The sequence below is a fragment of the Euphorbia lathyris genome, chromosome 2 (assembly GCF_963576675.1).
Source record: "Euphorbia lathyris chromosome 2, ddEupLath1.1, whole genome shotgun sequence".
Taxonomy (NCBI): domain Eukaryota; kingdom Viridiplantae; phylum Streptophyta; class Magnoliopsida; order Malpighiales; family Euphorbiaceae; genus Euphorbia; species Euphorbia lathyris.
Window position 1 is genome coordinate 49786632 of NC_088911.1, and position 70720 is coordinate 49857351.

General features: G+C 36.3%; 6 protein-coding genes and 3 non-coding genes across 10 annotated transcripts in view; 6 read left to right on the top strand and 3 right to left on the bottom strand.

Annotated features, from left to right (window-relative positions):
• The window catches only part of LOC136218137 (UDP-glycosyltransferase 74B1-like), a 3736-nt gene extending 344 nt beyond the window's left edge, over positions 1 to 3392 (top strand). Inside the window, exons 1-2 of the mRNA XM_066004895.1 lie at positions 1 to 420; positions 2439 to 3392. The exon at positions 1 to 420 is cut by the window's left edge and continues 344 nt beyond it. Coding sequence (XP_065860967.1) covers positions 1 to 420; positions 2439 to 3191 — 1173 coding nt within the window. The 3' untranslated portion in view covers positions 3192 to 3392. The remainder of the gene's footprint in view (positions 421 to 2438) is intronic.
• Positions 3393 to 4008: 616 nt separating this feature from the next.
• LOC136218138 (DEAD-box ATP-dependent RNA helicase 22) lies at positions 4009 to 9705 on the bottom strand. Its single transcript, XM_066004896.1, has 8 exons — positions 9326 to 9705; positions 8607 to 8888; positions 8333 to 8446; positions 7768 to 8207; positions 6511 to 6823; positions 4891 to 5043; positions 4576 to 4695; positions 4009 to 4411 (listed from the first exon to the last, which is right to left on the bottom strand). Exons 1-7 carry the CDS (start codon positions 9647 to 9649, stop codon positions 4576 to 4578), a joined length of 1746 nt encoding a protein of 581 aa, XP_065860968.1. The 5' UTR covers positions 9650 to 9705; the 3' UTR covers positions 4009 to 4411.
• A 5455-nt stretch (positions 9706 to 15160) lies between these two features.
• LOC136218139 (DNA polymerase lambda) lies at positions 15161 to 23207 on the top strand. 2 transcript variants are annotated; one of them, XM_066004898.1, is made up of 14 exons: positions 15161 to 15673; positions 15784 to 15921; positions 16147 to 16494; positions 16750 to 16828; positions 16944 to 17074; positions 17671 to 17733; positions 18211 to 18390; positions 18491 to 18544; positions 19673 to 19761; positions 21204 to 21294; positions 22281 to 22361; positions 22459 to 22526; positions 22635 to 22719; positions 22795 to 23207. In XM_066004898.1, the coding sequence occupies exons 1-14, from the start codon at positions 15584 to 15586 to the stop codon at positions 22888 to 22890; spliced, it is 1593 nt and encodes a 530-aa protein (XP_065860970.1). In that variant the 5' UTR covers positions 15161 to 15583; the 3' UTR covers positions 22891 to 23207. The 2 variants fall into 2 exon arrangements, with proteins under 2 accessions (XP_065860970.1, XP_065860969.1); XM_066004897.1 differs by having other exon boundaries at positions 15167 to 15694.
• Positions 15181 to 15331, top strand: LOC136221173 (U4 spliceosomal RNA). Its single transcript, XR_010684956.1, has one exon. It is a non-coding gene; the product is annotated as a U4 spliceosomal RNA (small nuclear RNA).
• A 4114-nt stretch (positions 23208 to 27321) lies between the features above and the next one.
• On the top strand, positions 27322 to 29172 carry LOC136220417 (protein PLASTID REDOX INSENSITIVE 2, chloroplastic). Its single transcript, XM_066008238.1, has 3 exons — positions 27322 to 27687; positions 27763 to 27858; positions 28678 to 29172. Exons 1-3 carry the CDS (start codon positions 27418 to 27420, stop codon positions 28873 to 28875), a joined length of 564 nt encoding a protein of 187 aa, XP_065864310.1. The 5' UTR covers positions 27322 to 27417; the 3' UTR covers positions 28876 to 29172.
• Positions 29173 to 29656: 484 nt separating this feature from the next.
• LOC136216962 (uncharacterized) lies at positions 29657 to 40430 on the bottom strand. Its single transcript, XM_066003511.1, has 13 exons — positions 40262 to 40430; positions 39711 to 40163; positions 38751 to 38909; positions 38332 to 38415; positions 37876 to 37971; positions 37651 to 37743; positions 37430 to 37573; positions 36672 to 36779; positions 36444 to 36495; positions 36076 to 36228; positions 31570 to 31863; positions 31047 to 31214; positions 29657 to 30143 (listed from the first exon to the last, which is right to left on the bottom strand). Exons 2-13 carry the CDS (start codon positions 40053 to 40055, stop codon positions 29932 to 29934), a joined length of 1908 nt encoding a protein of 635 aa, XP_065859583.1. The 5' UTR covers positions 40056 to 40163; positions 40262 to 40430; the 3' UTR covers positions 29657 to 29931.
• A 13726-nt stretch (positions 40431 to 54156) lies between these two features.
• Positions 54157 to 57570, bottom strand: LOC136218140 (uncharacterized). Its single transcript, XM_066004899.1, has 4 exons — positions 56996 to 57570; positions 55307 to 55514; positions 54550 to 54975; positions 54157 to 54453 (listed from the first exon to the last, which is right to left on the bottom strand). Exons 1-4 carry the CDS (start codon positions 57552 to 57554, stop codon positions 54366 to 54368), a joined length of 1281 nt encoding a protein of 426 aa, XP_065860971.1. The 5' UTR covers positions 57555 to 57570; the 3' UTR covers positions 54157 to 54365.
• Positions 57571 to 57664: 94 nt separating this feature from the next.
• On the top strand, positions 57665 to 57738 carry TRNAV-AAC (transfer RNA valine (anticodon AAC)). Its single transcript has one exon. It is a non-coding gene; the product is annotated as a tRNA-Val (tRNA).
• Positions 57739 to 57803: 65 nt separating this feature from the next.
• On the top strand, positions 57804 to 57877 carry TRNAV-AAC (transfer RNA valine (anticodon AAC)). Its single transcript has one exon. It is a non-coding gene; the product is annotated as a tRNA-Val (tRNA).
• The last annotated feature ends 12843 nt before the right edge of the window (positions 57878 to 70720 follow it).

The window sequence follows — 70720 nt, forward strand, 5'->3', positions numbered from 1 at the left end:
GTGGCCTTGTATCTTAACTCTTTTAAGGTGAATGGGTCTGCAACTCTTTCGCGACTTGTACGGGCGTTTGAGGAGTCTGGTTTTCGGGTGAATTGTATTGTGTATGATTCGTTTCTGCCTTGGGCTCTTGATGTGGCTAAGGAACATGGTGTGTATGGAGCTCCTTTTTTTACTAATTCGGCTGCGGTTTGTAGCATTTTCTGCCGTTTACACCATGGATTACTTCGGTGTCCTGTTGAACTGGGGGATCAAGCTTTGTGTTTACCTGGCTTGCCTCCCTTGTACGGCTCTGATTTGCCTACTTTTCTTCGGGTTCCTGATAGCTACCCGGCTTATTTGGCTATGAAATTGAATCAGTTTCGGAATTTGGAAATGGCCGACTGGGTTTTTGCTAATACGTTTCAAGACTTGGAATCTAAGGTATGTATTGCTTTTTATTTTTTTATAATTTTATATATACAAATGATTCATTTCGTTGTTTTGATAATAGTTAGTCAGTTTGATTTATATTTGTTGTTTGTTATTTGTTATGCTAACCAAGCACTCTACTAATTTTCCATTTTAATATGAAAAAGTTAACTACATAAAAGAAAATTGAAGGGTTATTATATCATTTGCTTTAAAAGTTTGATTGGAACGTTGAATTTTTAATGTGTTCCAATAGTCCTTTCAACTTATTTAAAATGTACATTTAATTTCTGAATTTATGCAAAATGTAATCAATTAATCACCCGGTTGTAAATAAAATAAGTTAAATACGGAAGATGTATTACACGCGTCATAGATCTATGGTTTTTAGAGAAGTATCAATTTAGGCTCTTCGTACAAAATAGCACCAATATAGGTTTAACCTTTAAAAAAGGATACCAATTTAGACTTCGATAATGGAACGAGACATGCCATTGATATTACTCTGTTAAGTTTTGTCAATTGTACGTGGAGGGAGAAATCAGAACTTAACGGAGTAATAGGAATGACGTGTTCAATCCGTTATCGAGGTCTAAATTGATACATTTTTTAAACGTTAGACCTATATTGATGTTATTTTGTACGTGGAACCTAAATTGATACTTTCTCAAAAACATTAGGCCTATTTTGGTACCTTATTTCTAAAAAAAAAAAAAAAAACCAAGATCGGGGTATGCGGTTCTAATATTAAAGAATACAAGTTTTATAGTTAAGTAAGTAATAACTTTTTTTAATCTATTTTTTAATTATGTAATAACATTCTAAAATACGTGAAATACATATTCCACATTTAATTTAAAATATGTGAAATACATATTCCACATTTAACTTACTTTTTTGCAATCGAGTGATCAATTGATTACATTTTTATCCAAATTCAGAGGGCTAACTGGACATTTTATGCAAGTTGATAGAACTATGGGAGCACTTTGAAAGTTGAGGGGTAACTAAGCTTTTTGGTCGAGTTTAGGAAGCAAAATGATATATTAAGCCAAAATTGAATAGACATCCATCCATCCATTTATAATATTGATCTGATATATTATTCACATGAACCTTAAATTTTTTAAAAGTTTTTATATGTTTCAATTTTCAAAATTGGAATAAATTGGAACTTGTGTTTTTTTATAATAGATTGAAACGTGTGTTAGTATTGTGTTTATGTGATTTCAGAAAATCAAAAGGTCATTTTATTTTTCCTCAAAAAAAAAAAAAGGTCATTTTCTTTTTTCTTTTTTAAACAAAAAGGTCATTTTCTAATATTTAGAACTTAATCTTAAAAGAAATTCTAGAAAGATAATGTATTAAAAAACGTTTTAATCGATTTATTATGTGTCAATCACGTGTGACATAAAATCTCCATTTTTTTTGTTAATAAGCTTACAATTTTATTTTATTTTAAATCTTCTTTATTTTTTTTTGAAACAAAATCTTCTCTATTATTCATATTCAATAGCTTACATGTAATTTTATAAATATATCTTTGTAGGTAAAGGCTATGCTTACTTTGTTTTTTACAAAGTAAGTCTTACTTTATGTGTTTTTACCATTGTAATTCTATATTTTATAAATATATCAATATTATTATAAAGATAAATATATATTACTGTTGAAGTTTATGACGTGACATGTGATATTTTTGCCCAACTTATTATTTAAAAGAAAAAAAAAATTAAAGAAAGATCATGAGGAGAAATTTCAAAATAGTAGCACACATAAAATTCTTTGTCAGCTCTCAATTTGGATTAGCAGCAAAATTAACGAAATGAAATACCTAAGCATAATATATATATATATAAATACCCTTTTAATTCTAACATATTTTAAGTGTTACTAAAAAAAAATTTCTAGCATCTGAAAATTATAAGTATTTCATTAAACTTATCCCATATTTTCTATACATATTTGCATTCATTTTCTTTTCCTAAATATTTAAAAATATCCTTTGAATTATATTTCTTCACATACAGGAAACAGGAGGCGTACATGAGCTTTGGCCGGCGAAGTTTATCGGTCCAATGATTCCATCGGCGTACCTAGGTCTAGGTGATCCAATTGAAGGAGATAAAGGGTATGGAGCAAGTCTATGGAAACCACTAGGAGAAGAATGTGTTAAATGGCTAGAAACAAAGCAACCTCAATCAGTTGTTTACATATCTTTTGGAAGCATGGTGTCTTTGACTGTAAAACAGATGGAACAGATTGCTTGGGGCTTGAAAGAAACTAACTTAAATTTCTTCTGGGTTGTAAGAGAATCAGAAATGTGTAAACTTCCAACTGGATTCATAGATTCAACAAAAGATAAGGGTATGATAGTGACATGGTGCAACCAGCTTGAATTGCTAGCACACCAAGCCTTAGGCTGCTTTGTTACGCATTGCGGGTGGAATTCGACACTTGAAGCTCTGAGTCTAGGTGTGCCTATGGTGTGTGTGCCACAATGGACTGATCAGTTGCCTAATGCTAAGTATATTGAAGATGTTTGGATGGTTGGAGTTAGAGCTAAGGAGGATGAGAAAGGACTTGTTGTGAAAGAAGAAATTGTTAGATGTTTGAAAGAGGTAATGGAAGGAAAGAAGAGCCAACAGATTAAGAAGAATGCTAAAATATGGAAGCAAAAAGCTAGAGAAACAGTTGCTGAAGGAGGGGAATCTGATAACCAGATCAATGATTTTGTGGAGGGTTTACAGTGCGCTAACAAGATTAGAACCACCCCGAAATAGAGATGACAATTTCAGATTATTGTGTTAAAATTAGATTATGTTATTTATGCCAATGACAATTTCAGATTATTATGTTAAAATCATGTTATATTATTTATGAATATGACAATTTTAGATTCTCATATCAAAATTGTCTTAGGTTATTGAGATGTTTCCTATGATTATATCTTATATAAATGAAAAAAATAATAATATTATTAATCATGTTGTTTCACTCCAATTATCTCTACAAATTTTCTTTAATAATATTATTCATAGTAAATTATCTTTGCAAATTTTACTTTGCCAAAAATTATTATCCTACCAAGATAAAACGTACATATCCGCGTCTTAATTTGTCAAAGAAAAAAATACAATCTAGAAGCACAAGAATTTATAATTTTTTCTTTACACTTGCGCAAGTACACAAATTAAACAGTAATAAATAATCTGAAATTTATTTAAAATTAAAATAATTGTTAAATTAGTAAAATAAAAAATAGACCCTTAAAAATAGTAACATGACAATATTGACCCACGAAATCAAACATAATATATCAAAAAAAACTAATATTGATCGCTCCACTCAAATACTGCCGCATTAGCCGTAGAGCTGATGTGGCAGCATGTACGTGAGAGGGACTGTCACTTTAGAATTTTTCTTGCATCGGTCCTATGATGTAGGGCATGCAAAAAAATGTGCATAGCAAATACTAGCAAATAGCCAAAAGCAAAAAGAGTCAAAGAAAACTTGTCTGTCGTATGATGTTTAAAGGCATGCAAATAATGTGCGAAGCAAATAGCCAAAAGCCAAAAAAGTCAAAGAAGACTTCCCAAGGAGACTATAAAATAAAATAGATTAACATGCCTACTTGTATAGGCTTATTGTTAATATGAAATTAATAAGTTTTTTTAACATATCCAGATTCTGAAAGATAGAAAGGCAATACAGAGCTCATGCTCATTATATATTAATTTAATGCACAATACACTCATATTCGAAGAGAAAAAGAGGGAGCTGTAAGCATTTTCCCCATCAAATTCAAAGTTAACTTCCATTACAAATTCCTACTGTAGAGTTCCTCACTATCAAAACTTCTTTCCAACCATCATAATCCACCAAGTGACTCACTTCAGGCTCGCAAATTTCAGCAGCTACTATAGTTCTGCATAGCTATTTGAGACGCTGTCACAGTTTCAGCTAAGCCACAGTAAACGGTTGGGATTTAAGACGACGCAGGCTAGAGGCGAAAATAAACTAATCAGGACTGTTAGCACTATTGTGATAGGGACAGACATGTAAGATTTATGAAACGTAGAAAACAGCGAGAGAATTCCACTCAATACATATACAAGTCAACAAGTAATTGAAAAAAAAATTAACATGAGCCTGTTCTTTACACACCTAGTTTTGTAGGTCCTCAGTTACATTAGCTGATGCATCTCTTACCCTGCTGGCAGATAATTCTCTTCCTCTCTTCTTAATTTTATTTCTGAAGCCTCTTTTTCTGCTAAAAGCACACTCCTGTAGCCATATAATAAACACAAGCCGTCATTGAGGAAGTTATATGAACTCAATATGAGAATAGAATATGAATACCTATGTTTAGGAGAGAACAATTACTGAAGAAAACAAAAATCACTTCTACTGCTTACAGAAAAATAAAAAAAAATCACGATAAAAAACTTTCAGAGCCAGACTGCAAGTTGTGAGGATTACCACAGGCTGTCCTAGTTTCTTTGCCTGACGAATGGCTTCAACAAGATCACGATTGGATTCAGTGTACAGGCTAGTGACAAGTCCATATTGACCAGCTCGAGCTGTGCGCCCAACCCTATGCAGGAAATCTACAGCAGAAGAGGCGAAGTCTGCCTAGAAAATACAAACAGTTTTCTAAGTGAGCTACTTTCAGTACATAAATCTTTAGATCTACTTTCAGTACATAAATCTCTAAGTGCAATAAATAATTACGAAATTATACAAGTAAGAAATGCTAGTTTTAAGTAAAAGTTAAAGGGGACAGCTATTGGAAGATGAAAGAGACCATCTGGAGAAGCTAAACTTACCCATAGTGTCTCAAAGTGGCAATGAACCTTTCAAAGCCCAAGTGCATACACCACCATTTCAAGCATTTCTTAGGTATTTTATTCATAGTTCACTCACCTAACTCAGCTAATGTTTAAGTAATACATACATATCAGGTGCTCATCAGAAGCTATAAGGTAATAGTAATGCATGCATGTTATCATCAAGATTTGAGATGATACTGGCTGAAACTGGTGGTATATCTTTTCTCCCGAGAATATATTTCCAATGCTACCAATCTATGTTGCACGGAAACGGAAACGGAAACTGAAACGGAAATGGATATTGGAAACGTAATTTTTGAAAAACATAGGAAACGGAAACGTGGGGGAAACGTGTAAATATTAAAAATATAGGGGCATATTTATAAATATTAAAAATATAATAATACATTAAAAAAACAAGATTGAAGAATAAGAGGAAGAAAGTCCAATCTCAATCGAGATTCAAGAGACAAAGATTATAGGAGAAAGAAATATGGGTAAGTTCTATAATTTGAAGGATACAATGAAGGAATTATCTCTCAAATAGGAAGTTTCAATTTTTCTAATCTTAGATTGAATAGGAATTGCAAAATAGAAAGTTTGAATTTCCAAAATTTTAACCCCAACAGGCAGGGAAAACTGTTTAAAAATCGAGAGATGCCTTCATATTTTGGGTAATTACGGAAACGTACCCCGAAACGTTTCGCATCAGTTTCCGAGAGTTTCCGTTTCCCACATCTGCGGAAACGGGGGGAATGCATGTCATGAAGAGTTTCCGTGCTTCATAGCTACCAATTGAAAGGTTATTAAACTGATTAATCCTCAAATTCTAAGCATACTTTAACCTCCTGCTGCTACTTCAGATTCCACCAAAACCCTAGATTGTGATTTGGCCATCATGTCTACATCTCAGCCAAGCAACCAGAATTGCTTCCATTCACAGTATATGTATACAAGTCTACCCTATAAAAAATAATATACTTTTTTAGCCTGCGTTCAGGAGGGAGGAAAAATGAGAGGAAATTAAGATGTGGAACTCAGAATAGTCTTTTTGAGTCCCACACCCCATTGTTCTTTCCTATTTCCGTGCCTCTACCATAGTGTCTAAAAAGCTGTGGACATTTGGTACTTCAACTATTGAAAATTTTAAGAGTCTAGTTTTATGTTTCAAACATTTCTTTAAAAATTCAGTATTAGCAAGGTGGTTTACTGATCAAAAGATCAAAACAATATAAATCAAGTATCCAAAGCAAATAGTAAATGAAAGAACCTGGATAACATGCGATACGTTTGGAACATCAACTCCACGTGCAGCTGCATCAGTGCACACAACAATTCCACCTTTCTCTCGGAAATCTACTAATGTTTGTGAACGTTCCTCCAAAGAAGTGGCTTTATGGTATCGATAGCAAACAATCCCGGCTCCCTCCAATATTTTAGCTACTGCTTCAACAGCCTCAACAGTGTTTGCAAAAACCATTGTTCGACCTACACCAACATCAAATCTAGATCCTTGTTTTACAGCATCAATGAGTGCATCCACCTGTGTATCAACTGTAACTTCAATCCACTTTTGTACCAATCTGGAAGGAAAAGGAAGCAAAGCACATAAGGAAATCAAGTTGCTATGTAATGAAATAGCCAAGCACTCAAGAGAGTACGAATTTTTTTATGTCATTATATATAGCCACTACCTATTTAGTAAACACTTTAGAATATTATAAATTTGGAATTGAAATATAAAAGAAGCATAGACAAAAAGGACCTGAACCAAACTGACTTCTAATTTCACTTGCATTACAAAGGCAAATTCCATCGACATTTACTCATAGAACAAAAAGAGAAAAACTATGAATTTGACAACTGCAGTATATTTCCAAGCGTTTTGTCTGGTTTAAAAGAACATAACAACAATTCCATCATTCAAAATACACTCCCACTAGGGATATTGCGCTTTAGGGGCTATCCATCTATTCTGTTGCACAACCCTTATATAAAAAGTTATTATTTAGGGGCTTGGAACACAATTATATGAGGTGTCTACACCAAAATTAACTGAAAGAATGACATAATTTGTTAAGCATCAAAATAATTCATTGTTTATTATCCACAAGAAATTGCAAAATTCATTGCCTTAGCACATACCATGCAGTTTTCCAGAATGTAAAAAATGTAGTGCCAAACTAGTAAGTACACTTTGAAACAAGCATGATATACTCAATATTCAACATCATGTTCATGGATAAATAACAGTCCATCAATTCAAAGTAACCCCAATGATTTGGCAAATCCACAGAACCATTATCATAATACCAATTATTTGCACAGATGAATTTCTGAATGTAACATTTATATTATAATCCCCCCCCCCCCCCCCCCCCCCATGTTAGTTCATTAGATATAAGAAGCAGATATACATTTTTCAAAACAAACCCAACTATCATTAAGCAATTATGTAACAGAAGATGAGGTTGTAGAAAAATAATGTAAATTATGTAGCAATTAGCAAGCATAATAAATGCAGCACCTAGGGTTGTGACAATGAAGGTAGTTTCCACTAATCCAATTGGCATCTGGGAACATTCGCTTCAACACAGCTCCAGCTGTTTTTTTCCCATTAAGTGGAACCGTGGCTGCAACAAACACATATTGTTTACTGCGTACATAATCTTTTCTTACTCTCCTCCAGTCTCTTTTGTTGATGGATCCTGTTTCACTTTCCTCTTTTAAATCCTCAATTTCAATATCACCTTCAAAATCATCCTCTTCCAAGACAGCATCATTTAGGAGCTCCTCATTAGTTTCCGAGCCAAACTCTTCTGGAGAACCGGAACCTAATTGTACTGTATTATTGAGAGGATTATTTACTCGAGACAACTGCTTTTCATCAAAACGGAGCAAGTTTATTAGACGAATAACTTGGTTCTGAAAGCTCCCACAGAGTAGCATGTCAGCTTCATCAAAGACCTGGAAATTATTGAGATAATAAATCAACAGAATCATTTCTTTTCTCAATTAGCCACTGTAAGTAACAAAAACAGGATAGTATGTCATCCGAGAGAGAATAAAAATTACAAAAATAAAAAACTTACCACATATTGCACAGTGCGCATAAAATTGAATCGTCGCTGTTTTTGGGGGTCAATATTGTTCAGAAGAGCAGCTGGCGTTGATACAATAATATCTGGTTTATTGACCGGCCATCCCTGCAGCCACGAACAACCATTCAACTAACTCTATTTAATATGAGAATCCTAAAATATATATTTGGCAACCATGTGATCCACACTGTTACAGTAAGACAGAAGAAAATATTTTGATCACCATAGAGATGCAAATTTTTAACAGACATCAGTAATGCAGTACCTGCTGGCCACAAACAGCTGAAACTTTGAGAAGTGGCTGACCATTATCATCACAAAGATCACTAGCCATTCGTACCACTTGCTCACACAACAATACATTGGGGCAAAGAACTAGAGAAAGTCTATGAGAAGGAGTCAATCCTTGTTCAACAGCAAAATCTTCATTTCCTGGATTGCATAACTTATTGATTAAAGGGACTAGGTAGGCATGTGTTTTACCACTACCAGTCTCTGCTGCAACTACCACATCCTTTCCTGAGAGTATTGAAGGTATAGAGGCAGCCTAAAATAAGGGTCAAAGGAGCATTATGAAATTAAAGAAATATGAACACGAACAGAAACAGTCAGCAATTACAAACAGAGGAATTGAACAAATCAAAAACTTCTTATAGAGAGAAATACACCTCAAATGACAAAATCTCCAGGTGTGATGATAAATAACCTAAGTATCAAGTTAAAACAAAAAAGAATGACATGCAGCTACCGTCCAAGGATGCCATTCACTTTGTCATAGCTTTTATATTTTATACTTTTCAAACCCTCATTTATCAACACCAACACGTCCTTCAAACCACATAGTATCAACCCCAACATTTCAGTATTTATACCTAAAGAGGTATCTTTGCTTCAACATAATAGCTAAATAGCTGTGCTTAAATTTATTTTGGATAGATATTCGTACGAAATTTGATAAAAGTTAACCTAAATAAACGGACTAACCTGAACTAAAGACGGTTTTTCGAAGCCAGCATTCGAGATAGCTCGACAGAGCCGATCAGACAAACCGAGAGAAGCCCATGACACACCTTCATCAGCAAAGAAAGTATCGGCTTCACTCTTGTCAGCAATAACAGCGGCAGTGGAGAGACTCCTATTGCCTCTTCCATAAGAATGATTGAGCCAAAACAAGCGATTTCTGACCGGAGAAGATAGGGAAGAATTAGGAAAATTCGAATAGGAGTGCTTCAATTGTGAGGAGAGAAGCTTCGGTGGGGATGACAATTTGTAGAAATGGAGGATACAAGCAGAGCGATAGAGCATCATCTGTATGCTTGCTGTAGGAAGGAGTGTGATACGCAGGGTGGAAAAAGAAGAAGATAACGGGGGATTTGGGGTTTAAGCATAAACCCTTCAATTCATGAAAAACGACGCCGTCACAGCCACCAATCATTTACTACTGTATCATTTCAGAGACAAATTTGTTTATCTTCACTCTTTACCGTATAGTCACTACATTAATTAAATTTTAAATTAATGTACCATAATAAAATGGGAGAACTTGTACAATACATTCGGTATAATACATCCGACTAATAAAAAATGGATGGATATCAATTTATGAAAAATAATTAGTGTTAAGAAATATATATGTAAATGAGCTTTTTTAATCGAATGGATATATTGCATCAGAGGTACAATATAATTTTTTCATAAAATGGTTAAGAACAAAGAATACACTCTTTCAGATTAAAAATCGATGTAATGTTTTTCTAGAATTAACTCGTCTAATAAATAATTCATTATCAAACAAAATATTAAATATAATTAAATTAATATGAAATATATATGAATTATTATTTATTACCGAGAAAACTTCTACAATACATTGGGTGTAAAACATCCAACCAATTAAAGGAGAGATTTATATCAATTTATGAGATATGATTGACACTAAAACATAAATATGTATAAATGACATTATTTGATTGGACTAATGTATTACATTAAGGGCTCGTTTGGTTCGCGGAATAAAGGGGGAATAGAATAGCCTATTCCTAAAGAATAGTTATTCCCACCTTTGGTTGATTTTTTTTATGGAATAGCTATTCCATGGAATCTTTATTCCTTGATTTCATGGAATAACTATTCTTCGATTTAGGTTAGGAATAGCCTATTCCTAGTATTATATTTTTGTAATTTACAAAATTATCCTCCATTAAATCCTCAATCTTCTCTCTAATCACTTTCCCAAATCTTATAAATTTTGGTCAATCCATAATTTATATCATATAAAACGTGAAAAATGGAAAAATGACGAAAACGTTAAAAAATGTAAAAATACGAAAAATATGAAACACGAAAAATGTGAAAATGTTACAAACACGAGAATATGCAAAAAATAAAAAACGCGAAAAACATGAAAACGTGAACAAATGCGAAAAACACGAAGACGCAAAAAAAAAAAACAAACACACGAAAAACACAAAATAGGAATAGCGCGAAAAGGTGACAAAATACGAAATATTAAAAGACGTGAAAAATAAAAACACGAAAATGCGAAAAATGCTAAAACACAAAAACGTGACAATATGTGAAAAACATGAAAATGCGAAAAACGCAAACAAAACACGAAAACGTTAAAAACACAAAAATATGAAAAAATACGAAAAACATGGAAAAACGTGAATAACACGAAAAAGTAACAAAATACGAAAAATACAAAAACGCGAAAAAAACAAAAAGGGGAAAAACCGAAAAACTAAAACGTGAAAAATCGAAAAAATGCAAAATAAAACACAATAACATGATAAAACGTGAAAAATACGAAAGCGTGAACAAACGGAAAAAACAAGAAAACTTGGGAAACACGAAAAAACATAAAAAAAAACGTTATAAACGCATTTTTCGTGTTTTTAACACTTTTTCATGTTTTCGCATTTTTCGATTTTTTCACGTTTTTCATTTTTTTTTCACATTTTTGTGTTTTCCACTTTTTTCGTGTTTTTGTGTTTTTTTACGGTTTGCACATTTTTTTTGTTTTTTCATATTTTGCGTGTGTGTGTTTTTTTTGTGTTAACACGTTTATATGTTTTCGCGTTTTCACCCTTTTCCACTTTTATCTCATTTTTTTCTTTTGTTTTTGTGTTTTTAATGTTTTTTTTGTGCGCTTTTACATTTTGTTTTTTTACCTCTCTTTTTTCGTGTTTTTACAATTTTTCCGTTTTCATGTTCTTATTGTTTTTTCGTTTTTAATGTATTTTTCATGTTTTTTTCGTCTTTCGTGTTTCCCATTTTTCTATTTTTTATATATTTTTTAAAATAATATATATTAAATATTTGAACAATTTATAGTAAAAAATTAAAATTTTAAAAGAAATAAGAAATTACATTTGAGGATAATATTGTCTTTTTAATAAAAAAAATTATCTATTTCATTCTACCTTATTCCACCAACCAAACATAGGAATAGTAATTCCTAAGAATTTCTATTCCATTCTTTGCTATTCTATTCCTTTGAAATAACCATTCTATTCCATTACATTCTATTCCGCGAACCAAACGACACCTAAGAGTACAGTAAAATTTCTCATATTATTAATTTAATTTGGAACTATCTCACCTTGATTAATTTGTATACTATATCCACCAAGTTTTAAATCATGTACGTATATTCGTTTTCTTTCTATTATAACAAGACAATAATGTTCATCCGGATCCTGAATGACCAAATGATCTAGACTTATTAGAATCCTATGGTAAAAATTTAATACATTCTAAAGGTTAGATTTAATAAACTCAAATCTATTGATGAATGACTAAATTCATTTGATTATTCAATGTCTAAGAGAACACTACTGTATAATAGAATTAGAAATACTAACAGATATAAATAAAAAAATGTTAACAAAAATTGGTTCTAACCTACAATCCCTTGGACACATCCACAACCTAGCCAAAATATATCTTTCTCACTTGAACATATCTCATGACACGTACAATGTCTCCATCAATTTTCCTAGTCAGGGTGCTGGTATATACATGGGTAAAGATTGTCTTTCCCGATCGCAGAATTATAGTCGAACTGTTTCGAGAAACCCTAACACCATTATTTCCTAGTCTGTTCATAAACAATCGCACAACCTTTCTGTAGTTGTTCTCGTGAATTTTCTCGTTGCATCTAGGATTCTCTGAAGTTTCTCATGTTGCAACGATTCGTGGAGTCGCTTGTATAGGGTCCACTCATTGTACCCTCTAGAAAAACCATTTGTCCAATGTTTCCAAGCAAGATCAATTTTATTCTCACGCTATCGAAAATCTGAAAAGATTGGTTTGACTGTTATTTAACTGTCACATCAGGCATTCCAAACAAATTTGACGATAAATTGAAGCAGTTTCATACATTTTCTATAAACGGTAAATATTTCGTTCATAAGAAAAATAAATACTTATAAAAAAATATATACATAAATATTTTTTAATTTATTGAATATACTATTTTTTATATATATAAAAAATTATAATATTTTTATGGGACCATTTTTAACCATGAGTTAAAGAACAGTCTTTATGGAAAAATAATTCTTAACCCTTTCTAAACAGAGAATTATTTTCTTAATTAATGTCGTGTAGGGGTTTAACCCCAAATATTACTAGAAGCTTTTGTATTCTTCTATTTTTCCATGCCACTAAAAACGATATAAAATATTTAAAAATTTCTCACAATGCTTGATTCTTTAAGATTCGAGTTATCCATTTATAGATTACAAAATAAGTAGTTATAAATTTAAAAGTATTAAAAGGTGTATATATATAATATGATTTTTTTTTTTAAATCTTCACATGGATGGAAACATAGTGGGGTGAGATGGAGATCCCGATTGGTGGGAGAAAGGTCTCCGTCCCTGTCTCATTCCTGCCTTTCGGGATTTATTTTGCCTCATTCCATTCCAGGCATAGGGGCATTTTCTACGGAGAGGGGAATCACCGCCAACTCCGTTGCAACCCTAATTATATCTCAATATATTTTTAAATGTCACAACTAACATAAGTATATAGTAAAACTATATATGTCCGGGAACACATATGAAATCATTAAACCGATTAGGTTGACAAAATTACGATACATAATTTTTATGTTGAGTTATCGTTGACTCATTTACGATAATTAATATAACATGAACACGGTACTAACTCAATAATTGATATCCCTACAATCAGGGGCGGAGCCAGAGGGGGCGGGGAGGGTCGGCCGACCCTCCGGCCCCCAGCAAACCCCAAGTAGAGGTTTTTTTGGCGTGATTCCACCCCTGGTATGCCATGGCTGGAAGCCCCTCCAGCCATGGCAGAGATGAAGCTGATGGGGGCTGAGAGAAGATTGAGCGAGAGGTGCCGGAAAAAAGGAATTGACCCAGACGGAGAAGATGCCAAGAAGAAGAAGATGAACTGTTTTTGTGTATTATATTATTATTTTAATATTATTTAATAGGTTTGTGTGGATATTTCTTTTTAAAAGTGGCAGAGATGTTTAATCTTTTTTTTGGACTATTCTTTTTTTAATCTTTTACTCTGTATTGTTTATTGTTTTGAATTGCATATATATATATATATATATATATATATATATATATATATATATATATATTTGTTACAATATAGTGATTAATTTTTTTTAACAATAGACTAATTAATCTTAATGATAATTGGGTTAATTATAAAAATGGGTCAAATGGGAGACCAATTTACATATTTAACCCATTTACTCAACCTACTACATATTTAGACTGATTTTGTGTGACTTTTCCATAATACCCCCAATATTTACGCGCCAACTTTCCCAATCATCAATGGAGGAGCCAACTTTTTGCGTAACCAATGAGAAATGGGAGCAGTCGTTCGCGTTGTGGAAAGTGAGAATGTTAGGGGTATTATAGAAAAGTTACACAAAATCAGTCTAGATATGTATTAGGTTGAGTAAATGGGTTAAATATGTAAATGTGCCTCCAATTTGACCTAGTTTTGTAATTTTCCCTAAAAACAATGATAAAAACGAGAATTCATTTTTTTAAGGGATTTTTTTATTTTAATCCTATTTTTTTTTATTATTTTTGGTCCTACTTTTTTATTTGTATTTTAACAAAGATCAATAACGTGTACAAATTTAACCTTAACGTATAAATTTATTCCTAAAATATCCAATTAATATTAATTGTACTCCTATTTTGAAAATATTGCTTGACTATTTAATAGTTATATTAGATTGAAATTTTTTAGATTTTACCTCAAGCAATTATTAGTGAAAATATACCGGAGAAAAATCGAAACAACTTTTGTATATAAACACAGTTTCAGTAAGAATCAAAGTTTTTAATGGTTATTGAAAAAAAAAATCTTCATATAGTTTAGCCCCCTGAACGTTCACTCCTGACTCCGCCACTGCCTACAATAACTCATCTTTCTCTCATTCACCATTTGATCGAAGAAAGCTCAAAAATTATTTTAAACCAAATTTCAAAGCTAGCCATGCTCCAATTTTGCAGGCCATTCTGATGGGCAAGTTCTCTTCAATTTTTTGGTAGCTTCAGATTCCCTAAAGTTGTGAAGCTTATCTAGGACAAAATTGTTTACTCGATCTGCTTTCGTTGGTTGGGGATATTTTGGAGGCCTAGAGTTGGTTTACTAGCTTCAGTGATGTTCATGAAAGGCGTCAGACAACAAAAATAACAAGAAAAGAAAAGAAGAGAAAAAGTCACATGAGACTCAAGGAGCAATTCTATTTTCTTTCCCACATCGGAAAACGAGAAAAGCAACATAGGACAAGGGTAATATAAAAGGGCAGCGATTATGCAAGCATTCTCATCTTTGCGCTTGGGGCAATGACGCAGCTAGTGAGGTTCTAACCGAGGCGCGTCAATTGCTGGTTGAAAACTATTTCCAAACCCCCTCATTGGCCTGGGTTCTGCCTTGGCCATTGAGAATTTCTGGAAGGGCTCCCTTCGGGGTAAAGCCCTACAATTCTTAGTCCAATATTTCTTTGATAAAGATGTTCTTGTAATCAAGGGTTTCTTTCTCGAAGGTTCAACTATGTAAATAATAATCTCAATTTAAAATTGTTCATAAACTGAATAATGTTTCAATTCTCAAGTTCCTATGCGTGGCACTTGGAAACCGCTACTGGTAAATTCTCCTCAAAAAGTGAATGAAAACGGATGATTCTTGTGAAGGAAGACCGACGCAACAAGGTATAATTCTTAAACTCGAATGGCACCAAAACGAACGAAAAGTAAAACTCCGTCCCCTGATCCAGACGGGATGTTCTCTGGCATGGTTGTCTTCTTGGTTGAAAAAGAGGTCCAGCCCCGCCGCATACAGGTTTCTCTTTGTTTATTTGCACTGGGAGTTGTCATCGGCTTTTATGACTTAATTTGAGTTTCATTTTTTGTTTTTGGCGATTTTAAAAGATATGGAAGCAGAAGCTGGTACAAATGGGGGCTACTGTTGAGACTCGCTTGTCGAAGAAGGTAACCCATGTTTTTGCGATGAATGTAAATGTGCTTCTCCAGCAATTGGACAGAGAGCTTTTAAAACGATTTAAAGGAGTAAGTTGATTTCAGCTTATATATTTCCTTGAGTTTCATACTTGAACAATTTCATTCAGAGTTGCAATTGAATCGATGCCAATTTGATACATCATTCTCCTCCGCTAAATTTACTTCATAATTGTGCACCTAGGCCATGCTAATTTTATAATGAAGTGATTTGGGGTGAAATGTATTTTCGAGTTGTTTGTTTGTAGACTAGTGATGATCCGCTTCTTGTTGTAGAGTGTCCTCATTTACCAATGGCTAGAGGATAGTCTGAGACAAGGAGAAAAGGCATCAGAGAATCCGTACTTGTTAGATGTTAATTTGGAGGGAGGAAGCAATCAAGATAAGTCTTTTGTCAAGGAATCAGTTGATAGGAAAGCTTCTAGCGCTGATGAGCAATCGCCTCAGAAAAAGTTCAGGTCTTCTTTCGACAATGTCAAAGTTTTTCAAGCAGATGGCGTGGTGGATGCAGAAAAGGGAGCTGAAAACGAAAAATATGATAGTCCTAGAAGTTGTGACAGCTTACTTCTGACTTCAAGCCCTGCAAGTCTTAGTCCAAAGACTCCCAGTACTCCAAGCAAGGATGTAAGCTTTACTTTCCATTGAGTTTCCATACTGTGTCCAACTCAATACGTTTTTTCAGTTTTTCTTCTGTGTTATACGCCCCTCCATACATGTCACTTCATATTTAGATTTATCAAAAACTGGAAAACTTAGTTGTCATAGTAAATCAACAGTTTATTAAATTAGCTTCATATGTTATAATGGAAAATATGCTAGAGGACCTTTTCCCCATAGAAGAGGATTAGGTTATTTACTCATCAGGTCCGTTTGCTGCAGTCATCCTTGGCATATTGTCCCCCTGATCTAAACAGGAACATCACTGAAATATTTGGAAAGCTAATCAACATATACAGGGGTAAGAATGTTTACTGACTCTATTTCCTTCTGTTGTGCTCTTTTTAGCAATTTGTTCTTTTGGTTAGTGATGCTTCCTTTTCATTGGCCTGATGTGATATTTTTACTTGTCAAAGCATTGGGTGATGATAGAAGGTCATTTAGCTATTACAAAGCTATTCCAGTTATTGAGAAGGTTCCTTTCAAAATTGAAAGTGCAGAACAGGTCAAAGATCTGCCAGGGATTGGGAAGTCACTTCAAGATCATGTGCGTTACTTTACATCTTTATGATTGAGTGGATACATTGATCAACTATTTGGTTATTTGATTGCTTCAAATTAGCTCTCTGGTTTATTGCTTTACTCTCCCAATTTGCATATCAATTATAATTGAGTGACTCGGTCTTTCTCCCTGCTCGAAGGTATTTGTTTTAAGGTCAGTATTTTCTGAGTCATGATTCCCATGAAGAAATGCTCTCATTTAATTTTGCTCTTGAGATCTGCAAAATTCACCCATGCCTTGTGCTTTACTTGTGAAAGAGCATCAATCTCATCTCACTGCAATAATGAGTCTATTAACTTTGAAATATCATCCAAATCATTCTCTTGTAGCTCAGCCTCTTCATCATAAATGATCCGCTTGCCCTGAAATGAGCTGGCCCAATAGGGAAATCCCAATTCATTGGGCCTTTAAATACATATTCTAGAAATTATTTGATTGAATACATCGTCCTCTATCATATGCTATCCAAATTTTGTACCTCCATTAGAAAAAACAAACACAATGAATTTTCCTATGAACAGACATTTTACTCTTTTGATCTCCCTTTGAAAATTACAGCTGGCATTAGAATGTGCTTGCAGATACAGGAGATAGTAACTACTGGTAAACTGTCGAAGTTGGAGCATTTTGAAGCAGATGAGAAGGTACTGTGAAAGTTTTCTATTAGTTAATCCCATATCCTATAGATTTCATTTGTGTCTACTCATGTGCAATTAGGTTCTGCATTTCACATATAAATTCTTTTGAATTTTTTGAGAATTTACAGCTGCAGATAAATAAACATATGCAGAATTGCACATACTAGACCTATATTATTACCATAACTATAGCATCTCTTTTCTGTTTTTTCTGAAACACATCGTCTTGCATAAGTATGCATGCGTAGAAATATATGTTGAAATTTGACTTATGACTTGTTGGCCAATACATCTTTTTTTTTTTTTTTTTTTTTTTTTTTGCTAACTGAATGAAGATCTCTCTCTTATTATTGGCGATAATTTCTCCAAATAATATGTTACAATATTTCTCCTCCCACATTTTTGGTGATATCTAATTGAGAAGATGAAGTCACACTCAGACTGTTAGATGTGGCTGTAATAACATTTGGAGTTCTTGTGCAGGTACGGACAATTAGTCTTTTTGGGGAAGTCTGGGGTATAGGTCCAGCCACTGCCCTGAAATTGTATGACAAAGGACACCGTACACTAGATGATCTTAAGAGTGAGGAGTCTCTAACACAATCACAGAAACTGGGATTGAAATATTTTGATGATATCAAGACGAGGATTCCTCGCAATGAGGTGCGATTATTTTCTTACTCTGCCTTTTTTTAGGAATCAACAGTTTATCCCTTACTCATTTTGGGCCCCAGAAATTTTGACAACTAGTTCTTATGTGCAGGTTCAGGAAATGGAACAACTTCTGCAGAGAGCTGGGGAAGAATTATTGCCTGGGGTGAGAATATTTAACCTGTGTACTGGACTATTTTATTAATGAAATTCAGAAAACTTGGAGTTAGTCAAGTGACTTAGGGCCTAGTGCTAGAGGAAACACTAGACAGGTTTGAGATCAGGAGTTGTCCAGTAACCATATTGTATTGCAACTTTCAAGATTTCTTAAGGACTGGAAGACGGGCTGTTTTGGACTTATTTGTTGCTCAAAGAGCTCAGGATGCACATCATATGCAGAAGCTATACCAAACAAAACTACTTTTATTAGGGTTGAGGATTTTTTACTGCTCAAGTTTGTTGATTTTTGTTAACATGTGAGTTCCAGAAGTGGATGCTTGGGTGTGAGACTGAGAGACTGGGAGGTTCTTTTTTCTGAATAAGCACACTGGCCATCTTCTAGCATCTCAATCTGTGGGATTGCTGAATGTATAGTATTAGAACTCTCAGGAATCAGATGCCTGGAAATGCATCATGTAAAGAAACTATATTCAAGCAGATAGTTTCACATATTGGTTTAGCATTTTGTTCCATACTTGTCTTTGAATGGTATTAGTACCTAATTTATTGTGACATGTGACATGTACTTTTAACTGATAACATTTCAGGAAGCTCTAGTTTTGTTGTTTGGGTTGCCATTATTAATTAGGTTTGTTGCATATATATGTTGAATGCCATTTAAGTCATCATAAAACCATATTAGTGTTTCTAGAAATCTAAATGCATGCAAAATATATAATTTTCCTTTTACAATGTGAATAATTGCTGATTGCATCAAATACTTTTTGTATTGAAGAACCGAAGTTTTAGATTGACAATGGTGGACTTGATTGGGTACAGATGAATTTAGATTTCTACATGCATGCACCTTTCTGCGAGGAAATTGATCAGAAACACAAGTAAAGAGTTGCTGATTAACATCAAATTCTTTTTATATTGAAGAATCAAAATGTTAGATTGGTAGTGGTGGTCTTGATTCCGTAGATTTGATTTTTTTTTTCATTTACTCACTCTCTTTACTTGTTGATAAGAGACGAACTGATGTTTGTAATGTTTTTAGTAGACTAAAGCTCCATAAGGTTACAACTTTGACTTTCATGTAACTGTTGTTGGCTTCTGCCTTTACATCTTTTAGGTGGTTATCGTATGTGGTGGGTCTTATAGGCGTGGAAAATCATCTTGTGGGGATATGGATGTGGTAATTACACACCCTGACGGGAAAAGGTAACCCCCTTCACTCTTTCGAGTTATTTTTTTGAATTTTGCACATTCCATGCAGGTTGGGCGCGGTTCGGTTAACCGGTCCATTGGCATATTTTTTGAACCTAACCTAATCTATCGGTTTTTAAAGCATCGGAACCGAAACCGGTCCATATGTATTGGTTAACCGTAATTTTTGGTTAGGTTTTCCGGTTAACGGTTTCTAACCATTATCTCAACAGTTAACCAAAAACATCGTTTAACCATAATTTTTATCCAAACCTAAATATAACCGTTAATAAAAAAAGAATGGTCAACAATATTTTTTATCCAAAGATTCATATTTAAACAAATTAATTCATACAACCTAATTAAATTCACATTCGAACATAATCTAATTAAGTAAATATCTAAAGCATAATCAATTCTACCACAATTCATATATATAACAAGGAATTAATTTTGTTCATAGTCGAGCCTTGGCGCAACGGTAAACGTTGTTGTCGTGTGACCAAGAGGTCACGGGTTCGAGTCTTAGGAGCGGCCTCTTGCCAAATAAATTGGCAAGGAGGACGCACCGTGCACCGGGCCGCCCTTTTACCACCATGTAAACATAATCCATTACAAGATAAAAGCATGACAATATACAAATCTGTTCATTATAATTTAGTATAAATTACTTAGCAAGTCATTTCAATTTTATATTAAGTAATTCATGCTAAAGTCATTTCTCTTTTACTTCTTTATTCTAAATTCATGCTCAAGTCTAACCATCCCCCACATTAATTTACCTATTGGATTTATTTTTATTAATTTCAGGTACTCCTTTTGACTTTTCTAATCTAATCCAAATTAAAATACTCCAAGTCTAACCATTTCGGATAGATAAGAACAAATTGCAGTAATCATATATTATTTGATATGATATTAAAGTTTTTATGTAGTAATAATAATAATAATATCAACGGCTCGGTTAACTGAAAACCGTCGGTTTTGTATATTCGAAACCGAAACCATAAAACGTAAACCGAAAATATCAACTTACATAAACCTAAACCTTAACCATTGGTTCGGTTCACCGCTTTTTCCGGTTCGGGTAATGGTTTCACCGGATTATTTTTTCCGCCCCTCCCTATTCTTCATTCTCAATATATCAGAAATTTATATAATAGTTGGTAGAATTTTAAGTACCTTAATGTATCCTGTGGTCATCATTCAAGGCTAATATACTTTTCTTTCATTCCCGATGAGTTGAGTCGTTTACTAATTTAGGCTCGCTAAAGAAGACTTTCTCAGGTACCTTGGCATTTCCTCAATTGAATATAATGTTGAATCCTGTTTAAGCACATTAAGTATTAATTAAGGAGAGTGATGCGGTTCTGTGTATATGGTTTTTTGTTCTCAACTGATAATTAATAAGCTTCGATATGGTTTTGATTTTTCTAAACTTTACTTGGTACTTCCAGTCATAAAGGCTTTCTTTCAAGATATGTGAAGCGTTTGAAGGATATGAAGTTCTTAAGAGAGGATCTGGTTTTTAGTGTTCACAGTGAGCAGGTATACGGTCTGGATGTGGATTTTCATTAATCACTTACTGAATTTTAAAAAAATGATAGCAATCCGTAGCATATTGACTGATAAATAATGCAGGGAGAAGTACCTGTGCAGGTATATAGTCTGGATGTGTGGATTTTCATTAATCACTTCTTGAATTTTAAAAAAATGATAGTGCTGCCAATTATATTTTTCTGCTTTTAGTTTTTTGTTGGATGCATATTGAACAGGATCAGTTTACGGAGAAGTGCTTATGCTTATTTTTCCTTGTGTAGCAAAATGAATAGGGCCATATCTTTGTAGTTTAATACAACACTACTTGTGAATCTTTGAATGCATGACACTTGTTTGTTCAGTTTTGCTTGGTGTGAGATGACAATATGTATACTGTTGAAGGTCAATAAAAGTTAAAATTAGCTATTTGTTGGACTTTTAAAGCTTGCTATACGGAAGAATCACCTGGTTCCTAATTAAGATCATGATAGAGATTTTACAAAACAAGTCATTGTGCAAATTGTTTGGTTGATCTTTGTATGGCTTGGGTGTGTCCATTGGCTTTGCTGTTATAGAGGCAGACCAACTTGTATACTAATGACATTCGATTAAGGCTCTTCAATATGATGCACATGCAATTCTCTGAGTTTTTGAATTATGGAAGTATCAACTTTGACTTGAGGCTTCAAATCTTACTTAGAAGCACTTACCAAATTTTGAATTACAAAGTATGAGATTAGTTTGCAGCAGTTCTATAACTCTTCCACATTAGGTGACATCATAAAATATGCTTCCTTTTGAAGCTGAGAAGTGAATGCACATATCATGTTTCCGTTCTTTTTAGCATCCTAATAACTTGTCCGGAAGAATTTGTTTCTTCATGGCGCCTTACCTTTTTGAGCTTCAGCTCTTTTCTCTTGCTAATTTCACATGTTACATGCTGCACTAGATTCTTTACCACATGTTGAATATTTGCCACTTTTTAATGCGGACAGGGCACGAATTCAGGTGTTGACACATATTTTGGTCTTTGCACATACCCTGGACAAGAACTGCGACGCCGCATAGATTTCAAGGTAAACTTGGTAGTTGCTTTTTATCATACTTCAAATTTTGGCTGGTTGTGCAAATAATTTATTTATGTTTGGTATTTGTGTAAATTCAATTTGTCAGGTTTATCCGAGAGACATACATGCATTTGGTTTAATAGCGTGGACTGGGAATGATGTGTTGAACAGGAGGTAAGTTACCTTGAAGGAGTCAGTATTAATAAGGATAATTCTGTAAAGATATGAGATGTCTGAACTTTTGTTTGGGAGATATGAATTTGTTGGGAATTTGGATGGCAGGTTGAGATTATTAGCAGAATCTAAAGGATTCCGTCTTGATGACACCGGGCTATTTCCAGCCACCCGGGCTTCAAGTGGAAAACAGGTAATTAGTAGGCTTTCACCATCTTTGATAACTATTTTAAGATTGTAATAGAGCTAACTGTTAGTTCTGGGACAGGCAAGAGCCAGTGTAAGCCTAAAATTCGACACGGAGAAGGAGGTGTTTGATTTCCTGGGATTTCCTTGGCTTGAACCTCATGAAAGGAACCTCTAAAAAGAACAGTTAGTTCGTTTAAGTTTGCTTCTGCTTGTATAAAACAACTCTACCTTGGATTGCTATTGACTCGAGAAAGTGCATTCGTTTTGGACGGTTAAGGAGTTCATTTTGTCTGCTTTTGGCCAGATTATGCACCCTTTGTAGCATCCAGCCTTGTGAATGTATGTAAATATAGGAAATTGAGCAAGAAGATTATACTTTTGAAACATTAAATCTTGTGTGTGATAATGGCTGAACTGATAGGAATCAGGCCTTGCCCATTTGTGAAAAACAAGAGCTGTTTCTATTGTTAAGTTAATTTCCTGTATTTTCCATTCTTACATTATACACATTTTTTTTTAATGTTTTTGAAATGAAAAATATGAAACCTAACAATTAATTTAATTTAAAATAATGGTAATATATAACCCTAGTCTCTTCTGGGTGAGAGGGATTGTCTCTCCTATGTGAGAGTGTTCTGTGAAGATGAGAACGACTTGTGGGATCTGGAAGGTATTATGCCGAGTATTGAAACAAGAAATAATGGGTTATCTTTTGGTATTGTTTCTGACGGATAAGCCAATTAATTTTCTAGCTATGAAAAGCAGATTTTATATCAATTTCGCGTCTTCCATCAGCGTACATTGGTATGTCCCATTTACCACTCCATCCTAAGCTTTACTTTATATTAATATCTGATAGTCATGATAAAGTTAAAAAATATGCTTGTATGATTGAGTGAAAACTTTGGGAAGCTCCTTGTTATGATTGGGTGAAAACTTTGGGAAGCTCCTGAGGATGTTAATCTAAATCTATCTACCTTTGGGGTCCATGTCCGAGATCATTGAGAAGCAAATAGACAAGCAAATAGACAACTTCATTGGCTTGTTTATTGAATATCACATTAACAATAATGTGGGAATAAAGAAGCAATTCATGCGGATTCGTGTTCTAATTGACACTCGTAAGTCTTTAAAAAGAGGCATGAAGGTTAAGAGATCAGTCATCCGAGTGTGTTTATAGTTTTCAATTATGAACGTTTGTTTAATTTTTATTATATATAATTCAATTTATATAACAATTTGTTGATTAACAAATAAAAAATATAAAAATACAAATCTGATTAATTGCCGACTATTGCCCGATTAATTTTCGAGGCTCCATCCATCCGATTAGCGCCTAACGTCTTTTACTACCTTGGTTTGGATAAAAAGGAATCTACTAAATTTTTAAATATGAAGCTTGAATCAGATTCTGAGATGGGTGTGGATAAGGAGGAGGGTCTTTTAGAACTTCAAAACAATAGAAAACAATGTCGTGGGTGTAAATGAGGATGCGTTGTTGCAAACTCTTCTTAAATACATTGTTTTAAATTCTTTTGCACCAATAAACAATACATTGCATACTTATTTTTTTTTTTTTTCGGAGAAAGTCTTTTCTTGTGATACTATTTCATGTCTGAAACTTAGATTGGCTGAGCATCATGATGAGTTGCTTATTTGGAACTAGTAATCTTTGGGCAGTTTGGGTTTGGGTTTGGGTGAGCTACTGAAGACCTTGGTAGATAAAAGCCAGTTTAAAAGTTTGGAAAAACTACAATTTGTAACTTTAGGAGAAAATAGCTTTCACAATTTATTAAGAAAGTTCATGTTGATTTTTTTTTGGACAATTTTCAATGTAACATAATATATATTTCACTTTTTATTTCTTGACTTTTAAAACTTTTATCATGTATTTAATTTTCAAAACATAATATATATTTCACTTTTTTTTTTTTGACTTTTTAGAACCTTTATCATGTATTTACCAAACACACACTTATTTTTTTTCACTAATATTTTCTTCCACAACAAGTTCCATTGGCCACAATAATAACAAACTGGCCCAAAGTGCTTTTTGATGATACTTGTAGAAAAATTTTCGTTTGAGGTTTTTTTTTTTGTTGATGCTCAAGGAAGGAGCGGTGGATTGGTTGTTCTTTGGAAGAACCGAGATGGAGTGCAAGTTAATAGTTTCTTCGGAACACTATATGGATATGAAGATTAAAGATAGTATTAAAAGGTGATTGGCGTCTTGTTCACTTCTATGGATATGCATACAGAGGGCGGCATCACGAATCTTACAACTTTTTACTTCCATCACCAAGTCTTCTAACACACGTTGGGCTATAAGAGGGGACTTTAGTTGCATTCTTGAGCAAAATGGAGCGGGGAGAGGTGGACTAAATTATCCACTATGTTAGGGAGAAAATGGATTGAGGATTTGGCTCGGCCGATTGGTATCATAGGTTAATGGATTATCAGCTGACAAACCTCATTACATCTTATTCAGACCATTCACCTGTCCTATTGGAATTTATTTTTCATGCTTCTACTAAGTCTGCTTACAAATTCCATTGTGAGCAACCTTGTTCATGGAGAAGGGGTTCGAGAACCTGGTTTTTAAATAGTTGGTTGAGTGGGGATATGCTTTCAGTGGTGTCAAAATTGGCAGCATGTAGCTCTTCGATGGAACAATGGAGCCATAGTTGCAAATCACTATTCACTTTCCAAGTGCAAACAAATTTCATCTCGCCTTAATGAATTAGATGATCCAGTTTCCATTAAGCGTTTCTTTGCAACTAAAAGTCTTATGAACCAGTTGCTTGAGCAAGAAGATTTGTATTGGCGGCGGAAGGCCAATAACTTTTGGCTAAAAGAAAGTGACACTAATTCAAAAAAAAAAAAAAAAAAAAAGATCCACGCTTGTGTGAATGCCAACAGAAGGAAAAACATGCATTAAATACCAATTTCTTTATTTGCATTTATTACAATCAAAAGGTGATCAACTATTAACAATAAGCTAAGTTTTGCCTAACAAATTTATAAAAACAGTTAAACAAAAATGTGAAAACGTAATCTATTTAAGACATTTGTAGTATTGCCAGAAGATTATGCAAATAGACTATCGGTCTGTCGCCTCCAGAATAAGAGATTCATCACATGAGGGAAAACAATCTATTGATCTTTCAAAGAAATCTATGCTAGCACACATCCTTCAATACTATGTAATTCAGCCACTTGAGGAGAAGAGGGGGATAAAAATAACTTAATCGAATACTGTGAATACAATTTTGAATTGCATGAACTAGAATTATTTAACATCTACACTCAGGGAGAAGAGAAAATTGCTCATGTTTATTTTGAAATTAAAAAGGTATGATTTCTCTGCAAATTTCTGTTTCAAATGTGTAAGGAGAAGAAATGAGAACGTGTAGATAAGTTTAAATTAATGAAAGATTATGTGGAGAAAAATCGGGGTTGGTTACAACCCATTTAAAACGTTTTTGAAAAAGATAATTATCTACAGTTTAAAAATTACTTAATTACAACAAATTAATAAAAATAATTATTTAGTTAAATAAAAAATTCTCAAAAAATAGTAGTATCCACACCACACCAACTTTATCCGGTTCGGTTTGAATAGACGATGACGATATATACGATGGTCAAATGTCAAATAAGTATCATGCATGTCTTCTCGCTTCCACAAAAGTAGTTATTCTTTGTGGCAAATCCCAAAAGTATGAGATACCACCTTAGGACATCTACAATGGAGTATAATGCAAAACTCATTATACCCTATTCCATCATATTCTCTATTGGAGAGAGTATGGTGGATATCATATCCATCAACCGGTTGATAGTATCCACCGGTTGATGGAGTTGCTTTTGCTGCCATCTGTTGTTGATGGCAGCAAAAGCATTTAATATTTTTTATTATTTTTTTTAAAGATCAGATTATAGGAAAAGTTCTTTTAAGTTCCTTAAATTATTTACTTTTCTATATAAATACCCAATTCGTTTTTACAAAAAAAAAAATAACATTTATTGTTTTTAAATCCAATTTATTAGTGACAGTTAATTATATAAATGATTTTTTATTAATTATATAATTAATTTTTTTATAAAAAAACATATATATTATTTTGTTGAAAAATTAATTGTATAGTGTATTATTAAAATACGAGGATTAAACAATGAATTAAGTAAAAGTGTAGGAACTACTAAATTATTTATCCTATTAAAAAATTAGTAAAAAGTTTTGATTCAGTGATTGTAGAGTATAACCATTAGAGAATAATAATATAATGAAATATGGTTTAATGGATTGATGATGTGACATATCTATTGATGTCTATTGAGTGGTTGTATAGTATAACCATTGAAAATGTTTTCGTGAACCTTTCTTACACGTGATAAATTTACTATGTGAGATTCTTAACACTTATTGATTTAAGGTCAAAATCAAATCAAAATCAACCCTATGATCGTAAATCCGTACAAGACTTATCCAAATTTTATTAAATTTTGAATTTGAGTTAAGCCCAAAATAAGGCTAAGCCCAACAAATGCTGCACTCTAAATCTAAACTACTCAATTTGACAAAAAAGATAATAGGTGGTAACTTTTCATTTTTGTTTTTCTGTTTCACCAGTCAAATATTAAAATCCTAAAACCCAGAAAAACCTCTCGAGAAAGATAAGGAAGTAGAGAGATATCAGATATGGGTTCATGTTCATGTTCATGGAGCAAAGCTATTACTGCTCTTACATTTGAGTCGCCCCCTTTTTCATCTTCTTCAACCTCTCCTTCTCTTCATTTATTTCTTAGCACTTCTCCTTCTGCTATACCTCCAGCTGCTGCTTGTTCATCTGGCATCAAATTAACTCAGTCTTACTTGTATCCTTCAATCAGCAAGAAGAAGGCATCAATTTACATTTGCAGAGCAGCAGAATACAAGTTTCCTGACCCAATTCCAGAATTTGCTGATGCGGCAAGTCTTGTCTTTCTTTACCTTTTCAGTCTCTCTCTTCACTTTTGGTAATAATTTTGGTTTTCCTTTGTTTAGGAGACGGAGAAATTCAAGACCCATCTCCATACCAAGCTCTTAAAGAAAGAGGTTTGTGGAGATTCAATTGAAGAGGTCGTTGGAATCTGTACTCAGGTTCTTACTCTCCCTTTTTTTTTAAGTTTTAATGATATTCATATCTTGTCCAAGCAAGCAGTGCTCTTTTTTGCTCATGGATTTCATTTGCCATTTTTTAGGTTTTCTTATAATCAGTCAGCTTCATTGAGCTTCTATCTTGATGTTTATTATTATTATTATTTTTGAAGCAATATTGTTTATTTATTAAGGTTGGTAAAATTTGGGATCTTGTTGATGAAACTTATTCACACAGTTTCAATGCCACTAATGTGAGATATAGTCAGTCATACACTCCTGGTAGTGCTCACGGTTATAATTGAGTTCTACCAAATGAATGACTGTGTAGACTCTAAAATATGTAAAATAACCATAAAAGTGGTTTGTTATGCCTGGTCAACTGATTTCTCTATTTATTTTCTCACAACAGCAAATGTAATGAAAATTAAGAAACAAATTGATGCCAAACAAACCTAATTTCATGTCATCCAAATCTCGAAACTGCCTCGTAGTCCTGTTATATGATTAAGGATGTGTATACTAATTACAAAAAGGTGTGAGCGAATATTTCAAAACCATGAACAAGCTACTTGTATTTAGTAAGAATATTCGTGTGATCCAGGCCGCCCTTTTTTTATGAGTGCTACTAGTACTAGTGGAAGCTTGCTTCAGATCAATGAGTAAATTAGTCGAACTCAAGTTCAAGTGTTGAACTGCACTTTGTAGTTAATAGGCACAATGTGGCATTTTAGGATTTGTTTTTTTTTTTTTTTGCTGGATGCAATTGATGTGAAAAAGATAGAGGTATTTGCAGTCCCATATGATGATGTTTGTGTGCAGATATTGAGCACCTTCCTGCACTCGGAGTATGGTGGTCCTGGAACACTCTTAGTTATACCTTTCATTGACATGGCTGATACTATAAATGAGAGAGGTTTGCCTGGAGGGCCACAAGCTGCAAGAGTGGCTGTCAAATGGGCTCAGGATAATGTTGACAAGGACTGGAAGCAATGGACCGGAGGTGACACTACCACCTAGTCGTTGATTCTGTTCTGTCTAATGTCAGTTGAAAAGGCTCAGCCAGCAGTTTTGATTCTATCTATGCAATTCACCCATGAGCATCATCAACTGAACTCAGCAGTTATTAATTTGTTGTAGTGAAGATAAACAATTGAGCTCTGAGCATGATTGTGAAGGCAATGGGTGTGTCTGCAGTGTAACATGAGATTTTGTAATGGCAGCATAGTTAGAATGTAGAAGCAGCTATAAGCTAAATTAAGCTGTTTGATTTTAACAGTGAAATGTTCTGCAAATTATCATCTTCTTTTAGTTGTCTACTTGTGTTCTTGCACTAGGAATATGGTTTATGTTCCTATTAATACATCTTAAATTAGCATTTACACAACTAGCTCGAAAACTGGTGATTTTTCTAGTTTTAAATTAGAATCTTTTGATCTCAAACCATTGGACAAAGAAGAGAAGATGTATGGATTTTACAGAGGCAATCGATTATCCCTACTTCAAAATATGTTATACTCGCACCAAAACTAGGAATTGTTACAAAACAATCATTTTTTAGTGTCTGTGTTTCTTCTGTGACTTTAAGTCAGTATAGTGCTTGTGATTTTATCCGTGCAGTGGACATCTTATGAAACCTATAGTTGTGAAGTTCAACCTTTCTCCTATTCAATGGCTTGTATGCATGTAACTGAATCTGATTCAATAAATACATGGGTTCATGTGGTTTGGCAGGTTTGAGATAATTGATGGGGAGAACAAAATGTTAAGTATTCAGCAAAAACATAATTAAGCATTTAAAACAAAGCATACTTGTGGATGTATAAAACTCATTCAGAATAGCAAACGAAGACTAAGAAATCAGCACATAGTATCATAACAATTGTTTGCTGCTATACATTTATATAATGACTTGATTTTCCATCATGTTAAAGCGTAATTGCCTTGGCATTCCAAAATTCCTTCCGTTATGCAAAACAGGAACAAGATGCGAATGCCTTTTGGGTTTCAAAATTCTTCCTATGTACGTATATGAACAAAACATCTGCAACCAAAAGTGTGGTTAAACTGAAGTTTCTAATCCCTACGCATCATTTCATCCCTGTCTATGAATCTCTCAAGCAACTCTGTCTCTTTCAATACTAAGCAACTGTCAGCCTTCCCAAACCAATCGTAGCGCCTTTTGGCAATGTAGTCATAGACGGCATCTCTGAGGGGAGTTGGAACTACTGAGAATGCGCTTAAAGCAGAGTAGGGCAGAGGCAAATATGAAACTACTCTGAGAGCAGCTGCAGAACAACAAAACTACATAGGTAAGAATGAACAGCTCAAGAAGCAAAGAAAGGGAACTGAAACAGAATAAATTGCCGAGTTGATAAAACCCTCTATTATTAGATTCATTTACAGATGAGCAAAATAGTTGGAAAGGTGATGAATTCATGGTTTAATTTAAATGTTCAGCAGTTACTGTATAAAGTTCAAATACTTAGATAAGACAAATCTAACAAGCTTCAAGAAACAAAAACAGAAGATGAAAGAACATGTTTCTATCATTCAACCTTCAAAAACAAATCTCATGCAGGGTTTACCTATGCAAACATTGTCTTCCACAATAGCATTTACATCTATAATCGTCGTCAAGCAAAAGTAAATTCGTGGAAATCAAAATTCTTTTCATTTCCCTTGCACTCTTTTATCCTTTGATATCTTTACAAAGCTTGATGCTAAAGAAAAGGAATATCAGACAAAGGAAAAATGAAAACTGTTGTCTCAAACTTGTAAGCAAACGGGAAGCATATAGCTATCAAATATTCAAATGTCTTTTCCGATGAAAATCTCTCAAATAAGCAGGAAATTCTTGAAATGTCTAAAGCGCAGAACGCATACAACATTCTAAAATGTAAGGTAATGGTTTCAACTATGATAGGGTTTCACTTCAAATAGCCAATGGATACTATATGCATGAAATTCAATATTTAAAACAGAAAATCTTCTGGAAAACAAGGATCGATCATAATACAAACATGGACATTATATCATTAATATTATGAGACTATCTCCTGAGACATCCTCATTATAAGTGGTACTACTATTGGTCATTTTTTGAGGTCATTACTAAACATCAGTTTTCCACGCAAGCTAATAAAATGCTGCAGAAATGCAGAGAAAGAACACAAAAGACATGGAAATACCAGTAGATGCTTGGTGGTATAAACCAGGGCCTTCAATGAAAACAAATCGACGGAGTACATCCTCCTGTTCAAGACCACAATATCTCAAGTATGGCTCAGCAGCTTTTGACTGGAGGCAACAAAACTTGATCTTCCTATATTTATCAGCTTCAATCACCCACTTCACGCCTGTCAAATTTCAAGGGGGTGAGAGATAAAAAGACTAGATTAGGACCACTATTGCAATTGCATTCCGATAAATGAATAACCATAACAACGAAAGCAAAACATTCAATTGCTTTTCCATACTATAGAACTCTAGTATTGAAACCTTCATGATAACATAAAAAAGATCAAAATTCTTCTGAATAAAGAAATGACTGCAATTTTTAATTTTTGCACCATATGATTGGGGAAAAAAATCTCATTTGAGAAATTAATTCAACACGAAGTCATTGAACAGAAAAATCGGCTTTCAAAGACAGTAATAACACTGAGGTCAGAAAACTCAGTCAGAGATAACGAAACGTGGAAGAGAAATTACCGCGATGGCATAGATGGCAGACGCCATCGTAGACGACAACACGTGGCTGAAGAAGAGTAGGTACAGTGGCAACAGTGGCGGTGGAGGAAACAGATGTATCGGGATAAAGAAGATCTTCTTCATCATCATCAATGTCGGCAAGTTCAGCCGTAGCCTTTGTAACGACATCGGTTCTAGATGGCGATGGGGAAGGGAATTGGGCGGAGGGGGTTAAAGAGAAGAAGCGATACTTGAAGAAGAAGAAGGAAGAAGGAGATGGTGAAGGCAGAGTCCGAAACCTTGTGAGCAGCATTTTGATGAATTAGTTTTGTCTACATCAACTCGATCAAGGCGTCCTCTCGACTGCGGATGGCTCCAAAACAAGAATCTTTTTTGTTGGGAAACAGACAGGTCCAACCAAGTCGGTTAATGTGAGAATCATATGTGTTAGAAAGTGTTACTAATTTCAATTTAGTTCAGTTTCGTTTAGGGCACAATTTTCAAAATCGTGTCATCTATTAAAATAAGTATAATTGCTTTGTAAGGTTGTGATTTCTTTTGACAACCTTACTTTACCCTTGTCAATTTTTTTTTAATATAAAAAAATAATTTATATAATTAATTAATAATAGGGTAAAGTTCAAATAAAACCTCTGTGGTTTCACTAATTTTCAGATAAAGGACTGTGGTTTACTTTTTGTCAAAACAAGGATTGAGGTTTCAAACTTAGATTAATGCTATTAAAATCATCTTTAACGACTTGAAAATGAAAATTTTCAAGAATTAAAATTGTTCAATGTCATATTTTCTATGGAACTACATTTTCGATTTTCGAAAATCATCTCTTTTGGAACTTTCTCTCTCTAAACATTAACTTTCTCTCTCTTCACCAAACATCATCTAAACAATCTCAAAATAAAAAAGTTGAAGAATTAAAGTTGCTTAGAATATTAGTAGTTCTTAAAATATGTCATTTTTGAAGTCGTCAAAGGTGATTTTAATAGTATCAATCGAAAAAGTCCTTATTTTGTTAAAGTTAAAAACCTCCATCCTCGTTTTGACAAAAAGTAAACCACAGTTCTTTATCTGAAAATTAGTGAAACCACAGGGGTTTTATTTGAACTTTACCCTTAATAATATTTATAATTAAAGTAAATTATATATAAAATAATTATTCGTGGAGCCAATATGATAATTTTTTTTAATTTGTTTACTACTACATCCGTTTTATATTACATGTCTTTTTAGAGACGTTTTTTTTATTTCATTATATATTTTATTTTATATGATCAGTACACGTTAACTTATTTTTTTTTCTTGCTATAAAACCTGGTTTTATGAAAAATAATTAGAATAAATAAATGGTGGAATAAATAAATAAAAGGCAACAATATCTTTTTTCTAATATCCTTAATTTTTATGCAACTCTCTAAAATGACATGTAATACGAAACAGTAAGAGTATTATTTATTATAATTTATATATACTTTATAATTTAGCATTATTTATATATAATTTATCATTATTTATTATAATTATAATTATTTATATATATTTTATATATTCTTTATAATTTAACATTTTTTATATATAATTCATCATTATTTATATATAATATATAATTTATTATATATATAATTTATCATTATTTATTATAATTATACTTGTTTATATATAATTTATTATTATTTAATATATATTTTATATTCGTCATTACTTATTGTACTTATAATTATTTATATATAATTTATTATATATATAATTTATTATATATATAATTTATTATAATTTATTATAATTATAATTATTTATATATAAAATTTATCATTTCAATTCAGTAGCATTCAGTTTAGTTCAGTTTACTTAATTTCAGTAAAAAAGAACACGGTCTTACACAGATATTGGGGTTAATTATACTCATGTTCAAATACGAGGAGAATACAACACTAATTATTAACAAACTAAGTATTATTTTTTAAACCACAACTAGAAATCTAGCTTACATTTTCACATGAACTAAGTTTTATAGCATTAAATATTATATTAGATTAGAACTACGTAACTAACTTCAGATATTGGCAGTTAGGGATATAAATGGAACGGAGATTCTCTGTTCCCGTCGGCGGAAATTACCGATAAGAATTTTCATAGAACAGGGATGGGGTAATTTTATCCCAGCCCGGTTAATCCCGAATGAGAAATCCCTGACAGATCCACAATTATTTCTCGTGATAATTAAATTTATATTTTAAATATTAGTATAATTTATAACCTTTTAAATTAAATTAAATGGGCCTAGGGATAATATAAACAAAATAGCCACGCATTAAATTGCTATTTTTTCACAAAATAACCTAAAGGCAGCATACTACCATAAAACAATTTTATCTTTTCGAAAAAAAGAAAACCTAGTAAGAAGAAAGACATGCACTGTTCTAACTTAGGGCTTGTTTGGTTGATGGTTATTGAAGGTAAGGTATGGTAAGTGTACGAGGGTTACCTTGTTTGTTTTGAAGTGTAATTATAAAATAAGGTAAGTGAAGGTAGATGGTGGTAAAATTTGCATGGTTTTTGTTACACCTGGATTTTGGAGGGTAAGCATGGTTAATCAACTTTCTTTTTCAATAATGCCCTTATTTTACATTTTATTTCCACTATCTTGTCGTTTATAAGGAATTTACGCCTCATCTTCACAAAAAAAATTGGATGATGTTAGGCTTCATAAAAACCAAAATTTCCACTCATGCTTGTAATATTTTGTTTTTATAGTTTTATTTATTTTTTTTAATTTATTTATTTATGATGTTAGGCTTCACAAAAACCCAAATTATACCAAATTATTTGTTTGTTTTTTTTTTTGTCAAATATTGCCAATAAGTTAATATTTCAATAAATATTTTCATATTTAGCTAAATTAGTATATTGTAATTTAATTAAATTTAATTAGAATTTTATTTAGTTTATAGAAAAATATAAGTTATAATTAAGAATAAGGATATAAGAGTAATTTTGTACATAACTTTACTTTACTTTACCTTCTATCCAAACATAACAAGTTATTTCATACACCTCACTTACTTTACTTTACCTTACCTTACTTTAACTAACCATCATCCAAACAAGCGAGTCTGTCTGCTGCCGATCTCTACCCGTTTATCCACCGTTGTCGTTGTTTTGCTTCCAATTAGTAAGTTTCATGTCCGTTTGGGTCCATTTGTATCATTTCTCCATCGTCGTCACCATCAATTTGGGTACATTTGCGTCGTTTATTCGTCTATGATTTACATGCGAACTCATGATTAATGGTGCTATTTTTTTTAAACGTAAATGGTGAATTGCCATAGAGAACGGGGAATGTAGAATAGGAAAATATTTTTTTTAACATCTATAGGGGATGGAGATTGGAACAAATTTGTCCCCGTTTAACTCGTGGGGACAGGGATGGAAAAGATATTCCCTGCTCCGTCTTGTTTACATACCTATTGGTAGTGTTGTGATGAATTAATAAGTTTGCAGAACCCGAACCTAAGAAGTCATGTTCGTTCAAATCGCACAACATTTTGTTTTCAAGATTTTCGTTTGATTTAATACAAAGATTGAAATTGGAGGATAATCATGCCAAAAATCAAGTAATTTTTGCATAAACAATCTTATAGCCGTTCACTCTGATTATTTATTTTAACTCAATCTATGTATATACCACTTACCAAAAAAAAAACATTAAAACCTTGTTTGGTACGCTATAATAAGCGTCGTAATGAAATGCCAATTACCTATTTGATTAGTCATATCATTTTTATCGTAGTGGAATCACAACTACACCACTTAATTTTTCTTTACAAATGAATTTAACGAACATTACCAACAAAATATATGTGAATCCTCATTAGGATTGACCATTGTATTTTTATTACTAAAAGGTGAAATATGGAAAAAAAAAACATGAAAACATAAAACCAAAAAACGTGAAAAAACCGAAAACAGGAAAAAATGCAAAAGATGAAAAAACGCGAAAATCAGAAAACGGGAAAAGGCGAAAAATATGAAAAACACGAAAAAGAGAATGAAAAATACCAAATGAGAAAAACAACAAAAACAGGAAAAACCGAAATATGATTAAATGAAAAAAAAACAAAAAAAAGGAGAAAATGCGAAAAACAAAAAAAAAACATAAAAAAATATAAAAATTGCATTTAACTAATATAAAATATGCACTGTAATGATAATTTTGTTTTATCAATTTTATTAAAATTTGTCAACTAAACATGAAAATGGAATCATCGTTACATTACACTTTGATTAAATTACAACCTTGATTAACATGCCCTAAGTACATAAATATATTTGTAAAGGTAGAGGGCACCACATTTAAAATCTCAAAAAAGAAAATAATTAGCAAATAATTTTATAGGCGAATATTTTAGTAATTGAAGTATTTACCATTATAAACCTTTCCTGCCAAACAAGACGAGATTATTAAATTTTTATAAACCCATGTCCTCCCAAATAAAGAAATCAAATTCTTACTCTCATCAAAACTTTTCCCTTTCCTTTCCTCCCTCCAATTCCATGCACCCCCACCCAAAAAAAGTGTAAACAAATGCCAACTACGTTTATGAATCACATCGACAAGTGCTGAAAAATGGGACATCTTAAGCCTGTTGTTAGCAATTGAAATATCTGAAGAATGCACAACCAAACAGAACAAAAGCCTATCAATATAAGCTCCTCCAATCCTCATGTTCCTTCAACTTCCCATGACGAACTCCACCACCATTTAACCCTATTTAAATAATGTTTGAACTTGGCCATCTGCACACACAAACCCAATTGAATGACTAAAATATTGGATAACAATTTATATCAGGCAAGCTTGATCAAACGAGCATTCTCACCAGCAAGATTTACAGCCAAGTTTGCTTCAGCATCAGCCTCAGAGTTAAATTCCTGAAACACATGCATGACTAGGTCAGTGTTGAATGGTCCTAAGGACGACGGCTGTCTGTCTCGTGCAGATAATGAAACGGATGGAGTGATTTACTAAATTAGGGAAAGTAAGCATGTTTTTACAGTCATGAGATCTAGGACATGGATTATCGGAGCATATGATAAAGTTTACATACCCTTCTAATATGGCTGATATGAAATGAAAGAAACCTATCCTTCAGCTCTTTGGCCTGCTCATATAGCTTACTAATGTTTTCTTGTCTGGCCTTCCATAAACCCTGAACCTGTTTCATACTTTCCCATATAAGATTTCGTAAATGAAATAAATATACATATAGAACAATCTATCATCAATGATGAGTGATGAATCAACTAGGTATATGGATCTAATATGCACAGCTCAACTGTAAACCTATTTTTTGAGCTGACTAAGATTAAAGGCCGCTCCTAAGACTCGAATCCGTGACCTCTCGGTCACACGACAACAACGTTTACGGTTGCGCCAAGGCTCGCCCTCTTGAGCTGACTGAGATTAAACTGAATCATTTTTTCCCAAGCTTGCAGTCCAAGCGAGAGAGTGTGCAGTTTGGTCTTCTTCCCAATGATTCCATTCATTAATCAAGCTGGAACGCAGACACATTATTCTCACATAAAACCATCGCCAAGAATCTAGCAGATACATTGGCTTTGTCTCTGAAAATTTCAAGCTTTGAACTTACAACTTTCAAAGACATTGTTCACCGACCAACCCGATTTCTGCAGGAGAGAGAACTATATAGATGCAATATTTCGTGCATTGCACATATATTACCACAAGTGAAATTAAACTTCAAGCAACAAGTAATATATGGTAATTCAGAAAAGGAGAAAAGGAAGAGAAAGAAAGAATGGAAAACAGAGAGGGGATCAGGGAGACTTAAAAAGACAAACCAACCTGCGAACAGACCAGTTTCGAGTCACCTTGGACACTAATTTTTGTATAGCCCTTTTCAAGAGCACATTTCAATCCTAAAATCATAGCTCTATATTCAGCCACATTATTTGTTGTTATGCCCAATCCTTCTCGCAATCTGCAGATCTACAAGAAGTGAAGGTTCAGAATAATGGATCTCCCAATAAAATACAGGAGGATAGAGTGAAAGGAAAAATGAATACCACACTTCCATCAGCAGCCCGCAACAAAACTCCAGCCCCAGCTGGTCCAGGATTTCCTTTTGAAGCACCATCAAACTCAAGAGTACAGCTGTGCTGCAAATAAAAGATCGCGTTCTTTACCTTACCAACAAAGGCATATACAAGACTGCCTCATCCTTTGGTTTTACCAGCTTAAAGAAAATACTGAGCCATAAAGAGAAAAGTAAACTGCTGAAATCCACTTACAGGATCATATGACACTGCCTGAGTCTCGCTTTGTATATCCAACTTCGCATGCTTTCTCAAGGGGTCAGTTAAATCAGACACTAATACATCTGTTTCCTGCAGTGCAAAACACATGAATCTGGAAAACCACAGTAAATAGAAAGTCCAGTAAATAGGATGCTTTTGCAAATAAATCTGCTGAAACAAGTTATCAAATCCAAGTCAAGTGCTATAATGAAAAATAATATCTAAGCTCATGGATTCATTTCCTCAGAGCATTAAACAACATAGACAATGTTCTCACACACACCGAGTCAGCAGAGAGAGACATAGAAGATGAACATGGATGGCTGAAGATGTTTCCTATGGTAAGGAATAACATAAATTGATCTTATTCTAAGGGTTGACTTTTATTCATAAATTATTTTCTTATATAAGTACTGTACAGTCCATAGAAACATAAGGCTCCAAACTTACCATAGTCAATGACCCCAGCGACTCATGTGATCTCTTATTGGTAGCACCTAATGCATCTGTTTCTACTCCTGAAGAAGGGGGTTGCTGCATTAACATAATAATTTAACCAATTATACAGGTTAATAATCTGAAATATTTTCAAGAATCATGGATTAACAAAGCAGCAAGAAATTTTTCGGTGAAGAATTAATGGCCACAATGAGCAACTGATTAAGCACACCAATCCTATAGTTTTATTTCGTTAGTGTTTTTGATAATGTATTTGACAAGCTATAATAAAGTGATAAATTAAGATATATTATAGTCCAAACTGCTCTCCAACTACCATATTCTTAATGTTAAGTTAACATAAAATGGTATAGATAATGAACATAGGTAGCTAACATCTATAAAAAATGTCAATTAAGTTTGCATATTACCTGAATGGGGCAAGGAACTAGTGTGCCAAAAAGATCTTCTTTCAAATCAGCAGCTCTGATAGTATACAATGCATTTTGGAGTCCACGTGACAAGAGATACTCTTCAGTGCCCTTAGGTAAAGAGTCGCCTTTGTAGACACTGACAGGAGGGTCACATATCTACCAAAATATTAAAAAAAAAAAAAACCACCAATCAGTTCCAGCTAAAACCACACTTTTATTCAACAAAATCGGCTGAGCTAACGTGTGTTGTATATCTACAGATGGCCTTTTTAATCAGAAAAAAAAAACGATAATGACAAGCAACATGCAGTTGTTTATAAGTGGCATTATAATTTGAAAAAAACAACTTGAAACTAGAAAATTCAAACGGACAAACTACTTGGCATTTAAAGTTATGGCCAAGAGGAACGGTAAAGGTCTAAAAGAAATGGATGATATTGAGAATTGAAAACAAAAATAGCAAATTAATTTGCCTAATTTTCATATGTACCACAGAAAAGGAAACATAGAAATTCAGCAGAAATTAGTAAATCATATTACGGTTTGCTCTTATAAGCATGCTTTAGACATGAAAGGGAAAACGTATGCATGGGGTGAAGTATGTAAAGTACGAGTGAGATAATATCTTCTGCACAGAAAATAAAAAAGGCAAGTATGGTCAGAAAATGAAGTAACAATAATGCACAAATATCTGATACCATAAAACAGAAACTGGGAATTGTTGTAAGCAACCACAAAACTAAATTTCAAACAGTGGCCACAGATCATGCCACACTAAAAAGCACTCACATTGAAAACCAGTACAGTAAAGCAAAGAGAGACCAATGTTAATCCAACAACTGCTGCTAAATTCCTTCTATATCAAATCTTCAATTAGACACCACAAAAAAACAAAAACAAATACGGAATATGAAATCAAAGGCCAAGATTAGACCATAAGCGTTATGAGAGAATTACCGAAGTTCCAACTTGAGCTTGACAATCAGTGAAGTTCTTGTAAACACCAACAAGATCGCCTTTGCGCATAACATAGAAATCATCCTTTACTTGCTCCATAACTTGCGGATCAGGATCGGATTTTTTCTTACGCGGTGCTCTTACAGTAGCTTTTTTGGACGAGTAGCACTGAGCACGAGATATGGGCAACAGAAATTCCAAATTTACAGTTCTAAGACGAGCACGCTCAAAGCTTCTTTTCCACGAGGGAGAAGAACATTGATGTGAAGCAGTCCTTGAAGTCAAATGGCTTGCCCTTCCAAATATTGCCGCAGTATATGAAGACACACGTGATAAGCAGCTCATTACAATTTAGTTTTCCCTGACGAAAATATTGTAACAGAGCTGCCTAATCTGCGGTGATGATTGTTCTAATCAGTAAGCGATATTCATGTTTCGGCACTATCTCAGCATCTAACCGAAGCCACAAATAATTTCACAATAACAAGCAATTAGATAATCAATAATTAGAAAAGAAAAACGAAGGGAAAGGAATAAGAAGGCCTACTCACAAAAGTAATGTCAGCAGTCGACAATTGGATGAAGGTATGATGAGAAAGGAGAGAGCTTTCTCTTCTCTACAGTCCACGCCGGAAAGAGAAGAGAATGCTAACGACTCGAATGTGTCGGAACGGAACAATGCGTATTCAGGGTTTAGGTGGATCACAAACTTTTAGGGTTGAGCCTAAAGTTTTAAATCAGGGCTTATTCTAGTTTATGTGTTTGGGTCAAATATTTACGGCTAATACATATCACTAAACTTAATTCTTCATATACTTCAATTTTACATTAAATTTAATTCTTAATATATTTCAATTTTACACTATAATTTAAAAATTCTATACTTCAATTTATAAATCATAAACCCTAAAAAATATATTGTAAACTTCTATTTTATAAATTCTAATTTTTAAAATATATTAAAAGTATTAATTTTACTAGTTTTTGACATAATCTAAAAATTATGACTTGATATAGTTGTAAATAGTTTTTCAAAGATACGTTTTTTTGTGTAATTTTCTCTATGTTTTTTCCCTTTTCATATAATCCTTCATTTAGGTTATTTAGCTTCAAAATAAAATGAGGAGAGAAAAAATGATTAAAGTTTTAAAAATAACAGTAAAAAGTCTGAAAATAATGATTTGAGAAAAAAAAAAAGGTTTCAGGATAAATATGGTTACAAACAATTTTAATTTTAAGACCTTTTCATTTTGATATCGAAATAAGAACTCATAAGGTTAATAAAAAAAAATTGAGTGATTTTTATACAAAGTTCGAAGTTGAATGATAAGATATATAAAGTCAAAATTAAATATATATGAGTATAAGGAGCCACAACATAGCTAGGGACGCATGTCCAGAGCCGATATTCAGTAATGGAGTTAGGACTTAAAGTTAGGGGGCTCCAATATATGTATTTTTTTTTCAAATAATGATTCAACACTTTTTTTTTTTAGGAAAATGATTCAACACTTTGATTTCTAAAAAATGTGTTTATACACAAGCCCTGTATGCTCACCATTCACTAGTAATTACTCCCTCCATTCTTTTTTATATGTCGTTTAAGGTTTTCCATCAAGACCAATGCAATATTAATGAGACTATTAAAATGACTAATGTACCCTTAATACTTTTCTCCTGGATCTCTATTTTCTATGCAAAATTTCTCTCTCTTATTAATTTTTATGACTTAATTAAGATAAGTTGCATTAATAACTATATCTCCCTCTTACAATAAATAGGGGCAAATTAGAGAAAGTATTGTAAAAAGTGCATTGGTAATACAAAACGACATATAAAAATGAACAAATTCAAAAGTCCAAAACGTCATATAATAAAAAACGGAGGGAGTACTTGAGATAAAATTTAGAATAACTAATTTAATATCTAAATCAATCTTAATAATTAAAAAGGAAAACTAAATATCTAAAAAATAATCTAATTTTAATGTCATTAATGTCAATCAGAAGCATAAAGTTATTCAAATTTCTTAAATTAAAATAGTCATATATCATTCCTCGACAAGAATGCCTTGGACAACCCCATAAGGGGGAATTTCACATATAGCAAGACTTTCTTAATACAACGCATCATCGAGACCAGCTTCCCTATTAATTTGAGAACCTTGCGGCTCCCGATATACACCAGAATCGAAGATCCAAATGAGCACTGCGCCACATTCATGAACATGATAAACCTCTACTCCAAGGAGGATCACGTCATGTGTAAGGTCTTCCCGAAAACTCTCAACAACGTCGCTCAAGAGTGGTATAGAGGACTACAACTCGAATCAATTGACTCTTTTGACATATTCAATGACTTATTCGTCGCCTGATTCACTGGAACAGTCAAGTCCAAAAGGATCAGTTTTGACCTAAACGATGTGAAGCAAAGGTCAACTAAACTTTTAAAGGAATATTTGGCCTAATTCCATCGCATGTCATCCTAGGTCAAGTATATGAACCTAAAGGTGGCCATCGACTCCCTGGCAAAGGATACAAATTGCCAATCGATACGATATTAATGCTACACTAACCCACCCATGTCCTTCTAAGAGTTGATGGTCGTAAGGTAAAGCTTCGTCCCCTACGAAGACAACATAAGGCAAGCGGACTATAAAGAACACAAAGAAGATAAGAAAGGAAAAGGGAGCAACAAAGAGAGAAATGGAAAGTAGTAGCGGAGAAAAGGGAACCCTAGAACCGGCGGCACGAGGGTCCTATCCCATACCACCCCGTAGGGAGGAACTAAGAAGGGATCTTCGAAAGGACATATGGGCAGGCATAAATGTAGGTTGAGAATTCCACTATTCGGACGAGCCTCCGTCCCCCTTAAACACCACACTCAACCAAAGCAAGGACATACCTATCATCCCCCAAACTCTTAGAACCCATCTCCTAAATCCGCCCAAAATAGAGATGGATTTTGCAAATTTCACAAGTGCAACAGCCACAACACGGTCGAATGTAAGCACTACTCTAGAGAGTGCGGGAAGTTGATGCTCTAGGGGCCAAACCCTAGAGGTGGGAAACCAATGGAAAGGACCCCCCAACATCCGAGATATTCCCCTCTATGCAAGGACGATCCCAAGTGCCAAGATACCGGGGGGAGATATAGGTGATCCGGGAGGGTGCCCTCGCATGCAGGGAAATTTCACTAACCAAAAAGAAAATCAAAAGACCCATAGGGGGAACCCTTCTCAGTGTACCCTCCACTCCGAACGACCCACGACGAGGCCCTTGTCGTCACCCTCTCAATCAACAACTTCAAAGTCCACTACATTTTGGTCCACATCGACAATTCTGTGAACCTTCTCTCTTGATGGGAACTCGAGGCTATGGGGCTAAAGAAAAAAAAGGTTGCATGAAGGAACCTTCTTTTTGATAGACGTGTCAGACATAGAGGTCCTAGTATTGGACACCATATCCCTCCATCGTGGTCTTTAAAAATGAGGAGAAACTGGTGGAAAATCGGGTTGAATGGGTACACACACACACATATTCTAGGGGAGGGACTCTCTTACTTTTTATTCTAAAGGAGTAATAGACTTTCTCTAGTTACCAAACACAAATTTAATTAAATAAAATATTAAACAATTCACCTTCCTCTCTCTTTCTTCACCTTCCTCTCTCTTTCTTCACCATTCTCTCTCTAATAGATCTTAAACTATTCACGGTCTCTATCTCTCTCTGCTTCATTAAATCCGAACTCCGACCAATCAAGGTGAGTTTCTGTCAAAAAAATCTTCTTGAGTGGTTAAGGACCTCACATAATTTAAACTACAGACCTTTAATTTGGAGAAACGAACCAAACACGTCAAGTAAAATATAATTGCTTTAAATTATCGTGCTATGTAAGAAAAGAGAAATTATAGCTACATGTACCGAGCTTCTATGATTGCTGACCTATGGAACATGGAAAAGGAAGAAAAAAGTAAGAGAGTAAAACAAATAACAACCTAACTTTTTTTCTTCAGCAATTAATCTCATGAATCATAATACATTCATAATCCCCCCCTGTTAATTTAGGTTAACTGAATACTGATAGGAATGAATGATAATTGTATTCACTGATATGTACTGAAACAGATACAATATTTAAATACAAGAGTAACCCTAGAGATAGAGATAGAAGAGAGTTTGAGATAACTATAAACTCTTGATATTTATCAAGATATTTAATGAGTAATTATCCTATAGAAGTATACTGCACAAATAAGACTTATAATATCTGTAGAGATAATTGGGGAATTATCTCTAACACCCCCCCGCAAGCTGATAGCGGGAGACGACTTTAAGACGTTTGCGGAGCAGAACAAAGCGTGTGGTAGCTAGAGGCTTGGTAAGAACATCATCCACTTGGTCCTCCGTTGGTATAAAACGAACAGATAGAAAGCCAGAAGCAACCTGTTCGCGCACGAAGTGATAGTCAAGTTCAACGTGTTTAGTGCGAGCATGAAATACCGGGTTGACAGTGAGATAAATAGCACCAATGTTGTCACACCAGAGCTGTATTATGCGAGGAATGGGAATCCTTAATTCCGAAAGTAGAGACTGAATTCATAGCAACTCGGCAGTGGCGTTAGCAACCGCCTTATATTCACTTTCAGTAGAGGATCTTGCAATTGTCGGTTGTTTACGAGTGTGCCATGACACCAAACTTTTACCAAAGAAAATGCAAAAGGCACCAGTAGACCTTCTATCATCGGGACAGCCGCCCCAGTCACTGTCAGAATAGCAATGAATTATGAGTGTGGGATCTTTGGAGAAGAGCAAGCCAGAATCTCGAGTGCCATGAATATATCGTAGAATGCGCTTGACTCCTTTCCAATGTTCATCCGTGGGGCAATGTAGAAATTGACACAGCTTATTTACAGCAAAAGATATGTCGGGCCGTGTAAGAGTAAGATACTGAAGAGCACCAACAGTGTTTCGATACTCATCACCAGAAGAAAGTCGTGTGCCATGTTCTTTAGAGAGATTGGGGAGAGTTGCCTTTGGAGTCGTACATGGTTTGCAGTCTGTCATTTTGACACGACCAAGAATGTCGTTGGCATATTTAGCTTGAGAAAGATGTATCCCTGTCTTGGTGTAAGTAATTTCTAAGCCAAGAAAGTACGATGCTCGGCCCAAGTTACGAATTGGAAATTCGTTTTCAATAGCCTGGATGGTGGAAGCAATCTGAGATGAGCTAGTACCTGTAACAAGGATATCATCTACATAACACAAGATGAATGTTTTGTCCAGATTAGTGCATTTCACAAATAAAGAGTTATCAGCTCTTGACATGGTAAACCCAATGCTGCAGAGAAATTATTTGAGTCGATTGAACCATTCCCGTGGTGCTTGTTTAAGCCCATAGAGAGATTTTCGAAGTAGACAAACGTGATCCAGGTTGTCTATCACGAAAGCCTTGTGGCTGCTCCATGTAAATGGTTTTCGTGAGGTTGCCATGAAGAAAAGCATTAGACACATCCAATTGATTGATGGTCCAATTGTGTGCAGCAGCAAGAGCAAACAAAATACGGACAGTAGTAGCCTTAACAATAGGGTTGAAGGTCTCTTTAAAATCAATGCCTGATTGTTGACTGAAGCCACGAGCAATAAGACGTGCCTTATATCATTCAATAGTGCCATCGACTTTTGTTTTTGTGCGAAATAGCCATCATGACATGATAATGTTGCGGTTCGGAGGTCGGGGCACTAGTTCCCATGTGTTGTTTGCAAGCAAGGCCTGGACCTCAAGAGACATAGCATCACGCCATTCACGTGATTTATTGGCTGTAGTGAAGTAGCTCGGATCAGGAGCAGGAGGAGTCAGCATGCTATGGAGTCCCATAAATTTTCCTCTAGAGTCCAATATTGAGTGTCGGAGTTGCATATTGTGTTGACGGACAGTAGCCATAGTGGGAGAAGCAGCAGATGGTGATGGCGAGAAAGTGGAGATATTAGGAATTAGGGGAGTATTTTGAGAAAGGCCAGGGGTAGAGGGATTGGGAAGTTCCAAAATTGAAAAAGGAATGGGAGAAGTGGATGGAATGTCTAGGGAGAAGGAGAATTGATTAGAAGAGGGAGACGTGGCAGATGATGGGGGTTCCAAGGGAGTGGGAGTCATGAGTGGCATATGATGAGAGGGAGAAGACAAGGTCTGATGAATAGGGAGAGAAGGAGCAGGCGTATTGTGTGCCAAAGGGGTGGGAGATGAGGTGTCAAGAGGTGAGAGGGGAGAAGTAGGCGTGATAGTGGGGGACAATGTGCTTGCACAAGGTAATGATGAGGGAGTGTGATTCGAGTGATTAGTGGGAGGGGATGAATTTATTATTGGTTCCAAATTTAAAGGGGGCAGACATGAGTGAGTAGAAAGCTGCTGTGTGGGAGAGGGAACTGCTGTACTAGTAGCCAATGGGGTGGAATTTGGTAGAGCAACTGAGCTGATTAATTGTTCAGGACATGCATGTATTTTTTTTTTTTTGTTGAGATGTCTGGGGTGACAAATTGAACTAATTTTTAAAGGCATAGGTAAAGGAGAAAAAGAAGAGGAAGGCACAGTACCTGTGTAAGGACCGAGAATTGACGACGACAATGAGACAGGAACAGCTGCAGCAGACATTGCACCAAGCACAGAGGCATCCGAATTCGTGAAAGGAAATAAATCTTCACGAAAGGTAGCATGTTTACAAATATAGACACGATCAGAGCTACGATCAAGGCAGAAGTAACCATTGTGGTTTGGAGAATCACCAAGATACACACATAGAGACGAGCGAAAATCGAATTTGTGTCTATTGTATGGGCGCAGGAGAGGAAATATTCCACAACCAAAAATTCGCAGACAATTGAAATTAGGAGCTTTCTGAAACGCCTTAGTGAATGGGGACATATTTTTAAGAACTGATGTGGGTAAATAATTGATTAATTTGGTACTGTGAGTCACAACATAATTCTAAAATCTTAATGGGAGAGATGCATGAGCAAGTAATGTTAAAGCTATATCTACCACATGTCTAATTTTCCGTTCAGAAATACCATTCTGCTCATGAGTATGAGGGCATGCTATTTTGTGAAGAATGCCATGTTGAAGAAAGAAAGGTTTTAGTTTCTGAAACTCACCTCCAAAATCAGAATAAAAGTGTTTGAGTTTGGCATAAATTGTCTTATAATCATGGCATAAAATTCAGTAAAGACGGAGTAAACATCACTTTTATTTTTCAAACAATATACCCATGTAAAGCGGGTGAATTCATCCACAAAAATAACAAAATAACGATGTCCAACATTTGATAAGACAGGGGCAGGACCCCAAACATCCGAATGAATAGATTCAAACATGTAAGTACCGGAACGAACAACAGAAAGTAAAGGAAATTTAGAAAGTTTGCCCATAGGGCAGGATGAACACGCTTGAGTGGATTTAGTAGAGGAAAGCTGATTTTGATTGACAATGGAAGAAACTGTTGTCGGGTTGCAATGCCCAAGCCGAACGTGCCACTGTGCAAAGGAAACACGTTCACCAACTAATGCCTGTCTCAATGCGGTTGGCATGATATATAAGCCGTCTTTACTCGGTCCTCGCAAGAGGATTTCCTTGCTGACCTGGTCCTTAATAAGAAAATAGGATGGCCAAAATTCAAAAAAAACATGAGTTATCACGAGAAAATTTCTGAACAGAAAGCAAAGATTTAGTGAGACGAGGAACAAGTAAGACATCATTGAGTTTAAAATGATTGATAGAAGCTGTGCCAAAGTGAGTAATGGGCAAACCTTGACCGTTTCCAAAACGTATATTATCCTGACCGTGATATGGGACCATTTGATTGAAATGCTCAGAATTATGTGTCATGTGGTGCGTGGCACCTGTATTTGGATACCATGGCTGTTCACAGGCAGCAGGGTCAGCATGCGGAGGATAGCCTTGAATATCAGCCCATGTCATGTGTGCTTGAGGGCGTGGAGGCCGAGTGAGGTGATGAGTGCATGTGCGTTGTCCAAATTTTTTGTTGGGACATTTGTCCGCCCAGTGACCTGTGTCACGACAAATATAACAGTGACCGCGCTTTCTTTTGATTTGTGATTTGTTGTTGGACTCAGCATGCCGGATTGTAAAATTGACCAAGGGCGCAGGTTCAGCACTTTTCTGAAGTAATTCTTCGCGGATGAGTTCATCGTATAGTTCAAACCACTGAACCGGCTCACCTCGACGGACATTGAGAGCAGTGAGGACAGAGTGAAATTCCTTTCCAATATTTTTGTATATAGTAGCAATCAACTGAGTTATGGAAGGTGGGCTGCCAGCAGCAGTAAGTTCATCTGTAATTGATTTTAGTTTTTGCAAATATGCAGACACAGACAGATCATTTCTCTCAAGGGCATTCAATTCAAGAGTTAATTGGATCCGACGATTCTCAGAAACCGCACCATAGGTACGTTCAAGAGCATACCACACAGCTTGTGCCGATTTGATATTTGTGATTGTAGACACAACCTCCTCACCTAGAGACCCCAAGATGGTAGCCTGAGCAATTCTGTCACGCTGTGCCCAGTTATAATAAGCAGGATTGTAGTAGAAATCGCCAGGAGCATTAGGATTAGCATCAGCAAAATGAGGAAGATATTTCGGAGGTGAAGGGAATTCGCCAGTGCAATGCTCTTCAAAGACTTGAATAGCCTGTAGGGTAATGGAAATATAAGCATGCCAGGTTCGATAATTGCGAGGAGTAAGTTTGATGGGGATTGTGGGAATGGAAGTGATGTTAGGGGCCGATTGCAGGGATGGCATAGGAGGAGGGACAGAATTTGTAAAGGTGGGACAAGGTTGAGAAATCAGAACAGAAGGATTCGTAGGCCTAGTGTGGAAGACAACACCAGATGGGGGATTTGGGAGAGTCTGAGGGGGACGAAAGTTGGAATAAGGATGGGAAGCAAAATTATCAGCAAAATCGACAGGACCGTTTTCGGTAGAGGTATGTGTAGGATGAGTGAAGGAGGATGATGGATAACCATTCGAGATATATGTGGCTCAAATGGGACTTGAATTCCAAGAAGGGAATGGCTGGGAATCAGCAGCAAGTTGAGTTTGGTGAGAAGCAGATGGTGCAACAGATTGGGATAGAAAGGAGGAGGCAAAATCTGTTTGGAGAGTATATTAGGAGAGATGAGTGCTGGATGTCACAGGGAGAGAGGTCGATTGAGAAGCAGGTTGAGAGGGGAGAGAATCGGTCGGATGTGGGCCAAGAGGATAGGGCAATGTGATAGGTTGCACAGAGGAAGAAGAAGACATAGCCTGGGAATCTGATACCATGTTAATATAGGTTAATTTAATACTGATAGGAATGAATGATAATTGTATTCATTGATATGATTTACTGAAACAGATATAGTATTTAAATACAAGAGTAACCCTAAAGATAGAGATAGAAGAGAGTTTGAGATAACTATAAACTCTTGATATTTATCAAGATATTTAATGAGTAATTATCCTATAGAAGTATACTGCACAAATAAGACTTATAATATCTGTAGAGATAATTGGGGAATTATCTCTAACACCCCCCCCCCCCCCCCCCCTCAATCTTATTCAGTTTTAATTTATCCCCTCACTGAAGCCAATGGGCTTGCAAACTCGTCAAAGTTATCATCGCAAATCCATAAATTAACCAGCTTGCCGGAAGAAGAAATTAGGCAATTAAGATGTATCGTATCCTATCTCCATGGAGGTTGTTGAGAGATACTAATTAAGGTTGTGGTGTAATTGATCCAACAGTACATTAAGTAATGTTTGTTTTGAAGTGCAGGGACTTATTAGCTGGTTTTGGTGGGGTGGAAAGGAAGGCAACAAAGCTTTGCATTAGTTATCCTGGGAAGCGGCATGTCAACCAAAACAAAGTGGGGGTTTTGGTTTCCAATGGTCGTATTCTTTTAATTTGGCTTTAATGGCTAAACAATGTTGGTGACTAATGACAAGACCAAATTCATTATGTACGCGGTTCTTAAAGGCCAAATACTATTGCAACTCTGACTTCCTAACAACAACCGTGTGTCTTAACCCGAGCTTCTTTTGGAGAAGAGTATGGGAAGCTAGGTAGTTAGTTAAGCAAGAGCTAATGTGGAGAGTTGGAGAAAGAAGCGGTGTCAATATCTGGATAGATAATTGGATCCCTACGCTGAATTGCAAAAAAAGCATTGATCTTTTTGTGTCCACCGAAACCAATCATGGTAAACACACTAATTGATACAGAGACAGAAGAGTGGAAATGATTGGTGTTGCAACACCATTTTACAACATGGGAGGCGGAATCAATTTGCAGGATTCAGATTAGTTTTCGATGTCTGGTAGATGCGATTTATTAGGGATCATCAAAATCTGGACGCTTTACTGTAAAAAGCGAGCATTACCTTGCTGAAGCGAGAAGACAGACTGCGTCTGACAACTTGGAGAGCTCCACTGATGATTTCACACTTCAACATTGAATCTGGAATTTAGGCTGCCCTACGAAAATTTTCCACTTTCGGTGGACACTAACAAACGTGTTACAACCGTGTTTCACCGCACTCTATAGACGCGACATCAACACTGACCCAACTTGCTTGGTTTGTTTATCCTAGCCTAACACTATTCTTCACGCTTTTGTTCACTACATGGCCGTTAGAGACATCTGGAAATTGGCAGGTTTGTCGGTACGGGTCAATAAAGTATTGTCTCCGGATTTACAAACATTAATGTCAACTTGTTTCGATCCAGTGGTGTCAAATGATTTGTTGCCTCTAGTTGTAACAATATGTTGGATATGGTTCAGACGTAACAAGTTGCTTCATGACACGATATGGATTGATCATTTAGTACTACAAACCTGCATTCAAGAATTCATTCACGAGCTAACTTCCTTGTCGATTGCTACTGCTTTACCGCAGTTAATATCCTCCGAGACTCGAACATCTTCTCTTGGCCCTACAAAAGTATGGCGTCCTCCCTCAGCTGGTGTGGTAAAAATTAATTACGACACCAAATTTGGGGATAATGGCCTTGCATGTAGGGTAGGGTTGATTGCTCGACATTTGGAGGGCCGAATTATGGCGTTGGGAGGGGTACCGGTCAATCCTTGTGCAATGGTTGAGGAGGCTGAGCTTCAGGCAATACTAGAGGGCATCCTATTGGTTCTGATTGCAGTTTCAATAATATTATTGTGGAATCTGATGCGAAGATTGTAGTGGATGCACTTCGATCTCGAGATTTCCCACCTGCTATCTTGTACTTTCTTTATGAGAACGTTATTGCTTGGAGATTGCATCATGGACTGGCGATTCGCCGATGATTTTTTATTGAGGATTGTCCTGTTCCAGTGTAGAGTACGGTTTGCAACGATTTACATAACATTCCTATGATTCTTTTCATATATATATATATATATATATATATATATATTTAATAGCACAACCTTAATTCTTTTATATTGTTAAAATTTCATTGTAACATTTTATTATTATTATTGTTAGTATTAATTTCATTAGAGATAGCTCTAAGCATATATTATATTTTTCCATATGGTCTATATCGTCATTTACAAAAATATCTTTACTAACTTTCATTGGAACTGTAAACGAGTAGAGTCGCTCATAAACGGCTCATTGTTCGGTTCAATAAAAGTTTAATCGTATTCGAGTCGATTTATAAATGAGTCGAGCTTAAGCACGATGAAGTTCAGCTTGAAAGCCCGCAAGCAGACTCGATTATAGACTCGTGAACAAGCTCGATTATAATATTTATGAACACGCTCGTGTGCGAGTTTGATTCGATTATTCTTTTAATAATTATATTTCTATAAAAGGTGAAATGTAAAACAATATAGTTTTATGTAAACTTTAGTTTATAAGATTTCAAAACTATGTAGTTTTGTGTTAAGGAACTTTCAAACTAATATAATTAATGAACATAATTAATAATTAATGAGTTGTTCATAAAATGAATTAACGAGCTGCTTGCGAGCAAAACTCGTAAACAAGCTCGTTAACAAGGTAACAAGCTAACAACTCATGAACAAAATGTTGATTTCGAACTTGTCAATTTTCTAATTGAGCCAAGAATGAGCAGGCCAAAGCTCAGGTCAACTCGATTATAATCCTAATTTTCGATATTCATCATGTTGAGCTATTTGACGGAGATTAAGGGTGTTCAAATATGGATGAGTTATTATAACCCATCCATTCTCCACCCATCCAACCCATGGAACATGCATAGATGGGTTATATGTGGGTTCCATGGGTTGGATGGGTTACAAAAAAAATTAATGGGTCAAATACATGAATATCATAATTAAGTACAAAATTACAACTAAGTCATGTCATCAAACTTAATTCTTAATATGTCATTATTCTCTATATATTATGATTTTACACCATAATTTAAAAATTCTACATTCCAATTCATAAATTATAAACCCTAGAAAATATATTCTAAACTTCTAATTTATAAATTTTAATCCTTAAAATATATTAAAAGTACTGATTTTACTAGTTTGACATAATCCAAATATGACTTGACATAGTTGTAAATATTTTCTAGAATATGAATTTTTGTGTAATTTTCCCAAAATTATTTGATTTACATGGGCTGGGTTATAATAACTCATCCAATTAACCCATCAACCCAATTTAATAAAAAAGATAGCATTCATTTGTGAACAACCTAATACCCATCCAATTAACTTCTTCTTTCATTACGTAAACCCTATCCGTCCAACATCTTTTATTCAAATTCCTCCACCGCCTTAAAGCCTCCTGGTCGGACCACCGTCTTCGCTCGTCGAACACCACTGTTGGAATCGACACCGTCTTCAGAGTTATTAATTAATTTCAAGTTATAAAAAATAAGTCTAATTAACAACCGAACACCAACCAACTAATAGTTTAACAACTTTTCTTAATTTAATCAGTTATTATTAGCTACATTTAGATGGCAATTAGGCTAAAGTAATTAACTTTTTGAAACAATATTATCCATTTGTTCCGTTTGTACAATTGTTTTTATTTTCTCCATTAGCGAAAATTATTCATATAGTGTTCTGCAGGTTTATTTGATAAGTTGTACCAAATCAATTGCAAATATCAAATTTAATTTTTTTGCACATTTTGTTATCTTCGCAAAGTTCTTCACAATTTAGTGTTTTTCTACTGTTACGTAAAATAAAATATAAATATACTCCTTCTACTGTTACGTAAAATAAAATATAAATATACTCCTTTTTTAGCAGATATAAATATACTCTTATGTCAAAAATCTAATATGTATGAGTTTCCATTATACAAATTTCTTTGTCAATCTCTTTGCAATGAATGTTTATAACAATTTAGATATGTACATGGGTCGGGTTTGGCCGGGCTTGAGACAGGTTTACCACAGCCTAAGTCTAAACTAGTTTGTTAATTTAGACAACTTCGGATGGAACTGCACTTGAGCTGGGTTGGTATGTTATATATAAATCTCAAGTCCCCTTATGAAATATGTAAGCTTTAGCGGGCTTGACCCGATTGTCAATACTTCAATAATATAATATAAAATAAACTAATAAATAAGTAACGATTTATTTAATAAATGATAAAACCGAAGATCAAATCGAACCGAACCGAAATATTCAGTTTGTTAATATTATTCGGTTAGGTTCGGTTTTTATTTTAGGTGGTACTCAGTCACTTCGGTTCGGTTTCCAGACTCGAACCGGCCATTGAACACTCCTACCTTTAACTATGATTTTGAGGTTTACTTATTATTATTATTATTATTATTATTATTATTAAAAATAAATCAGCAGCTTAAAAATAATCAGCACAGTAAAAAAAATGGAGTTGAATTGTTATGTATAATTCATGATAAATATATAATAACCCATCAAACCCACTATAACCCAACCTATCTAACCCACTTAAAAAATTCATACAACCCATCATAACCCACTATAACCCAATCCATTAAAAAAAAAAGTTCCTTACATAGATTGGGTTGAAATTATACTATAATCCATCCAACCCAAGTTTGAACACCCCTAACGGAGATATTGGGATTCAAATTTCAATTGTAGGGTTTTTCTTCTGCTGGTTCTTCATGAACTTAGAATGCCTGCTATTCTCAACCGTGTTTCTTCAATATCTCACCTCTTTCTTGACTAGTTTATAGTTCTGATTGCGATAGTCATCTTATGATAGAATATATTCCATAAAGAAAATATGTTTGAAATAATTAATTTGTTTAATAATGTTGACTATTTTGGTATGTTTTAAAAGTTACAATATACGGATATGAATTTTTGTTCTTTAAAAACATTTATTTGCAGAATTCCTGAAATCTAATGTCATAACACATGAACCATATATACACCATCAAGTAACAAGGATAAAAGAAAAATGAAGAGAGGAGACCATACAGAAATGAAACTAGAACAAACTTGAAAATGTTATTGATTTCAAAATTGTCATGTCTAGGGAGAATTCAGACAGATCAGGAAGTGAACAAGACTATTCAGATGATATCATGCTCTTGATTGTTCTATGCATTAGGTATTTGGCATCCCATAATGACATAACTATCATTCTACTCTACAAAATCGCTGCGGTATTCGGTCTTTACGCATTACCTCTCTTCTGCTGAAACCGGAGTGGACTGTGATCCATATTTAGCAAACACGTCAACCAGAAGTCCCTTCTCCTTCAACTTTAATCTGCATCCAAAACAGTAAGTGAGAATCCATTTGATCAGAAACGGATAAAATCCGATAACAACATTACTACTCGATTGCGCTAATTCAGGAAATTACCTCCTTGCAGATCCAGGGATATCCAACTTGGGAACCTTCTGTTCTTTAACTTTTGAAGCCTTCTTTTTCTTACCAGCCTGGTTTTTATCTCTTTTCAAGGAAAATGAGTCACTTGTAGGTTTCGTCATGGGTTCAGTTCTTTTTTCATTCACCGATTCCGACATGCTGAAAGATTCAGCATTTTCCTTTACATCTTGAGATGTTGCCGGTATAAGTTCAGCTGTGTCTTCTTCAGAGAAAGAATCACCTGTGTTAAAAGAAGTGTTTGTGTCTTCTTCTAGATTAGAATTGGTTAAGGTTGATACTGGGTCACTGCTTGCTGATTCATCATCAGAAGAGTTTGAATGTGAAGTTGTTCTCAAACATTTTATCCGCTTCTGAATCCTCCCAAATGCAACATCCTGTCGAGAAAATTGCTGGACAAACCTGCCATGACATACACATTACAAATAAAGTGCAAGAAGGGAGTTTAAGATCTCTACAATCAAATTATCTACCTCAATTTGATTAAATTTCCTATGAAACATATCCTGTCTGATAAGAGATTTGCAAGAGCTTTCTGTTTACAATATTGAGTAATTCAAAGCAATGCATTTTGAATTTAATAAATGAAATGCTCAAGCTAACGACTCGAATGCACATTTAATTTAACTTTTGATTGTACGCTTATTGAAAGGCTTTTTGAGAGCTAGCTAACGACTTGAATGGGCATCTACAATTTTGATATTTCAGTTGTATGTCAAAAAGGTAAATATACCTATCAGCATGCTCCTCAGATTTGAAATCAACAAAAGCAAAGCCCTTGCATATAGGGTCCTTCGTTTTCTTATTTCCAGTAACAGCTGGGATGATATTTATAATACCAGGAACTTCTTTAAATATTGATTGCAGATCCCTGTGTATGTTCTTTTTCTTCGGAAGGTTTGCAACACGTACACGAATTCCACTTGGTACAACTTCAGTTGCTGCATGATTTCAATAAAATGGTGGGAGTCAAATTCAAGTCAACATAGAGGAGACACATCACAGACTGCCAAAACGATGACAGGGAAATAATCAATACACATACTGCACATGTAATTTCAAACGCATTTTATTATGTTTCTTCAAGAAAAAGAGAGAAACACAATTGGATAAAATGAAATACCATGTATTTGCTTGCTTGTGCATTTTTATTTAACTTTCTTGTTTGTAAGATAAGTTAATACACAATGCAATGACATAATCATCAGTATCTGGTCATATGAAGACTTTATATGCTACAAGTGATGCCTGTGAACATATATATCCAAAATAGGAAGGCAACACATGCTAGGTTAGATGTATATTGCCATCTCATTAATATGGTACAAGTCAAAAACAGAAACAAAATTCAGATAACAAATGATCGGTGAGAGATCAGATAAGTGATTCAGCCCACTACCCTGTCAACTGGATTATTGATAGTAAGCTCTAAGGAACCAGTTCAAAGACCAGCATGGAATTTAAGGGGAAAAGAGCAAAGTACAACGTCGGAGTGAGTTTTCCTTCTTTCCAGTCTTGTAGTAGATCATCTCCCTCCAAATTATGTTTTTGAAGAACTACTTTCATCACATTGCTGCATATGCATCATCACAATGCTAATAAAAACTCTTCATCAACACATCTTCCTCTAGTGGTTACATCCATAGACTTACTTATGAGAATACTTATTTATGCTTCTAAGGTAATCATGCTCTTCACATCAGTGCATTAGTTCAGAAAGATCTCCTCTATGCTAACTGCTACGTATCTGACTCATACCCATGTCAACAAAAACTTCCTACAAAATGATACCTTCTCCCCCAGGAAAATTCAGAACTATTGCTTCTTTCAATCAATGATGGACCAATAGTGAAAGGAATCAAGGCTAATAACCTTACATGTCAGTCTCCATAACATTCTTCCAAAATCACATCTCAAAAAATATGTCAGAAATTATGATAGCTGCAGGCAGAAAGGGAATGAACTAGAACTAGGTTTTACTCCTTATCTGCTAGCATTTCCTTTCAAATGTTCCTGAATTTTTTTAGCACACAACTATGCTTCAGAAAATTATAAAATGAAATGCACTATTCAGCTCCTGGAAATCATTTTCTTGCAAATGGGAAACTCATTGTACATGTTGAAGCTCCAATCACCTAGCCATTTTACAAAATCAAGATCCAGCTTCTGGATTTTGTGCTATACTCAAAGGTTTCCAATGTATATGAACTTCATTCAGTACCACCATGCCATGCTTCCAACTCAATTGTGCATTTAATTCTTGTGTGTTTGTAAGAAAAGATCACAAAATCCGAATTAGGAAACTAATCCATCTAGCAACAAAATGGAGCTTTAATTTGAACATAAAGAAATTGGTACTCACTAATAAGCAGAACTCTTCAACGAGAAAAAAACTGGAAGCAAGAAGAGTATATACACATACCTTTCTTTTTATCGTCTTTGGGCTTGATAGGATTGTTTTTAAGGTTATCGACATTAGCAGCCTGCGCCTTTCTACTCTGTTCGATTTCATCGAGCAGCTTGTCTTCAATAGAAGTGTCATACGCCTTTCCTTCACCAAAACCGCTAGGCTTATTTTGTAGCCACTTCCTCATATTCTCAAGTGGCAACAACATCCCCTCATCTTCATCTTCATCTTCAGCTTCCTCGTTCTCCTCTGCGAATTCATCATCCATATCATCTTCGTCGTCCAATTCACTCGTTTCCAAGAGGGCAGTGTCGCCTTTCCCTAGCTTCTTTAGCGCACATGCTGAGAAAACATCACCTCTTTGATGAAAACGAGGAAAACTCAACTTAGATTGCTTTGGAAAAGCTAGACAAGTGCTGGTTTTAAAATGTGACAAAACTGAAGATGAGTAAGGGACATAGTAGAGATGTCGCCCACCATTTCGAGATTCGTTTGGTATCAGAAGACAAACAGAGATTGAATTAATGGTAGAAGAACTAGAAGCGGAGAGAAGAGAATATGGATTGCTCGGCATTATTAGTTTCCCGACTTCGTCTACCACCGTTGCTCTACTCTACATTTATCCGTATCCTATTTTGTTGGAAGAAATGAATAAATTTTTTAAATATGTCAAATTAGCACTAAGGTTTCGTGGTGTAGTTGGTTATCACGTCAGTCTAACACACTGAAGGTCTCCGGTTCGAACCCAGGCGAAGCCAATGTTTTTTTTCGTTTCGTTTATATTTGCGTACTTGATTTTACATTTATGCTGAGTGAACATTAAGGTTTCGTGGTGTAGTTGGTTATCACGTCAGTCTAACACACTGAAGGTCCCCAGTTCGAGCCTGGGCGAAGCCATGTTTATTTTTAATTTTGTTTACAATTGGACCCTTTATGTGTAGTAAGTTTGGGCTTTCGACTAATTGGGCTCCTTTTATTATGTGTAGTAAGTTCGGGCTTTGTGTGCGATTTAGGACTAGTTGGGCCCCTTTTTCTCTTTTTTTTTTGGGAAAATTACATAGAAATTCATCTTTGAAAAACTATTTACAACTATGTCAAATCATAATTTTGGATTATGTCAAATTAGTAAAATCAGTACTTTTAATATATTTTAAGGATTGGAATTTATAAATTAGAAGTGTAGAATATATTTTCTAGAGTTTAGGATTTATGAATTGGAATCTAGAATTTTTAAATTATAGTGTAAAATCATAATTTATAGAGAATAATGACATATTAAGAATTAAATTTGGTGATATGACTTAGTTGTAATTTTGTACTTAATTATGATATTCATGTATTTGACCCTTTTTTTATAGTAAATATGGATCTAGTTTCAAACAGTTTAATCCACAATAAAGGTAAAGGTTATGCTTACTTTGTTTTTTACAAAATAACCATATATTACAATTATCATTTATGATTTTTATATAAAAATCCAAAATTATATTTAATTATAACATTACAATTAAATTATATTATAAAATTTAATTCTCAATATATCATTATTTTTTATATAATACAAATAAAATATAATTTTATATTCTAATTTATAAATTCTAAAATCCAAATAATAAATCCGAAAATCTAAAATGTTTTATATAAAATGTAGTTCTTAAAAATATATTGAAAACTCAATAAAAAAATACATATTAAAAACAATAATTTATTTAGTTTAATTTAAATTATTAATTAACATAAGGTAATTTTTTAATCTGGAATTTCTATGTAAATTTCTCATCAATCAATTGCAAACCCATATTAGTTTCATATTAATGATACAGAAAATATAACATCAACATATAGGGTTTTTTTAACAACTGTCGTGAACACAATCTCCCGTTAATTGTATCCATAATGTGGTATTAGCAAAATTATCCGCTATTTACTAGTCAGCCTCCCTCAATGCTAAGCAATGTTAAGTTAACCAGCTGAAAGGATGACGTTGAGTGGCGAATACAAGTTTGGTCAGTTGGGACAAAGATTTTACACATGTTTGTGTAAAAAAAAAAAAAACACTAAATCAAACTTGTTCAAATTTCTTTCGTATATGTATAATGTTATAACCCAAGTGGTCAAGAACCAATGTTTAAGTACCAATGTAAAACTTCTTAAAATTAAGCTACATTATGTTTAAGATTCTTAACATGTTTTCGTTGTGATTTTGGTTTTGCTCCATAAGAGTCTATTTAAGACCTCTTAAGCTGGCTTCCACACCTTCAAAACGTTTTTCCATGGATTCCATAGTTTCTTGAGGTAGTCGAGGTTGAACCATCACCAAAAATAAGTCTCCGGAAAGGAAAACGATTTCTCTTTGATACCAACTGTTACGAATTAATCACGAACAAGTTGATTTTAATCGTAAATCAACAAAGATGTTTCTTTTCAAACTAAACTTGAAGGAGTTAATCCCATTAATAAGGTGAAAACCTTGCTCCAAAGGAGTTTTTGATAAATGATTCATAAAAGTTGCATATCCTTACAAACAATGGGGTTTAAATACCTCCCCTAAATTAAATGTAAAAGACTTAAATAGCTTAACTAGGGTTACAAACTATTAAGGAAAGGATATGGTAGGATGAGGTGAAGTGGATAAATTACAAAGTGGTTAATATGCCTAAATGGAAAAACAATAATAGTTGAGCGGCAAGACAATAATTAAAAGAAAGGAGGGATCTGGCAGAATTGAGACATCATCTGTCTCTTTGCTGTCTAAGTCAACTCGCATACCGCGTGACTGATTCCTTCGGTCGTCTAACGATCGACGAAGCACTTTCAAGGCCCCTTTTCAAACAGGCCACACGATGTGTGATCAATAGCCACACGGTGTATGAATTTGCAATTCAAAATCCAGGAGCTTAGGAACAAGCCCACACACTATGTGCCCCTAGTAACACGTCGTGTGGGTGTTTTCCCATAATTCTTCATTCAGCCCTTGGCTCACACATCGTGTGGCTGATGGCACACTGTCGGAGATTAATATAAGATCTACAATTGGACCTTAACTATAAGCTCGAGCTTTTAGTTCAATCGGTCTCATGACATGGTATCAGAGCCTCTAGGATTAAACGGCCGAGGGTTCGAGTCCCGACAACCTCATTAATTGGTGGAATTAAAAACACATGGCGGGATGGGCCTGTGTTGTGCACGCTGCAAGCCCAAGGGGCATTTGCGTGTGGGGGTTTACAATTGGACCTTAACTATCAGCTTGAGCTTTTAGTTCAATTGGTTCCATGACACACACTACATGTAAGACATATTTCCCTATTGCCTTGATTTCTCATTTAGGATGTCTCTTGTGGGTTTTGTGCTTAATCTTGGGATTTATAAAGCTGTTTTTGAGGTCTATTTATAAGGCTATGCATAGCTTGGGATAAAGATTTTAGAAATGCGGTCATTGAATTAGATTCTCAAATTCTCCTTAATTATATTGCGTGAGAGATTAGTTCTCATGATCCTTATGTGTAAATTACATACCATTGACACAATTACAAAGAAAAGAAATTGAGATCTGAATTGTCTATTTGTTTCATGAAGGGAATATACAGCTTATTAAATAACAAACTTGACATGATCTCTCTCTTTAAACTTTCATGAGTATGATGTGTCTCCAGCAAAACTCTAGAATTGTGTTTTTGAAGATATTTCTTGTTTTTGATGAAGTTTCTTGTTTCTTCTTTCTTCTGGTGTCGTTTTTCTGTTTCGTTTGTTTACCGGACATTTAACCTTTTGTAAAAATTAATCATACCAGTTATTATGTATATAAGGTAATTGGGATATGTGGAACAGTGATCCGAGCTCTCTCTGGGTAGTTCTGAGTTCCTTGGGGGTCATCTCTGTGCGGGGAGCGCTCCGTGGGAACACTCCGACGATCAAGATAGTTAGTCGCTCGAGAGTATTGTTAATATATTGAAAATGAGATAGAGAGTATGTTACCCGATCCCTTTGCCTTTCTTGGTTCGTTTTATTCATAGTGAGTTGCCTTGGGCCTGTGAGGCTTCTGGCTCCTTAGCCCTTGGGCCGGCTGGGCTTATTGGGCCCGAGTGATATTCCGAATCAAGTACTCCCCCCCCCCCCCCCCCCCCCACGGCTAGGTATATCGAGTATTTCATGCGAGGTGTAGGTGGGAATCTGGGAGCTCTTGTTCGCCTAGTGAGCGGTGGGCAGCTGTAGAAACGCTGCTCGCTTTGTGAGAAAGAAAGACCCTTCAAATCTCAGCATGCGCTTCTAGTTTTTAACGCAGAATTAATTGCTTTTACATTAATGCTTTTGCACGCGCCGTAAAGAATCGTTGGATACCGTGTTTTGCCGGCGCCTCTGTTTTTTTATATAAAATGTAGGAAAGAGGTTCCATTTTCGTCTTCCTTTTGCAAATTCTCTCTTGGTGTGTCTTTTTAATCCACTTCTTTCTTTGGGGCTCTTGCTTCCTTGCTGGCATTATGGTTGGCATTCCGTCGCTTGTCAGAATTTGCTGAGTACCGGGTTTATCTGTTTGCGGCGATCGTTTGAGGGCAGTTTCTCATTGTTGTCGTGACGTCGTTGAGGTCAGTTGTACCTCTTTTTTAGCTTTTTTCTTTCGTTGTTATTTCGTTTGTTTATCTTGGAGGGAGATTATGTCAGAGGGTTCTTCTCAGGGAGCCTTAAAACGACTGCCGCCAGTGACACCGAGTGACTTTACGCTTCGTGACGCCTCGCGAACGCGGTATGCGAAAAGAAAAAGACGAGTAGAGACGGAAGGGGAGAGTGGTGCTGCTGTTGGAAAAAGAAGAAAACCGTCATAGTGCGTGCACTACCTAGTGTTGAGCGGCCATTAGGAGGAGTTGCCGCCGGCATTCTTGAAGTGACTGTGGTTGTACCGGAGGGTGTGATTACCGAAGATCGACCCTTAGCCTTGATTTACAAAGAAATGCGTGAGAGAGTGTGGACGCGGTCGTCGGGTGTTACTAGTGTCGACGGTATGTGCTTTGAGGGGGCGCGACGCCCGAAGAGACCGGAGTCTTTTTCGGTGGATGATGCGTATAGTATCATAGTGTCTACGGACTTAGCCGCCATCTCTGCAGTGTACCGATTAGGGCAGCCATACAAGTTGGTCGCGCTTGAAGAAGACGATCGTGCTCATCATACGGGTGGTGCTAATGAGCTAGTGGTGTACGAGGAGCAGTTGGAATTAGGGATGCGGCTACCTCTTCTTCCCTTTTTTTTGGAGGTATTGAAGGAGTACGATTTGTGTCCTGGTCAGATCCATCCAAATGGATGGAGGATGATGGTGGCGTTCTACTCGCTATGCCGGTCGGCTGGATTTTGAGCCACTGGATTGGTGTTTCGTGAGTTCTTTCGCCCGAACAAGGGACCCCGATCACAACATGTGAATTTCTCGCACCAAAAGTTTAAGGTGTTTGGCGGGTTGAAAGATAAGTTTCCTGAATATAGGCATCGCTATTTCCTGGTGCGGAAGCTGGTCGGGGATTTCCCCTTTCGGGTGGTATGGAATGAGGATCCCATGGATTCTAGTCGGTGGTTGAAATCGCGCCAAATGTTTCCATCTGAGGAGCAGCTCGTGAAGTACTTAAAGGGGCTACCGTTGGACAAAGAACGTAAGAAGGATGTGGATGAGCTCGTTGGTCATTTTCTCGCCGTAGGGTATTATATCCGGAACCAGTGGCGAATGGCTCAGCTATCTGGCTGGTCATCAGCAGATTTCGAGAAGTGGAAACGTGGGTACAAATTTTCAGCCGGAGAACTGATGGAGCTGGAGGCGATAACCGTGAATGTCGCTGTCGTAGGTGAGGGGTCCGGGTTGTGGGTTTTATTTTGCATGTGTCTTGTGTGTTCGTTTGAAATATATTGATCGTTTTACTCCTTATGTAGGTCCAGGTGATCCTCGCGTGAGTATGGACTTTGACCCGAATGAGTTTGGTGTTGGCCTAGAGACTGCTGAGGAAGCATTTGCCGGTGCATCGGGTTCCTTGGCCTTTTTCTCTTCTCTTGAGGATGCGAACCAAGTGGTTCAGAGCATGGGCGGGGTGCTTGCTATGCACGAGGATACTGATGTGACTACTAACATACCGCAAGGTATGCCCGTGCTAGAAAGTGAGGTGAAGGAGATTGCGGAGGGTGCGGAGGTGATTGCTGCCGAACATCTAAAGGGCGAGAACCAGATTCAGGGGGTGCTTACTTGGAAGCGTAAGAAAGAGAAAGGCAAGTCAGTTGCTGGAGCTGAGGGTGAAGAGATGTGCGCTGGTGATGATGCTGTTGGGGTAAGTGAGGGCTCTAAGCGAGCATGTACTGATGGCAGGGCCGAGCTTTCAGCGGACATAATGGATCGGGTAGGTGATCACCCAGAGATGGTAAAAAGAATAGACATAAAAATCACCAAGTTTCGGGAATACGTTATAGGTTTGTCGGTGCACTCTGATATGGCATCATCGGAGCTGGCGCGTGTGATGGCTCGTGTTGTTAGGGTGCCCGGAGAAGCTCACTGAATGGAAGGCGTGTCCAAAATGAACCTGGGTGTGGATACTTTGTCGGCGCTTGGTGTGGTAAGTTCTCTTGATATGCTTGTTTAGGTTTGTTTTTTAATGACTGTATCCTGACTTGTGCAATTCTATGCAGGCCATTCAAAATTCCAACACGGTTTTTGACATGTGTGTGAACGATGAGCAACTGTTTCGGGACATGGAGCAAGGTTTGCGAAATGCTGTGAACGAGCTGGAAGTGGCGAATGGGAAGTTAGTTACCGCCGAAGAGTTATTGGAGCGCTGACGCGGCCTCAGCGGGTTCTCACGATTCTAGTGAGGCCGATCTTAGGGATAAGTGTACCCCGTCGTTATCAAGTAATAAAATTCTGGAAAAGTCCAGGTATCGTCCACAGGATTTATTTCTGCAAGTATCAAGCTAATTGGTCTCAGGTGTTATCTAGGCTTTGGGGGTTTTGAGTTTGGTTTTTCTTAAGTTAATCTACTCCTAGGTTGAATTATACTACTCCTAGCTAAGTTATCTAATTCTAACTAAGTTATTCTACGCCTAATTAAGTTACTCTACCCCTAATTAAGTTAAACTACTCCTAGGTGATCTTTTACCAATGTAATTATCCGAAGGAACATGAAGGGATACGATGATAATGAAAATAGATTGTTTAGACAACGGAATTAAAACCTAATCTAAGTCACTTATGTCCGAGGAAATTAACCCTACCTATCCTCCTGAGGTCCCTAGTTTGTGATTCCCTTGTAAGGCCGAAACTAGCTCTAAGGCTCAGCAATTTGGGCTTAATCTTCTATAGGGTCGTCAATCCTATAGGCACTGACTAGGTCAGATTCAGCTCGCAATATATGCCAACTTAATTTTGGGATTATCGAATGAGTTAAACCAATCAGACAAAGCGTAAGACAAAGATTAAAGCAATAAAACAATTGAATAAACAAAACTATAATATATATCAAAGATGAAGAGTATTGTCACGAAGATACAATGAGCCTAGGATTCATAACATGGATCAGAGGCTAGACAGAATATAAAAGAAGAAAAATCCCTTTCAGGGAACCTGTCTACCAATGCAGGCGTCTTCCCAGGACTTAAGGATGGAGCTTGAGCAATCCTCGGTGAGCGGAGCTTCGGACGTGTCTTCAATGGAGGTTTGAAGGATATGGAGGAGGTGGAGAGGATTTCTCAAGGTGAAAGCTAAGAAAATTACAAAGATAAAAGATATCTAATTTACAATGAAAAAGTTCTATTTATAGTTGTAGCTTGGGCCTTCTTTTTAACCTATTTCATGTCCTTATGCAGGTGGGAAGTCGTGGGACCAGTCGTGGAGTCGTGGGGTCAAAACTGCCAATTTTGACCAATTCCCGCATGTCAGCTTGCCGAGCAGGGCGCGCTGCTCGGCGAGCAGGCCCTTGCAGGCCAGCTCGCGGCGAGCAGGCCCTCAACTCGCCCGAGCAGGCCCCTGGAGGCCTACTCGGTGAGCTGGCCTAAAAAGATCAGTTCGACGAGCTGTTTTTCCCTGCACGCTTCCGCACGGTTGCTCGATGTTCCACGATGTAATTTTCGCCCGAATTTATCCCTGCGCATGCACGAAAACTCCAAATAACATTAGTCTCAAGGCTAAATTGACCCGCCAATCGCTCATTTTGAGTAGACACTCCGTTTGGTGCGACTTTTGGCGGATCAATTAGCTATAAAAGATAATGGAATTTTAACATACATGCTATTTTGGCCATACTTGCCTAAAATAATCAGAAAACGAGCCTAAACAACGAAAAGTAAATAAAACATTTCCAATTTCTAACTAACTCACACAAAAGCATATAAATGCGAGAATTGCTCGCTTATTCATGAAATAATGCTAAAAACCGTCCTAAAACCGTACCCAACGATAGGGGTTTTTGACCCCTATCAAGCGCCGTGAGGGCGAGATCGCAGTGCTAACCGAGCAGCTTAAAGTGGAGAAAGGAGGCCGAGTGGAGCTGTCGAAGAGGTTGGGATGCGATGCTGAGGAGCTCCGTTCCCACAAGGTTCTGCTTAAGGTGGCCATCTTATGGACTCCTCGAGTGAAGGAGAAGGTCGAGGAGAGAGCTAGGCAAGCTGTTTTGTTGTCCGAGGAGAATGAAAGGCTCAAGCGGGAACTTGAGGTGGCTCGGAATGAAGCTACTGATCTGTGTGCCTTCGCAGGACAGCGCGAGGAGAAACTGATAAAAATGGACCGAATGATGCTCATTGCCGCTGCTCACTCTGTCGGATATGAGGTTCCTCCGAAGGTCATATTCTCGCCGAATGTGTATGATAAAGTTGCCCAGGCGAAAGCCGTTTAGTTTTGTGGCCGTTTTAAGAAAAAATAGTGGTAGATGGAGATAGCCTGCTTCTTTTTTGTTTTTTGGTTCAAAGATGTAATAATTTTTCGTACGGTTTGAATCTTTTGTGATCTTTTGGCAGCTAAGTTTAAACATCATCTATTTTGTATATTGATTTGATCTGAGGTTTTGTGATGTGTTTGTTATGTCTAGTCCATTCTTGCTATAAATAGGAGTCGGTTTTTGTTTGTGTTCTTCATCATGGGGTGTGCTTCTTGCTTCGTTCGTTTGTATTTTTAGGTGTTTGTTTACCCCAAATTTCGTGCGATGTCGCTTCGGGATATTGTGGATTCCGCTAAGGTGCTTGAGGTCCAACAAGCTATATCGGCAATGCCGCATCCCTATGTGTACTATCCGCCTACGTTGGAATTTCCCGGGGATAGGAAGGCTCGATATGCTTCCCCGGTCTGGATGAATCGGGGTTTGTCTCGGAAGAGCAGAAATGTTGAGAGCGAGAGCTCTGCTCCTTATACCAGATCGGCGACAGACTCGTGTGACGTGGTTGTCAGTGCCTTATCTTCAACTGAGAAAAAAGCCTGGTCGCAGGACGGGATTGGTTTTCTTAATCCTGGCGAAACGGTCGTACCTATAACAAATCCGCATCCTTCATGGGTTAGGAGGCGGCTGGCCGATGAGCTTGAAAGAGTTATGAATCTTCCCTTGGAGTCAGAAAACCGACATGTCGGATGCCATGCCTCGCTGACTCGTCCCTATGGTCCGACATTTATCGATCCTGTGAAGCCTCGTAGCGTGGTCTTCCTTGAATTTTCTAGACAGGGCTTTCTGGGGCCTATTCCGGCGGATCCGACTCATCGAGTAACTCACGTTGGGAAGGCTTGTTTGTATCACAGACAGAATGGTCATAATACTGATGAGTGTGTTGATTGGCGGACAGTGCACCAGGCGTTAATGGATGATGAAGCTATTCCCACTCCTGATCGTGCTAATGTACGGTCGTAGTAGATTAGTTTGTTTTGCGTTTTCTCTGTGCTATTGCGTAGCCTTTTCAAGTTGCTTTGTATGAGCGATGTCTCTTTCAATTTATGTATTGTTGATGTAATGAAAACACATCTGTTCTGCTTAATTTTTATGATTTAAAGTCCTCCAAAGGGTTCGTATTAGGCCCCTCTGGGCCCGCTTAGGTGACTTTTGGGATGCTCGAGCTGTTGAATTTTGCCCGGGATGCTCGATTTAGCTGATAGCCCGTTGTCTCCTAACGGATGTCAATGCAGGATGCATAAGTGATTTGCTAGCGCGTTCGAAATGCTGCCCGCGAGCAAGGGCCCCATTGGGTAACTTGTTTCAACTGTTTACAATGTAAGATCATTGAGTGATGCCTGAGGCTTTCGAGATGCTCGATGAGCCATTTAAATAATTTCGAATGATTTTTGAGCGAAGGCCGTATCGGGTAAGTCTTTTTTGGTCAATCGATAACAATATGGGATTGTTAAGCGATCGCGGAGGCATTCGAGATGCTCGAGAAGCCTTTGTATAACATTCGATGTTAGTTGGACGGAGACCGCGTTGGGTAATTCGTCTTTGTTCAATCGATATCAATATGAGATTGTTATGCGATTGTGGAGGCATTCGAGATGCTCGAGAAGCCTTTGTACAACATTCGATGTTAGTTGGGCGGAGACCGCATTGGGTAATTCGCCTTTGTTCAATCGATATCAATATGGGATTGTTATGCGATTGCGGAGGCATTCGAGATGCTCGAGAAGCCTTTGTACAACATTCGATGTTAGTTGGGCGGAGACCGCATCGGGTAACTCGCCTTTGTTCAATCGATATCAATATGGGATTGTTATGCGATTGCGGAGGCATTCGAGATGCTCGAGATGGATAACCGATAACAAAACAAGCGTTTGATTTGATTAATCATAATTGGCTACATAAGCTATTGGTAGTACTTTTTCAAAGTCTGGATATTCCAACTATTGTCGAAGACCGATCCGTCTAAAGAGGCAATTTTGTAGGCCCCATTGTGTAAGACCGTGTGAACTTTATAGGGTCCCTCCCATGTTTGTCCGAGCTTTCCTTTGGCGATTGGTGATTGAGCGGCGGCAGCATCTCGAAGCATAAGGTCCCCGACCTGGAATGTGCGGGGTCGTACTCGTTTGATGTGATATCGCGTCAGACTTTGTTTATGGGGTGTGATATGAAGCAAGGCATTCAGGCGTTCTTCCTCGAGTCACTCCCCGACCTCAGCGAGTTCTTCGTCATTACTGGCCTCTACGTAGGTAATTTGTCGAGGAGACCGAAGGATGACCTCGGCGGGTGCCATTGCCTCTGCCCCATAGGTCAGGAAGAAAGGAGTGCATCCGATGCCTGAGTGTGGGGTGGTGCAGGATGACCATAATACCGCTGGGATGTGGTCAGGCCATGCTTGTCCCTGGTCAGAAAGGCGTGCTTTTATCCCTCGCAGGATTGTTCATTTGCTTACTTTGGTGAGTCCGTTGCTTTGAGGATGCGCCACCGAGGTGTAACGACCTTTGATACCCCATTCCGCGCAGAACTCGCGGAATTGATTGCAGTCAAACTGCCACCCGTTATCTGTGATGAAAGAATGAGGGACTCCGAATCGATATACTATTGCCCGTTTTAGAAAACTGATGACATTGTCGGCGGTTATCTTGGCGATGGCCTCTGCCTCGATCCATTTGGTGAAGTGATCGACCGCAACTACTACGAAATGCTTCTGTGCTAAAGCTATCAGAAAAGGGCCGAGCAGATCTACACCCCACACGGTGAAAGGTCAAGGTGTGATGATGCTTTTGAGCGGAGCCACCGGCGCATGGTGGGTATTTGCATGTACTTGACATGCCTGGAAATTACGAACTAGTCACATTGCGTCGGAGTCCATGGTTTGCCAGTAAAGTCCTTATAGGCGGGCTTTCTTCGCAATTGACCGAGCACCTTGATGCGAGCTACACACGCCTTGGTGTATCTCCTTTAAACAGTCATCCCCTTCTTCCTCGGATATGCAACGTAACCAGGGGTGCCCTGATGATTTCCAATATAGGAAGCCATTATGCATTGCATATCGCCAGGATCGCCGAACAACAAGAGAAGCCTGCGTCCTAACTTCTGGCAGGGTTCCGTCTTCTAAGTACCTGATTATCTGACTTCTCCAGCCGCTTTTCCCTGCGTCCGCCGTGTCGATCTGTAAGGAGCATTATGCTCGGATGGCTGGAGCCTCAGCGGTTTCAATAAGGGTTTGCGGGTCACTGGAATGCTCACCTGCTGCGAGAGCGGTGATAGCGTCCGCCTTTTCATTTTCTTCCCGTGGGACGAGCGTAAGAGTGAAAGTGATTCCCTTGCTTTTGAGGTCCTCGAGCAGGGACTTGGCGAGCTCCAAGTATTGACACATCGTCAGGTCTTTTGCTATGTAAGTACCGCTGACGTGGCTGACAACGAGTTTAGAGTCTGAATAAATGGTTAGGTGCCCTGTTACCATCATTTTGGCTAGCCGGAGGGCCGCGATCAGGGCCTCATACTCCGTTTGATTGTTCGTGGTCGGGAAATTCAGTCGGATGGAATAACGTAAGCGGAGGTTGTCGGTTCCCTGAATTGCGATCCCCGCGCCTGCTCGTCCCGGACTGCAGGAGCCATCTATGCTCATGGTCCATAAATTTCCGTTGACATTTTCTGCCTGGGTGGGGTCATTGGTCGACGACCCAGTAAATTCGGTGAGGAAATCGGACAGCACTTGAGCCTTGATTGTTGTGTGGGGCTCAAAACGTACATCAAACTGAGATAGTCGGACTGACCAATTGGTGATATGACTGGAGACCTCTAGTCTCTTGACTGCCTTCTTGAGAGGGTAGTTAGTCCTGACGATAACCGTGTGTGCCTGGAAATATGGCCACAGGCGCTCGGATGCTTGTGTGATGGCGAAAAGAGCCTTTTCGACTTCAGAGTACCGGATCTCTGCCCCTTTGAGTACCTTGCTCAAGAAGTAAATTGGATATATTTCTATGCCTTCATACTGAGTGAGAACCACTGCCACAGTTTCGTCGACAATGGTGAAGTATAAATGTATGTCTCGTCCCTGCCTTGGTACTGATAGTAGGGGCGACGTGGTGAGGAAAGTTTTGATGGCATTGAATGCTGCCTGACAATCCGTAGACCATTTGAAGGGATGATCCTTTTTTATTGCCTTGTAAAAGGGGAGGCAACGTTGTGCCGAACATGAGATGAATCGTCCCAAGGCGATTACCCTCCCGTTGAGTCTCTGAACCCCCTGCAGGTTGTGGGGAGCGTTCATTTCTAAAATTGCCTCGATCTTTGCAGGATTAGGTTCGATACCCTTCTCCGAGACCACGCAACCAAGGAAATTACCGCTGCGAATGCCGAAGAAACATTTTTCCGGGTTTAGCTTGAGGTTGTAGTCCCGAAAAATTTTAAACACCTCCGCTAAGTCGCGTGGGTGGTCGCTCTCATTAGCGCTTAGGACGACCATGTCGTCTATGTATACTTGTACCGTCTTGCCGATAAGGTGAGCGAACATTTTGTCTATTAGTCGCTGATATGTGCCTCCTGCATTCTTCAAACCGAAGGGCATCACGTTGTAGCAATACGTGCCTTCATGCGTTATGAATGAGGTCTTTTCGGCATCGGCCAGGTCTAGAGGGATTTGCTGAAAACCAGCGATGGCATCAAACTGGGACAAGATTTTGCGACCGGCTGTCTGGTCTAGAAGCTGATCTATGTTAGGCAGCGGGTAGGAATCCTTGGGGCATGCTTTATTAACATCCGTAAAATCTACACACATGCGGTAATTTCCGCTGGCTTTCTTTACAAGTACAACATTAGAAAGCCAATCCGGATAGTGGACCTCACGAATAAA

Excerpts from the sequence above, each read along its gene's own strand:
- LOC136218138 (XM_066004896.1), bottom strand. The coding sequence starts at position 9,649 with ATGATGCTCTATCGCTCTGCTTGTATCCTCCATTTCTACAAATTGTCA. Across the intron at positions 8,889-9,325 it reads AAAAACCGTCTTTAGTTCAG|GCTGCCTCTATACCTTCAAT; the intron begins GTTAGTCCGTTT and ends CCCTTATTTTAG. Across the intron at positions 8,447-8,606 it reads CAGCTGTTTGTGGCCAGCAG|GGATGGCCGGTCAATAAACC; the intron begins GTACTGCATTAC and ends TCGTGGCTGCAG.
- LOC136218139 (XM_066004897.1), top strand. The coding sequence starts at position 15,584 with ATGGCACCAAAACGAACGAAAAGTAAAACTCCGTCCCCTGATCCAGAC. Across the intron at positions 15,922-16,146 it reads TTTTAAAACGATTTAAAGGA|AGTGTCCTCATTTACCAATG; the intron begins GTAAGTTGATTT and ends TTCTTGTTGTAG. Across the intron at positions 17,075-17,670 it reads GGAAGTCACTTCAAGATCAT|ATACAGGAGATAGTAACTAC; the intron begins GTGCGTTACTTT and ends ATGTGCTTGCAG.
- LOC136220417 (XM_066008238.1), top strand. The coding sequence starts at position 27,418 with ATGGGTTCATGTTCATGTTCATGGAGCAAAGCTATTACTGCTCTTACA. Across the intron at positions 27,688-27,762 it reads TTCCAGAATTTGCTGATGCG|GAGACGGAGAAATTCAAGAC; the intron begins GCAAGTCTTGTC and ends TCCTTTGTTTAG. Across the intron at positions 27,859-28,677 it reads TCGTTGGAATCTGTACTCAG|ATATTGAGCACCTTCCTGCA; the intron begins GTTCTTACTCTC and ends GTTTGTGTGCAG.
- LOC136216962 (XM_066003511.1), bottom strand. The coding sequence starts at position 40,055 with ATGAGCTGCTTATCACGTGTGTCTTCATATACTGCGGCAATATTTGGA. Across the intron at positions 37,574-37,650 it reads GGGCTGCTGATGGAAGTGTG|ATCTGCAGATTGCGAGAAGG; the intron begins GTATTCATTTTT and ends CACTTCTTGTAG. Across the intron at positions 30,144-31,046 it reads ATACCACCAAGCATCTACTG|CTGCTCTCAGAGTAGTTTCA; the intron begins GTATTTCCATGT and ends GTTGTTCTGCAG.
- LOC136218140 (XM_066004899.1), bottom strand. The coding sequence starts at position 57,554 with ATGCCGAGCAATCCATATTCTCTTCTCTCCGCTTCTAGTTCTTCTACC. Across the intron at positions 54,976-55,306 it reads TCTGAGGAGCATGCTGATAG|GTTTGTCCAGCAATTTTCTC; the intron begins GTATATTTACCT and ends ATGTCATGGCAG. Across the intron at positions 54,454-54,549 it reads ATCCCTGGATCTGCAAGGAG|ATTAAAGTTGAAGGAGAAGG; the intron begins GTAATTTCCTGA and ends TTTTGGATGCAG.